Genomic DNA, 60948 nt, shown 5'->3' with positions numbered 1-60948 from the left:
TGAACAGTGGCAGTACTGGAAATAGGTGCAGTCATAACTTGCAGACTATGCCAGGAAAAGAAAGCATCATGAATTTTGTAAAATCAGCTATTTCAAATGAAGTAAAGGATCTTTCTGCACTTGTACAGATCTTTACATCCATTCATGTAATTCAGAGCAGAATGGTCAAAAATTAAATACCAAATTGCACATCTGCTTACTCTGAAGCATTTCTTACTATTTGCCTACATTTAAGTTGAGATGGTGGGAAGAGCAATGAGTTTTTCCACCAAGTATGCTGGTTGAGCAATAGATTTTGATGAATTTATGTTAGATTACATGTCAAACACTTGCAAAATTTCTAGCATGTTTCCAACAAGGTATGACTCTACCTTGATGAAATAGATGACTTCCCATCTGTATTACCACACTCAAGTTGTTGTTTAAAATCACTCATATTTTTTGTAATCTTAACTGTAGAAAAAGCAAGGTGCTAAAAGAAAAGAAAAAAATAGGCAGAAACCAAATTGCTGCTGGACCTGAAATGTTCTACCATATTATGAGCTTTTACATTTCTGTGGAAGGCGTGTGTTTTGTATCCAGAGCTGCTGGTCCTTTGTCATCCCTGTAGGAAACACACTTGAACTAGAAAGTGGGGTTTAAAATGCTGTTTATTCGAATTTAGAGTATCAAAAGACAGGGTCACAGATAAGCCCACACCTCTCTAGGTGCCTGAGTCCTGAGGGTGTAGCACTGACAAACACAGCACTCCATGCACACCTCGTCCAGAGCAGACAATCTCCCTTTTTTTATTATTTTCTTACAAGGAAACAATGTTTTCCATCACTTCTACAGTCAAGGGGAATGTCAGGAATGTTCATGTTGGTCCTGAAAAAGCACTGCCTGCTGTCCTTAGTGCTAAATCACCTCAGAAGGTTCTGATTTATTGTTTGTAGGAGCTGGTGAAACTGAAGATAAAGTGACAACGGACCAAGCAGCAAAAGTTTGAGGCAGTGACTGCAAAAGGGGGAGGAAAACATTTACACCAAACAACAAGGAGAAAACATTAGAACATTAAGCCATGCTTGGATGCAGCCAGTTTCTGGAAACAATTTGTTAAAGCTCCCGTGGAACACGAGGAATGCGAAGAACTGGACAGAAATTTAGAAAAAGGATTATGCTAATTCATCTTTTAAATAAAGGAGAAATCTGCTCAGTGCAAACCAGGTGTTTTTCTGGAAACCAATAAACCTCATTCTCCTTCCTGTGACTTTGGCTGGGAGATTGTGTTTCTACCAAGTGTTGTATCAGTGGTATTGATGAAGATCAGGACAGTGATTTTTAACAGTATTTCACTGTAAATGAGTCCTACTGTGTTGCGCAGAGGATTCGTCTTAAAAAGAAGGAAAAAATTTAAACTCATTTTTGCGATGATGCTGAATTTAAAAACAGGATCAACCCATGTGATGAATTTGCAAAGTGCACTGGCACTCTCAGGTATCAAATTTTGAGCCTTTAAAACATTATTGTAACCCAGATACTGTAACATTTGTTCTTCTAATGTTTCTGTAAAGGTAAGATTCTTGGTTAGATGGTGCTCCAGCTGCTGAAAGGAAAGAATTGTACGCTGGGTTGCAGTGGAGCGTGTGGGGAAAAGAATAAAGTGGTTTGGCAACAAAATAATGACAGGAAATAGAGCAGAATCTACATCTGCATAATGAAAGAAACCCCCGATCATTTTTCTGTTTAGTTGTTAAACAAAACCAACCCCCAAATAAACCAAACCTCAAATAAAACCAAAAGTAACTGAATATCTACCAAGAAAAAAAAATAAAGCTGTTGTGATTGTGGTGTGGCTTAGTTACCAGAAAAAAGTTTTCCCTCTAAAACTTTTTGTCACATTCTACTGTGACACTTCCCACCTGCTCTGGCTTCTGTTGGAAGATCCCAGCAGCAGTTTTAATCACCAGATCCATTTTGGAAGAGCACTGAAGATGGGAAGCAGGCGGAAAACCAGCGCTGGAGTGCAACATTTGTATCTGCAGGCAGTTTCTGCAGCCCGAGAGGGGCTCAGAGCCCAGGGATCCAGGAGAGATTCCTGTCACATTCCACTTCTCTGCCTCTCTACACCTCTTTGGATCTTACTGACAGCAAAAAACAGCTCAGAAAAATTCAGCATAATATCCTTACATTAAAACTCTAAACACAATTGTTTCTACCTGCATAACTTGCATGAACACAACTTTCAACTTTTCTTCAACCACAAAAATGTCTGGATTCAGTTCTATTAGGTCTGAAAGGTCATCCCTGAAGGGTTGCTGTTTATCAGTAAGTTTACCTCAGAACTACAACTGACAGAAAATCCACTCTCATATTCATTTTCCCCTGCTAAAATGAAGAGTTAAATGTATTTTAAGAAAATTAACATCTTGACTTGCCCTGTAATGAACATGTAAATTTTCCTCAGTGACACACTGCTCCAAACGAATCCATGACCATGCACATTCCCAGAAACACCTCCGATGACCATAATTTATCCAACACACTAAGGATCTTAAACAGGTCAGAGCAAGTAACTCCCCAAGAATAAACCAAGATGTAAGGTTCTAATTCAGAAAACAGTGACAACAATAATCAACTGAGAAATCTTTTATTCAGGCAACAAGGTAAAAGTTAAACCTATTCTACCAAGCAGATTTTTTTCAGCAGAAGTCAAACATCTAGTAAGAAAAGTAGTAGAATTAGGGAAAGTAACTCCAAATACCAGTGTTCTCCCAACTTGTTTGGAGATTTTGGGAAAGTAACTGCAACTAGAAAACCCTCAGTATTCTGCCAACACCCAGTGCAAAGCAGTTTTAGTTAACACAAGCCATTCCCCAACACTCAAGGTGCACGTTAGAGTCATGCATCTCTCTCACCTACCTGGCAGGCTTGCACAGCAGCACGCTACCAGCCTACATCGGAAGGGCACAAATTCAGCGTTACAGCCACAGTCCGGCACTGTCTCCAAGGGCGTCTGACAGGGTCAAGAGCTGCTCTGGAAGTTACATGTCACCTTCCTTTAGTTTCTTGTCTCTTACCACAACAGCCACAGCTTGCACGTGGTGGGAACTGCCAGGTTGGAGTTTAGGAAAGGAAGATTCCCTTCTTTCCAGGCTATCCAGACAAGTACTGAGCCCAGAGGCGTCTACACCTTCCCCTTCCTGGTGTGTCTGAGGCCTTTACACAGAATATTGTGAACAGTGCAGCACTCCAGGTCTGCACTGGAACTCTCACCAGCACAGGTGTACAAACAGTGCAGCCTTGCACTGGGCACATTTGTGGTCCCAGTGATACAAATGCTGTGCTTTACTGATCCTTGTGCCAGAATAAGGTTCATAAACTATTGTGGATTATCAGAAAGCACAAGCAGTAGTATCCCCTTAGAATGAAATTAACTGATAGGCATTCCTGTGGAGAAGCAGAGGGTTACAGCTTGTGAGCCATCCCAGGAGTCTCCCCTGACCTCCTTCCCCTTTTAAGTTATATTTTTATAGTCTTCTTTTTGGGTGTGGAAAACACAAAGTGCCAACTGACATTGTTTCATTATTAGGTGGATTTTGACTGACTTCAGTCATCCATGTGCAGGGTTTATTTCATTAGAGAACACACCTCCACAAGGTGTGTACGTGCAAAGTGTCTTACCTGGAAAGTTCTCTCAGAATGCCCACTACTGGACAAAAGCACAACCCAAAAAGGAAGAGAACTAGTTCTGGTGGAAGCAGAATTGCTGTGGATATTGAACCTCAGAACAGCCTACAACAACTCCAGGAGGCACCCACAGTCTGCATCCAATGGAATCACTCAGCACAACTCTGGAGGCCTCTTTAAAAGCCTCTGGACCCAATCCTAAATAATCTGCTTAGGCAGGGAGGTTGGACTAGATGGCATTCCGTGATTCCCCCCCCAGCCTCTCTCTCACTCTGATTGTGTGAAAATTAATAGCAAGTCCAAATCCCCTCTCACAGTTCCTGTTACAAAAATCTCCTGGACTTTCAAGCTCTGTTGTTAATGTTGCTCTCATGCACACAACTGGACATGAAGAGCTCAAAGAGGGAGGAAGACACAGCAAAATGCAGTGAGCAACTTTTAGGCATCTAAAATTGTAGAATAGTCTGACATGCATTCTGGACACTGAAACCTTAATTCACTGTGCAAATTCACACCTTCCTTAGTTTTTTCCCTCGTGGAGTTATCCCCAGCTATCCTAAAAGGGATGACTATTTTACACTTGGTATTCAGCAGGAGACACTGGCTCTAGGTCTTTAACCAAGGTCAAGGGTCTCACAGGTTGTTTTTAACATCACTATTCCTGCAGCTGCACCACCAAGTACGGGGCTCTCCAAACAACACAAGAAATATTTGGCTTGAGCAGTAATTTACTTTAAAAGGTTTCTCATAATGTTTAGTGAAGAGCCTCTGTAGCCTGTCCCAAAATGGTTCCAGTGGTTCATGTAGTGGAACAGCTGGTAAAGCTTCAGGCGCTTCTCAAACCCTGCAGCTCTGGGGATTTTACTGTGATAAGCAGAATAGAAAGAACTGCTGAAGCCACCAAACATGCCAGCTATTGCAAGCTCGTACTCTGAATGGCCGTAGAAAGAAGCTGGATCAAAGATAATTGGCCCAGATTCATCCTCAGCTACGTTTCCTCCCCAGAGATCCCCATGCAGGAGGGCAGGAACGATTTCCACACCAGTGAAAAAACTGGCTATCTTCAGCTGCAGGGGGAGAAAAGAAAGACATGTAAATTACACAGTAGTTCACTTCAAAATGTAGGGGTTTATCTGCATACTTGAAGTGTCCTAAAACCCATCATTTAAAATACACAGGACCTGGTCAGCAGAAATGCTGAGTACATCCAGAGGACTTTTACTGCTCATAAAAGGCAGCAGCAGAATGGTCACCTAAATCTCTTTCAGCAAGAAAATACAAGTCTTGAAACTCAGATATCGACCAGGGTTAGTAACAACAGCCACCAACACTTCATCATTAAAAAGCTCAAGGATGTCTCACCAAATTTCCAAAATGTAGGAGCCAAAGAGCCAATAGTGCAGTCACTCAATCAGGTGCAAACACTGAATGAACAGAGAGCATGCAGGACAGAGCTGTTTATGTACATTTCTCATCAAGAGTGTGTTACAGGCAATGAGAATATGAACTCCATCCACTATTTCCCAAACAGTCAGGCAAATTGCTATCTGGCACTATGGAGTTCACTCTACAATGTTAGCACAGGGAGATGTGGCAAATGCCATTATACCTTACAAGAAGGGCATTTTGATCCCTAAAATCTGGAGTCTCTTACCAACAGAACCTGGTGCAAACCAACAAACACGAACTTTGGTTTACGAAAATAAAACTTGAGTATACCCAGCTCTCCCAACAATGAGAACTGAGGGAATTGCTCCTACCTGAAGCTGTGACCAAAGTTCTCTTGCTTCTTTGTCACCTGAATTCTTTTCAATCATGTCCATCTGGGGCTGGATCCTCTGTCTAGCAAAGAAGGTCACCCAGTCGCTCTGCCACTCGTTCACCTGAAGGAGCAGCACTGCAGATGTCAGTTCCACACCACACAAAAGGCACATTTGCTTCTTTTTCAAATAACACTTTTGAGGATCACACAGTTTTTATGCTGGCACCATCCAGTACAGTAAATGCTATCATCATTTAATCAAATGTTATCTTAAAACATTAAATCAGGGGAATAATTTTCTCTCAGTGATTAAAGTGCAGGAAATTGAAGAGCTATCAGTGTCCAAAGCACTTTTAAGTGCTGTCCAAAACACAACCTTCCTTAGCAGACAGAACCACATTTTCCTATTTTCATGGCTCCACAAAAATTCATTTATTTCCATTATGCTAACTTTGACTTTCTGTATCACTGAAGGGAAAACAAAGTAAATTTAAAATTCCATCAGTCTGAGAAAGTACAACCTACCTGTGGAAGATACCCACAGCAGGTAACTGTGTGAAAGCCAAACTGGTCCACAAACTGGAGTTCTGATTGCCCTTGACCTTTACCTTTCAAACCAAAAACAAAATTTCAGCAACAGCGACATAATACTGAGCAACACAAATGAACCTTTAAAACCACACGAGAGTAAAATGCTGCTTCTACTGAGACTAAAAAAAATTGCACTTTAATTTTTTTTAAGGTTACAATGCGGTTGTTTTTTAAATTTAAAGTTCGATGTTAAGCAGCTATATTCTGCTCTTCAAAATTGTATTTTGAGGTTCTTTATGGCCAAAACTGAGTATGTGTTTTGCTTACACAGAACCAAAGAGTGCAAACAAAAGCAGAAAAAATCCCTGCCTGGGTCTGTTTCATCCAAACCTAGTCTCATGCTATCTTCAGGGGAAGATGAACTTGTCCTGAAGTAGCAAAAGTAATTTTAACTGACTTGTAGAACATTATCAACTGGTTTAAATTTGCAAACAGCTGTGTACCGTACCAACTATGCTCCCTTCTTTCTTCAGCTTCTCTCCAAGTTTCTGGTTAGTAAGGTGAAGATCAGCCAGCTGACTTCCAAGCAGTGCTGAGTGTCTAAGAAACAAAAAAGTAGCGTGAGTACCACTGGCACATGAACAGAACCAGGGCTTGATATTCTAGGAGTTACTTGAATGGATCTATCAATTAAATAAAAGCAGTTCCACATCTCTTAACAAAATATTTTTTCAGTGTATTCCAGTAATAAACACCTTGTCTGCCTATCAACACTGCATATTAGCAAGAAATGTACTTACTGTTTCTGACGTCACTACTGGAAGTGAAAAGCATAAATTTACTAACAATGAGAAACTACCAGTTCTAATTTCTGTGTGACATCACTTCTGTAAGGACTCTCAGTAAGATATGTGTAAGAAAGAATGCACAACATGTTGTGCCTTTTCTTTTTAACTCTGGTAAACTGTGTTTGGGGAACAGAACCAAAATGCTGATCCTTTTCCTTCCACTGCTGCTTCCAGCTGCTTTTCTCTAACACGCCTAAATGCTGCGAGTCACAGGGGCCTAGTTTATCACCTATTTTTAATAAAACTTTGTCCTCTTCACGGTTCAGAAGAGTCTTGTAGTAATTACAAACAGATATTACAACCAGTTGCCTCCCATGTTAACAAAATTATGTTCCTTTCATGCCTTTGACCTTCCTCAACTTCCCCTGTTGTCCAGGCACTGTCATTTAAGGCACAGTAATTTCTTCAATTTGTTCCTGTTAACACAGGGAATCTGCATGCCAAAGGTACCATTTCTGACCCCAAAACAGCAACATCTCTGCCCTTTCTCTTGGGACTCAGTGAGGGATCTTCATGAATTAGAAACTCTGCCAACAAGCAGGATGAGGGACAAGATTTAAACTGGCAGCAGAAGTTCTGAGAGAGGTGAGAAATTGGTCATGATCACTTCCCTAATGGAATCAGACAGATGAATTCATCATGGACGTGCTCATCACAGGGAAGGGTCAAAAGTTTGTAACTATCAAAATGAAGGTAAGAGCTGAAAATACTGAAATCAAGATTAATTGATCTGGGGAAGTGCCTCTGCACAATCATGCCAAGCAATAAAGTAGTGGTTTTTATATAGAGCAAGTACACAAAACAGGTCACAAGGGGGGTCATTTTCCTCTCTGTGAAAACAAACCTTACTGTAAAAATCACTAATTACCTAAGCAAACAAACCCAAAACTAACCAAAATCCAGACTCAGGTTGGGATGTATGATCTATTTGCTAGGTGAGGCATTATGAAGTATTTTATACAACTCTCTGCTGTGTGATTTCCCATACTGTTCTTGACTCGCTTCAGAAAAAAATTGAACAAGGTTCCCCAATGAAAACAAGTGATTAACTCTCATAAGAGCCAAAATTTCTGGTTAAAGGAGGCACAGACAACACTGTTTTACCTGTTCAGGCTCCGCATGTCCAAATGCTCCATCACAAACGCAGTAATGCCCCCAGTGAGGTCTAAGATTTTCATGGGTTGAGGCACTTTTATTGTCTTTGTTTTCAGGATGGCTTCCAGGCTTGCCATTTCTCCCTCAAACATTCTTCTGGCCTGCCAGATATTAAGGAAAAGCATTAGTGTCTACAAGCATCAGCCACACAAAGCACTTCCACAAAATCAACTGATTTTGTAAAACTTGCATAGAAAGGTTGGAGGAAATGTTTACTCACACACAAAATACAGACAGGACCACACCATCAGACTTGATGGTAGTTTTACAAATACAGTGATTTCACTTCATAAAACAAGTGAGTGAAAATGGCTTAGGTTCTGGAATTCTCTATATTTTAGAAAGTCTGTTTGAACTGAAGGAGGCAAACTGCTTAGACATAAAGTTGGAGCTCCTTCAGCTGTGCCCCATCAGAGCTTTCACCAGAATGCTTTTCCATGGTGTTTTCTTTCACCTCACAGGGGAAGGGCCTGGGTGGCAATCAGCTGTAGCGGCCAAATGCTCCTTATCACACTTGCACAACACAAGCCACCACCAACTGCATTTGCTTGGAAGATATTCTGAATTTGGGACCTGTTTCTGCACCTGCTACCCACAGCAAGGAACATCTACTCTCCCCAGTTCCTCCTCTGAGACCAGGGACACTCATCACATCAAGAAATGTTTGTCTACAAGAGTCAGGCAGGGGCTGTAGAAAGAGCAGGTGGGCAATTTAACATATCTGGCAAAAGCAAAAGCAGGGAAGTAGAATGAATGAAATACAAAGAGAATGCTAGCCCTTTAGTAATGTTCCATGCAACACAGTCACAGGACAATTTGCAGTAGACATCAATTAAGAGGCAATCACAGAATGATCTGTGCTGGAAAGGACCTTAAGACATCCAAAACCACTACCCTGTGCCATCCCCTGCCATGGGCAGGGACACACCTCCCACTATCATCAACCCCTGTCCAACCTGGCCTTTGGATACTGCCAGGGATCCAGGGACACCCTGTGCCAGGACCTCACCCCTCTCAGAGTCAGGAATTCCTTCCTCATACCTGACCTAACCCTACTCTCTGTCAGCTTGAAGCTATTCCCGTTTCCCTGTAAAAAGTCTCTCCCCATCCTTCCCCTGGGCTCCCCTCTGGCACTGGAAGGTGCCACTGTGTCTCCACAGAGCCCTCTCTTCTGCAGGCTCAGCAATCCCAGCCCTGCCAGCCTTTCCTCGTGGTGCTCCACGCCTCTGACCATCTCTGGGAGACATCTCTGGCCGTCCTTTAGCCCCAAGAGCACCCACAGGAAATCAGGGAATTCTCTGTCCAAAGCACCACCATGAATTGCTGATGCACAGCAGCTGCTGCTCACACAGCACAGTGTTTACAAACTTTTCCACAAAGTTTGCTTCAATCAGCGCTCGGGATCCACACACAGGCAGCTGCACACAAAATGAAATTGCTGAATAGAAAATCCATCCAGATCTCTTTTTTCCCCCCGCAAAGCCTCATTTTGTAGCTCGTTGGATTGTGCAGCTAAATACAGAATGGTGTATAGCCCTAAGGAAGGGCTACATCAATTCAAACTCTCTTCTGTGAAGCAGGATAGCCTTCCTGCGTTATCCCATGTTGCCACCCCCATTCAGCTCCTCAGCTTGATCAGAAATTGTTGAGAAATTTGGAACAGATAAAGTTGCATGCATACTTTCAAACACATTTGCTTGCTATGAAGGGCAAACACAAGTTTTGACCTGTTCTGCCACTGAAGCTATCTATGTGATAAACACAAGTATGGAGTATCTTTAAAGTAATTCCACTCTGTTTCTGCAAAGGATCCTAAAGAAAGAAGTTGTATTGTATTTACGTCTACCAAATGCAGGTATCCACCTTTGACAGCACATTCCAGATATTGAAAGGACAAAGCAGAAAAGCTCAAACAATTACGGAAAAGCATCATTTACTCTTTCTTGTGAGCAGGGAATTGAAAGTTTTAGTTAAAACCACAGAAGGCACACACCCCCTCAGCAGACAATTCTGGGTTGCCTTAGCCCCTGTCACAGCACTTGCAGACTGTTACACCACTGTGACCCTTGGAGGTGACAACAGCATGCCAGGGTACGCCTCCAACAAAATTTACAAGCAAACAAATTGCCTGTCCTGGACAAGCAACACCGATATCACAACACTGTCCTGCCTCAGAATCAGTCAGGCTGGAAAACACCTCCCAGACCATCCAGTCCAACCTTTGACCCACCTGCACCTTCTCACCCACAGCACAGCACCAAGTGCCTCGTCCAGGTGTTCCTTGGGCACCTGCAGGATCAGGGACTACACTACCTACCTGGGCAGCCCCTTCCAATGCTTAACAACCTTTTCCAGGAAGAAATTCCTGCTGAGAATACGTTTAGGTTAGACATTAGGAAGAAATTCCTGACTGTGAGAGTGGTGAGGCCCTGGCACAGGGTGCCCAGAGCAGCTGTGGCTGCCCCTGGATCCCTGGCAGTGTCCAAAGGCTGATGTCCACCCTGAGCTGTCCTGGCCCAGCCTGAGGCCGTTCCAAACTCTGCTGCTGTCCCTGTTCCCTGGAGCACAGCCCGACCCCCCCGCTGTGCTGTTGTGAGGGCCCCAGGACCAGGTGAGGGATGAGAATTGACTCCAAGTTCTCAGAATGCTGATTTATTATATAATGATGTTATATTACGTTAAAAGAAAATTGTATACTAAAACTAAAGAGAAAGGAGACATCAGAAAGCTAGAAAAGAATGAATAATAAAAACCCATGACAGACTCAGAGAATCTGACACAGCTGCCTGTGACTGGTCATTAATTAAAAACAATTCACATGCTGGATAAACAATTCTCCGAATCACATTCCAGCTAAGCACAACACGGAGAAGCTGAAGCTTCCCAGCTTCTCAGGAGAAAAGATCCTGGTGAGGGGATTTTTCAGAGAATATCACGGTGACAGCCCCCGGCTGTGCCCTCCTGGCAGGAGCTGTGCAGAGCCACAAGGGCCCCCTGAGCCTCCTTTGCTCCAGGCTGAGCCCCTTCCCGGCTCCCTCAGCCTCTCCTGGGGCTCCATTCCCTTCCCAGCTCCGTTCCCTGCCCCGGCCACGCCGCAGCCCCTCCATTGCCCGTGTGAGGGCCCGGAGGTGCCGCAGCCCTCGAGGTGCGGCCTCAGCAGGGCCGGCCCAGGGACGGGCCCTGCCCCGCTCCTGCTGCCGCCCCAGGCCTGGAACGCTGCCTGCCCACCCCCGGCAGCCCCCCATCCCTACCCCGCCTCACCTCCGACTGGAAGTTGGTCTTCACGAACAGCCGGCCCTGGTCCGTGTCGTAGCTGCGGCCTTGGCTGATGCAGCCGCTCCCTATGTGCCCGGTCGGGCGCAGCAGCGTCGTGCCGAGCGCTCGCTTCAGCGCGTCCTCCATGGCGGCGGCTGCCGGGGAAGTGACCGGGCGGAACCGGGCGGGCAACGGAGGGGAGGGACGGGCCGAGAAGGGGCGGGCAAGGAAGGGAAGGGACGGGCCGAGAAGGGGCGGGCAAGGAAGGGAAGGGACGGGCCGAGAAGGGGAGGGACGGAGGGACGAGGCGGGCGAAGGGCGGCTGCGGCGGTTGTGGCCGTTAACGCGCCCGGCTGAGGCGCCCAAGGCGCCCGGGGCACTCGAGCGCTACCGTCAAAAGATTCCCTCGTTCCTCGTATGCCGATTGTGAAAAGTGCATATTATGTGGCTCTACGCAGATATTCGCTCTATGTGTTTTGATGTATTGATTAGTCGGGCTGTATTAACATTTTAATGATGTAGTCTTGTAGTTAAAAGGTAACTTTTGTAGTTAAAATACGAATTATGTTAGTGGGATATTTTTTTTAAGGAAGGAATGAGGCACTCGCACGAGGTAGCAGCCCCAGGACACCTAAATCTTTCAGAAAAAGAGAATTTTTTGCCTTCTTATCAGAAAAAACGAACTTCTTGCCGCCTCGAAGGCGCTGTTAGGATTAAGAGGAAGAAGTTGACAATGACCAGATAAATATTAAAATGGATATTTTATGTGTTGTGTTAGAAAGTTATGCTGTATTAATTCTTTTAAGTAGCATATTAAATACAGTTTTAGGTTATAACAAAATGTTAAAATAGAAACTATGCTATCTAGGATGCTTTTTTCCTAAAGAAAGGACTCACACCAAGATAACAGCCACAGGACACCTGATTCTTTCAGAGAAAGGGAATTTATTGCCCCATTATCAGAAGAAACGAATTTATTTCCGCCTCACTCGACCATGAAGACGCCGTCAGGATTCAGAGGAAGAAGTTGACACTGACCAGACAGAATCCTGCATTTAACAGAATTTATGCATCATGTATGAAGTGTATGAATATGCAACAGGTTATGGTTTTTAAGGGTTACTCCTCTGTTAACGTGGGTCGTTTTTCAGGCTCATGCTGCCCAGAAAAAGGTACCTGGACGTCCGTAACTCTTTGTCTTTATTGTCTCATATTGTCCTAATTCAATTTGTCCAAATTATTGTTAGTCTAATTGTATTACTATTTTTATAGCCATTTTATTACTATTAAACTTTTAAAATTTTAAAAGCAAATGATTGGAGTTTTTCACACCAATTTTCCCATATGTTCAGTTTTATTCTTCTCTTAATTGCTGAACAATTTCAAAATTGTTCCACCAATTACAAAATAGTTGGAAGGGACCCACGAGGATCATCAAGTCCAGCTAGTGAGCCTGCACATGACATCCCCACTATCCCATGTGCATGAGTGCATTCTCCTACAATATTTTTCTTAAAATCTCCACAGCTGCATAGTAAAGGTACTGGATTTTCAGGATCTACCAATAAATTTATTAGTTAAAGCCTTGAAGAAGGGAAAAGAACAGGAAAAAAAATCAGCTTCAAATATGATAATTTTGGCCACAACAGAAGTAGTTACAATTTACAAAGTTTCAAAGTTTAATGCAAAAGTTTGATGCTAGTTTACATAATCTTAAATAAATAAACCACAAGATTAGGTAATGACATACATAATCTTACATGCATTAACCTAAAGTTTTAAATAAATAAAGTACACTTGATAGACGTGTCCTGGCTGAAGCAGATGATGTGTGCCAGGACTCTGTTCCTTGTTGCTGAAATTTCTGTATTAGTCTCTTAATTTAAAACACATTGTTGTGCAGACTGGCATCCATTCTTCACTTCACAATAGCCGGGGCTACACTAAGAATGAAAGATAAAAAGAAGATTAAGGCATGTAAACATTTCTGCGGAGTTTGGAATCTCGTGTTCTTCTGTTTGAAGCAGCACCAAAGACAGCTCAAGTAGGTGGAGTCTGAGGGCCGAACAGAGCCTTTCGCTTCGTTTCTGTGAAAAATGCGGATTTTATGATTGGCTTTCCGCAAGCATTAAAGTGAATATTATATGTGTTGTGTTAGAAAGTTATGCTGTATTAATTATTTCACGTAGTGTGTTAAATAGAGTTTTAGGTTATAACAAAATGTTAAAATCGAAACTCTGCTATGTAGGATGTTTTTTTTCCTAAAGAAAGGACTCGCAGTGAGATAGCAGCCACAGGGCACCTAAATCTTTCAGAGAAAGGGAGTTTATTGCTCTCTTAGCAGAAGAAATGAACTTTTTTCCATCCCGCTCAGCCAGGACAAAGCCATTAGGATTCAGAGGAAGAAGTTGACAATGACCAGACAGAATCCTGTGTTTGAATCGAATTTATATAAGCATCATGTATGAGGTGAATGAATATGCTACAGGTTATTAACAGTTGCATATTGTTTTTAAGCACAGTTGTTTTTAAGGGTTAATCCTCTGTTAACAGGGGTCTTTTTTCGGGTTTATGCTGCCCAGAAAATGGTACCTGGACATCCGTAACTCTTTGTTTCTATTGTCTCCTACTATCCTAACTCAAATTGTCCAAAATTTTTATTACTCTAATTATACTGCTATTTTTGTAACAATTTTATTACTATCAAACTTTTAAAATTTTAAAAACAAATGACTGGCTTTTTCATATCTTGCAAAATCAGTGTCACCACACCTCGAGTCTGAGCATCAGTGGGAATTCCTCATGATTTCCTTTTGTCTCCTGGCATAGCGACAGGGAATAACAATGCAATAGTGTGAAAAACGCCAATCACTTGTTCTTAAAATTTTAAAAGTTTAATAGTAATAAAATGGTTATAAAAATAGTAATACAATCAGAGTAATAATAATCTCGAGAATTTGAATTAGGACAATATGAGACAATAAAGACAAAGAGTTACGGACGTCCGGGTGATTTTTCTGGGCAGCACGAGCCCAAAAAAGGACACCCGTTAACAGAGGATTAACCCTTAAAAACTATACCCTGTTGCATATTCATACACTTAATATATGATGCATAAATTCCATTCAGACACAGGATTCTGTCTGGTCTGTGTCAATTTCTTCCTCTGAATCCTAACACCGCCGTCGAGGAGGGAAGAAGTTCGTTTGTTCTCATAAGAGGGCAATTAATTCTTTTTCTCTGAAAGATTTCGGTGTCCTGGGGCTGCTATCTTTTCCGAGTGCCTAATTACATTCTTAAAAGTAAATCCCACTAACATAGTCCTTATTTTAATTACAAAAGTTCCCTTTTAACTACAAGACTACATTTACCGTATTATTAAAATGTTAATACAGCACTACTAATCAATACATCAAAATACATATTGTAAATATCTGCGGAGAGCCATATAATATGCACTTTTCACAAATAGCAATCTAGCCAAAAACTAAACGCCGGCCGACATGCCTCAACGTTCATAAGGACCTAAAGAGTTCTCACACTGAAGTTGTGGAACGTGCGTGCCGAAATCACGGAAGTTTGCGGAGTGTCACGGCGTGTCCAGGCGGCCACTGTGACCTCATCGGTGACGGCATGCCTGTCCCGCACGGCCTGTCCGGGCCCATTGTGACCTCACGGCCGCCGCCGCCGCCTCGCTGCGCTATAAAAGCGGGCGCGCCGCCCCCGCCGCTCCCGCGGCAGCATGGCCCGCTACCGCCGGCGCTCCCGCGGGAGCCGCAGCCGCAGCCGCTCCCGCAGCCGCAGCCGGCGCCGCCGCTCCCGCCGCCGGGGCGTGCGCAGGAGGCGCCGCGCCTCCCGCCGCTCCCGCTACCGCCGGAGCCGCCGCTCCAGCCGCAGACGCCGCCGCCGCCGCTGAGCCGAGCGCGGGGCTCGGCCTCGCCCGGCCCGAGGAGCGCGGCTGTGGCGCGGGGCTGCCCATGCCAATAAAGGCCTGCAATGTGTACGGGGCTGTGCGGGTCCCTGGCTGTGCCTGGCGGTGCCTGCGTGTCCGTGGGTGCCCGTCTGTGTCCTGCGTGTCCTTGGATGTGTCGGGTGTCCCTGCGTGTCACACGCTGGCTGTGCCTGCGTGTCCGTGAGTGTCCATCCCCAAGCGGGACCCTGCCCCGGTCCCTCTGTCAGTGACAAATCTCTCTTGTGCAGGTGGCACGGTCCTGACTTCCCAAGTGAAGGGAACACGGAGTGAGGTCAACAGAAAGCTCTCAGGTCATCAAATCCAAAGGTTAACCCAAACCACCAATCCCGGGCCCAAGCCGTGGCCCCAGGTGGCACCTGCACATCCTCCATCGCTCCCCCGTGCAGCCTTATGGGGCCAGGGCAGCCCCACAACCTGTCCCCAGAGAAATGCGCTTCACAAGGAGCCACTCACAAATGGGCCATGGAAAAGTCACCAGGAAACAAAAAGACACTTCAGGGCCTTTAGGGTGAGGGCAATGTCACTAAGTGGGAGCTTGCCCTGAGCCCCTGTCAGTGACAAATTGCTCTTGAGGAAGTGATGGGGCTCTGAGTCACCACATGAAGGGAACACAGAGTGAGGTCTGCAGAGAGCTCTCAGCTCACCAAATCCAAACGTTAACCCAAAAGTACCAATCCCAGCACTAAGTCATGTCTCAAGTGCCAAATTTACCCCCTCTTTAAATTCCTCCAGCAATGCTGATCCCTGGCAGTCTGTTCCAATGTTTGACAACACTTCTGGGTGAAGAAACCTTTCCAAACAGCCAACTAAACCTTCCCAGATTCAGCTCTCAGCAGTTTCCTCTCATCCTTTTTCCTGTTCCCTGCTAGAAGAGCCTGGTCCCTGCGTGTCCCTGCTTGTCCCTGTGTATCCCTTGGTGCCCATGCGTGTCCCCAAGTGAAAGCTTGCCCTGAGTCACTGTCAGTGTCAAACCCAAACCTTAACCCAAAATTACCAATCCCACCACGTTGTCATGTCTCAGGTGCATGGTGACACCACCACAGCCCTGGGCAGTCTGTTCCAATGTTTGACAACACTTCTTGGTGAAGAAACCTTTCCAAACAGCCACCTAAACCCTTCCCAGTGCATCTCTCAGCACTTTTCTCTCATCAAATCCAACTGTTAACCCAAAGCTGCCAATCCCACCGCTAAGCCATGTCTCAGGTGCCAGATTTACATAAACAGCCCCTGGAGAGCTCTGCTCCACAATGAGCCACTCACAAATGGGTCACCAGAAAGTCACTGGGAAATAAAAAGACACTTCAGGGCCTTGTGATGATTGCAGGGGGATCAGCAGCCCAGGTGCTGAGTCCCTCAGTTCTTCCCAAAACACCAAATTATGGCCAAGGGAATAGGCACATCCCTCAGGCCAGTGCCTGGCTCTGAGGTTGGTGTCAATGGAAAAGTTTGGGGCTTGTTCAGCACAGAATGATCCACTCAACACCTGATCCTCTGACATGTGATGGGAGGCACCTTCTCCCTGAGGAAAAAGAGTTCCAGCACAGGAGCCAGCAGGGCTCATTGACAGAGCTTTGGAAGGGGGAAAGGGTCAAACCTGCCTTGCCAATTACGGGACGTGGCATGGGGTGCCAACAATGGAACAAACAAGCTGGAATCGATCCCCCAGTCTGCTTCAGGAGCCGTTGGCCACAATGGACCACAGCTGAAATGTTTCTACATCCCTGTGCTCAGTCGGAGGCATAAGCCAGAGGAGCTCCAGGCCTGTTGTAGTGTGTCATTAAGTTTGTGTATTACTCCCCCATTTTATGTATTGTTTCCCCCTATTCAATGTAAGATGGTTCTGCCCTCCCCCAGTTTCCCGCCATAGCCCTACTGTCCGTTGGGTTGCTATGGTAACCCCTGCCCTTGGACTGTGTCACTCAGTTAAGTTATATAATCTCTCCTCCCATTTATGCCTTTATTTGTAGACCTTCTCTCCTCCCTGGGCCCAGTCAATCACCCCCCACTCCTCCCAACTTTCCAGAATCTTCTACTCTCTGGGGGTTGTGGTTGGCTGTGGTCCCGGGGCCCCTCCTTTACTTTGTATTTATTGGTTTCCCCTTTATGTCAATTATGTCAAGTTCATCCCCTTATCTTCCGTGATTGGTTCCATGTAAACCCCTCCTGGATACACCCACTCCCTTTATAACCTTGTTTCACCCCCATTTCTTGGTCTCTCCCTGGGGATCCCCCTTCAGTTCCACCTCTGTTCCTGCTCCTTGGTTGCCATCTCGGATGCCTCAATAAACCGAAGTTTACCCCACTGAGAGTCCAGCTCCTTCTTGCACAGCTGCACAGGCGGTGAGTCCGGTCCACAGTGCGAGCGCAGCCCGTGGCCCTCGGACGCCAGGGGGCTCGCACTGGATTGCAGCAGGGTGTCGGCCTGCCCACTGCTAGCCGGACCTTGACCATCTTAGGCCAAATACACCCCCAGCCGCAGTTGGCGCCCAACGTGGGGCCCTGAGTGGACAGCTGGACATCTGGACTCCAGGTCACCGGACCCCACGGACCGGATTTATCAATCCCTTTGGCTGTCAACTACCCCTGGTAGTAGCAGACCCCGTTCTAGGGGTAGCGCTCCCAGGGGATCAGAAGTCACAACTCCAGGCACCTGAGGAGGGCTTCTGCAGCTGTGACCACCTGCCCGGTTTTTGTTCGTCGCGCCTCTGGATCAGGTAAGTCCGGGCCCTGCCCTGGGGACTCTCCGGACTTCCCCCCTGTCTTTTTAATTTTCCCTAGGGGTACATGCCCTGCTTTGGGGACCTACTCCCAACCCTTTTTCCTTGAGGGCTGAAACCCCAGACTTGGGGACAGTCCTCACCCCTTGCGTTTTTTATTTTCTCTTTCCTGTGGAGCCGGCTTCCCCAGACTTGGGGCCCGGAGCCACCACCCAAATTCCTTCCTTTCCCCTTGTTGAAACCCCAGACTTGGGGACAGCGGGGGGAGCAGGGGTCCGTTGGCGTGACTTCTTGTTTTAGTTTTCCTTTTCCTCGGGTAGGTGGAAGTTTCCATCAAGGGTTTTGCTCCTTCTAAGGTGGTCGTGCTTTGCGATCCCTTAGAAGTCGCTATGGGTGCAAGCTTGAGCAAATCCCAAAAAGGGGTTTTTTATGTTCTTAAAGGTTTGCTGCTTGGGGGAGGGTCTGCTGCCCCCAAGAAAGAGTTAAAGATGTTGGTTAAATGGACTTTCTCGCATTTTCCCGAAGTCCCCCCAGAACTTGCGAAAGAGCCACAGTTTTGGACTGCCGTTGTAGCCAAATTAGAAAAAGAGGTTAATTCTGGGGAGACTCACCTTTCTACTGTGGCATATTGGGCGAACAAGGTGCTGACTGCGCTGCGCCCACCCGGGAATTTGAGAAAAAGTCCATCCCGTTCTAGTTTGCTCCCCAGTTCTCCCAGTTCATGTGTTCCTACCCCTCGTTCCTCCTCCTCTTCCCTTCGGCAGGAGCCCTCTCGAGGGATCCTAAAGGCCAGCAAGACGCAGGGGGTCCATCCTGCCCCTGCTCCCCCGAGATTGGCTCAGCCTCCCTCTCCGAAGAGCCCTGGCCAAGCTCTTCGGAGTTCTCTTTCCGATCCCCCTGTTCCCATTCCCCCTAAGTCCCCAGTTGCTACCCCCAAAGTTGTAAGGTTTAGTGATGTTTCACAAGATGGCTCCCAAGGAGCTCAAAATGGCGGACCCCATGGACCACATGGCTTTTCCCGCCTTCACCCCTTCTTCTACCCCTAATCCCTTTCTCCCTAAACCCAACCCCTTCCTTGCCTCTGACCCAACCCCTCCTCCCGTTGCTCCTCCTCCGAATTTCGTTGCCCCTCCTGTAGCTCCTCCCTGGTACCCGCCTTGTCCTCCGCCCTCGGCTCCTCCCAAAACTCCTCCCTTTACTCCGCCCACAGTTCCGCCCAAGGTTGACTCCTCCCTTGTTCCTCCTTTCAGTGTAGCTCCGCCCCCGAATACCACCCAGGGGGCGGAGAAGGGTGGTGTGCCGCGCCCATGCCCTCGTCCCACCTCCCTGCCAGACCCCGCCTCAACCTCCTCCTTTTCCGGTTCCCACGCTCCTCCTTCCGGTTCCCACGCTTGGGGTGCTGGGGGGGGGGGAGTGGATGACCGGAAGCCGGAGCAGGTGCCTATATTGGAAGCCGCTCCGGTTACATACCACCTAAGCGGAGAAGGGAGCCCCCAGGCTCGGTGGGTGCCACTTGCACAGGCCCGGATCAAGGAACTGTGCAAGGCGCAGAAAGACTACTCCCGGGAGTCCGAGTACTTCCGGGGGTTGCTCCGTAATGCCCTTGCGCAGGGAGATCTGGTGCCAGCTGACCTGAGGGCCCTCTTCTCCAGCCTTACACGACCCATGGAGTTTAGGGTCTGGGTGGGAGAATGGAGGAGGGAGATCTTGGAGGTTCTCCCAATGCTTTGGGGGAATCCTCCAACATCTCACGACGCGGACGGTCAGGTTGTCACGCAAGATCATCTGTTGGGTGAGGGGCAGTGGGCAGAGGGGGCAGCTCAGGCCAGGGCCTTGTTCCCACAGCAGCTTGTAGAGACCGCCAAGGCAGCGGAGCGTGCCTTCTACAAGCTGGCTGTGGTGACCTCCCAATGGGAGGACGACGAGATTCGGCAAGGGCCGCAAGAACCGTACATGGCTTTTATCAAGCGCCTCTACCGTTACGTAGAGTCACTAGCAACCGGGGACTCGGATCGGGAGAACACTCTTCTGAGGATGGCATATAGCAATGCCAACTCAGAGTGTAAAAAAGCTATTCGCAGTCTCCCGAGAAGTCCCCGGCCCACGGTAGAGGCGATGATAGAGGCCGTCGTCGGTAGGGTTTCACTAACATCACGCCTGAAAAGAACATCGATAGCCCTTGCCGAATGCCCTGAGCCTGAGCCGGAGTTTTTCGAAGTAGAAGCTGCCCCCGTCGCCGGACCGTCAACACCAGGGTCCGGCCGAAGAACAGCGGCCACCCACCCTTGCCACCTATGTGGCAAAGTAGGGCATTGGATGCCCCAATGCCCTATGCGACGAGATTATATGGAGTATAGGAGGGAGAGGGAGGAAAAAGAAAAGCATCAAAAAAACTAGAGACAGAGCGCAGCCCCTCCCTGCGCGTTGACAAAAATGTGGCGGGAACGATAACACCTAGCGGGGAGGGAGGAGAGAAGAGAGAGCCGCCACACACGCTACCGGACTTGTCTTACTTACTATCGGATGTGACACGTACCTGTGGAATTCAGCCCCAGCCTGCGCTTAACACCTTGTCCTCTGCTTCCCCATACAGGCTGCAGCTCACTAGGGACTTACATCTCCCTAACAGTAATTTACAGCTGGTGTCTGTCGACCTTCAACATCCCGGTCGCTGGAGGAAGTTGGGACGTTGCAGGTGGACCATCGTCGGAGACACAAAGCACACGCCGCGAGACCTTTACATCGTCCCGGGACTGCTCACTACAGACCGGGACCGTTTCGCGGTAGGGCTGTACTGTGTCCGACCCCCGCTCTTCCTCCCCAGAGGTCAAATCATCGCCCAGGCCATTCTGGTCCCAGAAAGAGATCATCACAGCGGACCGGCAGAAGATGGAGCACCTCTGACTGTGGCCTGGGCACAAGTAGTGGGGAGGGAGAAGCCCCGCCTGACATGTCAACTCTCGTTGGGCGGGGACCGCAAAATCGTAAGGGGTCTTCTGGACACAGGGGCAGATGTGACGATCATTCCCTCCCGGGAATGGCCGTCACATTGGGGCTTGCAAAACGCAGCTGGCACGATCTCGGGTGTTGGAGGGCTCCAATTGGCAAAACAATCAAGGAGCGTTGTACAAATTATGGGACCCGATGGGCAATTGGCTTCAGTGCGCCCGTTTGTTTTAGATTACACCGAGCCTCTCTGGGGGAGAGACCTATTAGCCCAGTGGGGAGCCAAAATTGACCTACCTAAGGCTCCTCAGGTTTTTCGGGCAGTGGCCACTGAGGAGCGCCGGACCTGGAAGCTAGATTGGCTCACAGATGAACCAGTACAGGTCTTACAGTGGCCACTTAATAAACAAAAATTGAAGGCGCTCAACGAGCTCGTTCAGGAGCAGTTACTTAAGGGCAACATCATAGAGACCATGTCTCCCTGGAATTCTCCAGTGTTTGTTATAAAAAAGCCCAATAAAGATAAGTGGCGGCTCCTGACCGATCTTCGCCAAATTAATGAAAAAATTGTCGACATGGGATCTCTCCAACCAGGGATGCCCTCCCCAGCAATGCTCCCCCGAAATTGGAATCTGGCTGTAGTAGATATTAAAGATTGCTTTTTTCAAATTCCTCTACACCCAGACGATGCCCCGCGGTTTGCGTTCACGGTTCCTTCCATCAACCGTGAGTCCCCAGACAAGCGCTACCACTGGCGGGTCCTTCCGCAAGGCATGAAGAACTCTCCAGTGATCTGCCAGTGGTACGTCGCTTCTCTGCTGTCCCCAATTCGTACAGCCCTCGGGGATGCCGTCGTGATCCATCATTATATGGACGACATCCTCGTGTGTGCGCCCGACGATGATCTACTTGCCCATGCGCTTGGCCTGACAACCGATGCGTTGGTTGCTGCAGGGTTCGAGCTCCAGGCAGAAAAAATTCAGAGGATGACACCTTGGAGGTACCTGGGCCTTGAGATCACTAAGCGGACCATTGTTCCACAAAAATTGGCTATCCGGACAACAGTCCAGACCCTAGCGGATGTTCACCAACTGTGTGGGTCTTTAAATTGGGTGAGACCCTGGCTAGGCATTCCCACCGAAGACCTAGCCCCCCTTTTCAATTTGTTGAGAGGGGGAGAGGGGCTTAGTTCCCCTAGGGTTCTCACCCCAGAGGCTCAGGTAGCTCTGGAGAAGATCCAAAAAGCTATTTCGGCTAGGCAGGCCCACCGGTACCATCCGGGCCTGCCATTCAAATTCATCGTACTGGGAAAGTTGCCACACCTCCATGGCATCATCCATCAGTGGGATGAAAGTTTAAAGGACCAAGGCTCAGGAGATAAGCTCTTAATCATAGAGTGGGTCTTCCTGAGTCACCATCGGTCCAAAAGAATGACAAGGCCACAAGAGTTGGTAGCCGAACTGATCCTCAAGGCAAGATCGAGGATCAGGGAGCTGGCAGGATGCGATTTCGCATGTATTCACATACCAATTAAATTGGAAGCGGGCCAATTAAAATTGAAGACCTTCAATGAACTGCTACAAACGAATGAAAGTCTTCAGTTTGCATTGGACAGTTACACCGGGCGCACTGCGGTCGATCGGCGGGCCCACAAATTATTTAATTCGGAATTCAAATTGTCACTGAAAAAGGTCCAGAGCAGGGAGCCACTGGATGCTGTGACAGTTTTTACAGACGCGTCTGGAGCATCCCACAAGTCAGTGATGACTTGGAAAGATCCTCAGACTCAGCGGTGGGAGGCTGATGTTACCATTGTGGAGGGTTCTCCACAAATCGCTGAGCTAGACGCAGTCGTCAGGGCATTCCAGAAATTCCCAGGACCTTTCAATTTGGTCACAGATTCCGCTTACGTTGCCGGTGTGGTGTCCAGAGCTGAATTTGCAGTTCTTCAGGAGGTCTCCAACCAAAAATTATTTGATTTGCTAACAAGGCTCGTTGACTTAGTCTCCCACCGCGAGCACCCATTCTACGTGATGCATGTGAGATCGCACACCAATCTGCCGGGGTTCATTGCCGAAGGCAACCGTCGTGCTGATTCCTTGGCCGCGGCTGCAGTGGCGATGAGCCCGCTCCCAGATGTGTTCGGCCAGGCTAAGATCAGCCACCAACTCTTCCACCAGAATGCGCCTGGCCTGGTCCGGCAATTCAACCTGACCCAAGACCAGGCTAAGGCGATTGTGGCCACATGCCCACAATGCCAAAAAGATCAAATGCCCGCCATCGCCTCGGGGGCTAATCCCCGAGGTTTGGCGAGCTGTGAGGTGTGGCAGATGGACGTAACACACATCCCTTCCTTTGGTCGATTGTGTTACGTCCATGTCTCAGTGGACACCTTCTCTGGAGCTATTTACGCCTCTGCCCACGCAGGGGAAAAGGCCGCGGATGTCCAGAAACATCTGCTTCAGGCATTCGCGGTCTTGGCCATCCCTAGGGCCATCAAAACCGACAATGGCCCAGCGTACACATCTAAGGAGCTGCGGAGCTTCCTGCAACAATGGGGAATAGTGCATAAAACCGGCATCCCCTATTCCCCGACAGGCCAAGCCATGGTGGAGAGGGCCCACCAGAGCCTTAAAAAGATCTTGGCGCGTCAGCAAGCGGCCGTGAAGGTGGAGACCCCCCACGTCCGGTTGTCAAGAGCACTTTACACTCTCAATTTCTTGAACTGCTCTTTTGACAACCAAAACCCTCCAGTGGTCCGGCATTTCGGCAGCCACCAGCAGCTGCAGCCAAAGGCCAGGCCGCCGGTCCTTATCAAGGATCTGGAGACCTGGCGGACGGAGGGGCCTTTCGACCTGGTGACCTGGGGGAGAGGATATGCTTGCGTATCCACCCCCTCAGGCCCCCGTTGGATTCCATCTAAATGGGTCAGGCCCTTCGTCCCGAAGCAGAGGACCCAGAAAGGGGCTGTGCCACAGGTACAGGTGGCGTGTTGGCGGCGGCGGAGGAAACTTTCCATCAGACCATCCTATTCCTCCAGTCTCCTCCCCATTCCAGAGGAGCCTTCACCTCCTTCTTCTCCTCCACCGTTCGACTTTCTGTTAGCTTCCAGACCCTCCTCGCCTGTTTCCTCCCCCACCTCACGGGATCTAAGCTTTTTATTTAGGGCAGAACCATGTTCGTGAATTCTTTATACTTTTACCATTTCTCTTTTGTTTTAGTACATCTCCCCGATGGCCCCCGCTTGGACATCGCTGGCTCCCAACCTTGGCCTGCTGATGGCAATTTTGACGACCTACGGACTCCTGTTGCCACCTTCGGAGCCGTGGGTCATCCCCCAGCTGAAAGTCAATGTCTGGCATGCCTTGGCTCAGTCTCTAGGACAGGACCACATTTGCCTCGACACCGGCGCAGCAGAGGACCCGATGTCGTCTTGCCTTGTGGGGATCCCTTTCTCTCCAGGCGAGTTCCCCTCTGCCTTTCAGCCTGCCCTCTCCCCGATTTTGGCCCGGAGCCTCACCATCCTCCCTAGTTTTGACTCTAGTAACGCCTGGAGAGACGGAGTGGGCAGGCTGGCTCCTGCATCCTCCGAGCCCACAGAGCTACACCTTCTCGGTTCAGCCAACTCCTCCATTTGTTTTCAATTTGATGCTAATTTCGCCCCCGTCGAAAAGGGCAGTGAGGTGGTCCAGCAAGTCAAAAAACAATATCAAGCAGGCCAGTGGTGCAGGGCTGTGTTGAAGATCAGCGGCCCCACCACCACTGGACGGACCCCTTATGCCCTTCCCAGGGGAATGTTTTTGATTTGTGGCGACCGAGCGTGGGCAGGCTCTGGTCTGATCGGAGGGCCGTGCACTTTTGGCAGGCTGACGCTGTTTACCCCCAACATCACCCAAATTGTTAATTGGAAAAGGACAAACATCACATCCGAATTGGCCAGATCTAAAAGAGATCTTAAAGATCTCACAGAGGATTGTGATGACGAAATTACCCATTGGTCGCACTCAAAATCCGTCGCTTTTACCATCTTGTTGCCGTGGGTATCAGTGGCGAAATCTCTAGGTGAATTGGGCCGCCTAGAGTGTTGGGTGGCTAAACAAGCCAATTTTACCTCAGCTGCTTTATACGACCTCCTCACAGACGAGGAAATTACAAGGAAGGCGACACTCCAGAACAGGGCGGCAATAGATTTCCTATTGCTGCTCCATCACCACCATTGTGAGGAGTTTGAGGGCCTCTGCTGCATGAACCTGTCCTCCCGAGCCGAGGACGTCAGACAATCAGTGAAGAACCTTCAAAGTCTGCTGCACAAAGTCCAGCAAGAAACATCTGACTGGCTGGGGGACATCTTCAAGGGTTGGGGCCTTAGCGGGTGGGCCAGCTCTGTATTAGAATCAGTTAGTAAAGTTGTTTTGAGTTTGATCATATTTCTGATTTTGATTGCTGTGATCCGCGGACTGGTCAAAAGACTGATAACGAAGGCGACGACGCCAAGCGTGAACCATGCCAGCGTCCCAGAAGAGGAGCCTGTCAAGTTGGAGGACCTCTCCTTGGAGGCAAGAGAAGCTGTAGATGAGGAGGGGGCAACCGAGCCGCCCCCTGACCATCTATGGGCGGACGGACTCCAACTGGAAGAAGGCGAAGCGTGGCCGGACCAGCCGCGGGTCCTTGAACTTTAAGTTTTATGTAGATGTCTCTGTTCTTTTCTTTTATTTGGTAAAAAACGGGGAGATGTTGTAGTGTGTCATTAAGTTTGTGTATTACTCCCCCATTTTATGTATTGTTTCCCCCTATTCAATGTAAGATGGTTCTGCCCTCCCCCAGTTTCCCGCCATAGCCCTACTGTCCGTTGGGTTGCTATGGTAACCCCTGCCCTTGGACTGTGTCACTCAGTTAAGTTATATAATCTCTCCTCCCATTTATGCCTTTATTTGTAGACCTTCTCTCCTCCCTGGGCCCAGTCAATCACCCCCCACTCCTCCCAACTTTCCAGAATCTTCTACTCTCTGGGGGTTGTGGTTGGCTGTGGTCCCGGGGCCCCTCCTTTACTTTGTATTTATTGGTTTCCCCTTTATGTCAATTATGTCAAGTTCATCCCCTTATCTTCCGTGATTGGTTCCATGTAAACCCCTCCTGGATACACCCACTCCCTTTATAACCTTGTTTCACCCCCATTTCTTGGTCTCTCCCTGGGGATCCCCCTTCGGTTCCACCTCTGTTCCTGCTCCTTGGTTGCCATCTCGGATGCCTCAATAAACCGAAGTTTACCCCACTGAGAGTCCAGCTCCTTCTTGCACAGCTGCACAGGCGGTGAGTCCGGTCCACAGTGCGAGCGCAGCCCGTGGCCCTCGGACGCCAGGGGGCTCGCACTGGATTGCAGCAGGGTGTCGGCCTGCCCACTGCTAGCCGGACCTTGACCATCTTAGGCCAAATACACCTCCAGCCGCACAGGCCTTGTTCCAGTCCCACAGATCTGACACCCTCGGCAGCAGTGACAGCCAAAGCTGCTGGGATCAGTCCTGTGAATGCAGAGCCCTGTGGACACTCCAGGCTCTCAGGAGGGATGGGCAGGGCAGGACAGGCAGAGGGGGGGGACAGTGGGGAACAGCAGGGTGACACTGGCTGGAGCTCCCAGCTGGCAGGGGCACAGCTCAGGGCCTCTGGACAAGGAACAAGGAGATGTGTGGGTGTCACCGTGGAGTCCCTCCCCAAAGGACAGAGAGCTCAGCTCGCCAGGTGAGCCCAGGGACGGCCACGAGGGTGACTGAGGGCTGGAGCCACCCCTGGCACCAGCTGCACAATCCCAGGAGGTGCCTCAGCCTTTGGTGTCCCTGTGGGTCCGTGGATCTGCACCTCAGCTGCATCTCACAGCACAGGGCAGGTGTCGGATTTTCGGCTGTTTAGATGGTCCGGAAAGGCCCGAGGTGGCTTTGGGCCGCCCGCGCTCCAAAGGACGAGAAGGGACTTCAGATCTTTTCTCGGTCTCGGTGTTTATTAATTGCTTATCTAAAAGATTTTCTCTTGGCCTGACAGAGTTCTGCTCAGCAGTCAGCCATGGGCACACACTGAGAGCCCCCGGGGCGGTCACTTATCTTTATACTCGGAGTTACGTATACAATATTTATCATTTTTCTCCAATACCCTCTACCCTTATTAATCAGTGCACTTTTGGTAAGGACCAATCCTAAAGTGCCAACATCACCACAGAAGATGGAGGCCAAGAAGAAGAAGAAGAAGGAGAAGGGCACGCCCCAATTCCTCCATCTTACTTCTTTAGACCCCCCTGTACAGAAATCTTAAACCCTGTATCTCACACTCCAATTAACTTATCCCTTCACCATTCACCCCAGTGAAATCCTTCTATCCTCATACCGATGTCATCTCCCCTGTGGGATCAAAGTCCAGCCACCAGACATTTCTGGCAACATTCCAGGACACCCGAGCCCCCTATGGGTGGTCTTGGTCACCCTGCACCCCAGTCCTGAGAGGCTGAGATCCCACAGGCAGGGAGAGGCTCCTGAGCAAAACCAACGCAAAGGAAAACCCTGAATGTGAGACCTGAACCAGCAAATACCCCTGCACTTGCACTGTGCCATCACTTAGCTATGTTTCTTTGTCTTCAATTCTGTTCTGATCATTCTTAAGATCAAGATCTTTTCAACTGAAAAAGGAAGGAAAGAACTGGAAAAATACCTCCCTAAGCCCCAAAACCCCGTAAACGTTAGGGAAATATATGCTGCATGCTAATTTCCTGAAGGGCCACAGGATCACTGCAGCTTCAAAGGTGTTTCTCTGAAAGGTCCATGAGGGATCAAACTCACCACAATGAGAATTCTGATTATCAGAACCACTTTTACCCCATTCAATTAGGGACACTTTGCATTGCTCTCTCACCCCATCTCAGACCTGTTGTGCAGTGCCAGCTGCCGAGGGATGTTGGCAGGGCCTGGGCAAGGTTTTCTCTTCATTGATTATTATTGTTCTTCCCAGCAAGCAGTGCCTGCAGCCTCTGCAGAAACGCTGCAAACTTCCCTCTGCAACACCCACACCTACACACAGCAACACCTAAGGAGGGACCAGCAGTGAAGCAGCTGCAGGAAATTCCCCTTTTCCATGTGACTTCAGCTTTCTCCCCACAATCTGAACTGTGTCAGGCGCTGAGGGACAAGTGTTCCTCCTCTCCCCAAGCTCCCGTGTTTGGTCCAGCACAGCTGCAGCCTCTGCCCCACAACCATGGCCATGCCCTGATTTAGAGCTTCCCTGCACACGAATTTGTGTCCATCACCCACAGGGGTGACGCTGAAGCTGCGTTTGGCTTTGAGTTCAGCCCTGCTTTGGGTGGAGGTGCTGCACAAGAACCTTTAGAGATCAGTGCCAGCAGGGCTTGTCCTTCACTCCTGTGGCTGCAGAGCTGCATTTGCCAGGGACTCCAGTGGCACCAAGGCCAGCTGAGCCCTTGCAGGTTAGACACCAGACCCTTCTTCAGTATCCACTCTCAAAGTGCTCAGTCGTGGTCTGGTCTGTCTGTAGCTGAAGCAGAAATAAAAGGTCCTTCTGCCAGTCTCTGGTGACTTGACTCCTGTTCTTGCCAAAATGCACGGATGGCCTGTGGGCACTTGATGAAAGATGGTGGGAAATATCAAAGGGTCATCTCTGGTGTCCTAAACACCAGTTGGAGACACAGTGCAGACAACAGAGAAAACATGAATGGTACAGATTTTGATAGTTCTCCAAAAAAGACAGTTTTTAAAAGTTTAACTGCAACTTGTATTTTCTTGAGTGGTCCATAAGGAAAAAAAAAAATAGAATGGCCATTTCTTGCCATGCACAGCAAGGACATCACTGCTAACTGAATACCTGGCACCCAGCAGTGTCAGCTCCCTGCTGAGCACCCTGTAGGTGATGGAACCACACAGGTAAGGGAAGTGGCAGCCAAGGGAAGGGATGTGGAGCCTGGAGCCCAGGAGCTCCTGAGGGTCCACAGGATGCCCGGGGCTCTGCTTTGATCACAGGAACCTCACCTGCAGGGCCAGCTCCTCCAAAGCAGAGCAGTGAGCACTGCACAAACTGTGCTGGTCTCGGTGTCTGTGAGCGCTGGGCACTGCTGGGTGTTCCTGAGTGCCACTTCCCCCTGGGATGTGCCATTCCAGCATCCTTCCCAGCTGCAGCACGGGATCAACAGACTTTTGCTCTTTTGCTTTCCTGTTTCTCGAGTGATCCAACACACCTTTGCTCCTGGAAGCTGAAGGCACCTGAACTTCAGCAGTACCAGGAGATCCCTGTGTAAGAAATGGCCGCATTGCATTTGCACAAGGACCATCTCAGCACTTATGTGTAATCTGCCCTCTATAAGACAGATGACAAAACTAAATTATGCATTTTTTTTCTTTTCTTTTTCTTGAAGTGGTTGCTGCTATTAGAGGTGAGTCAGGTAAAACAGGCTCTGTGTAATTCCTGATTTCAATTCGAGCGAATCGAAGTCACCCACGGACGGTGCGGCCGAGCCCTTTGTGATGCCAGAGCATCGCAGAGGCGACGTCCCCGCTGAGGTCACGGCGGGGCCGCCGCGCTGCGCTATAAAAGCGGGCGCGCCGCCCCCGCCGCTCCCGCGGCAGCATGGCCCGCTACCGCCGGCGCTCCCGCGGGAGCCGCAGCCGCAGCCGCTCCCGCAGCCGCAGCCGGCGCCGCCGCTCCCGCCGCCGGGGCGTGCGCAGGAGGCGCCGCGCCTCCCGCCGCTCCCGCTACCGCCCGAGCCGCCGCTCCAGCCGCAGACGCCGCCGCCGCCGCTGAGCCGAGCGCGGGGCTCAGCCTCGCCCGGCCCGAGGAGCGCGGCTGTGGCGCGGGGCTGCCCATGCCAATAAAGGCCAGCAAAACTTACGGGCGTGTGCGGGTCCCTGGCTGTGCCCGGTGTCTCTGCGTGTCACACCCTGGCTATGCCTGCGTGCCGCGGGTGCCCGTGTGTGTCCTGCGTGTCCCTGGGTCCCTTTGCGCGTCCCCTAGTGGGAGCTTGGCCCGAGTCACTGTTAGTGACAAATTTCTCTTGTGCAGGTGGCGGGGTCCTGGTCAAGGTCTGCAGAGAGCTCTCAAGTCATCAAATAGAAACGTTAACCCCAACACTACTAATCCTACGACTAAACCATGTTCCCAAGTGAGGGGAACACAGACGGAGGTCTGCAGAGAGCTCTCAGCTCACCAAATCCAAACGTTTACCCAAAACTACCGATCCCTCCGCAAATCCCATCTCTCAAGTGCCAAATTTACTCCCTCTTTAAATCTCCCCAGGGATGGTGACTCACCCACAGCCCTGGCAGTCTGTTCCAATGTTTGACAACACTTCTGGCTTTCCAAACAGCCACCTAAACCTTCTCAGGACTTTCATCCTTTTTCTTGTTCCCTGGCAGAAGAGCCTGGTACCAGCTGGGTACAGCTCTGCCTGCTGCCCTGGGGAGGTCCATCCTTGGATAAGACTTGGAAGCTTTGATGAGGACAGCAGAACAGAATAGCACAGCCTTAGACAAACAGATGAAGGATGTAGCTGCGGCAAACAGAAGCCATGCCGACTGCAAACAGGACAGTTTTACTCCTTTTTTAAGTCCCTCCAGAAATGGTGACACTGCCCTGGGCAGCTTGTTCCAATGTGTGACAGCACTTTTTGGTTTAGAAACTGTGATAAATAGGTATGTTTCATGCTGATAAAAATTAAAGTAGTAATCCATATTGATACAGTAATCAATTTTTGGGAATAATAAAATAGTTAAAAGTTATAATGCCAAAGAAGAGAGGGAGAGGAGGGGCTCCACCCCCCCCTCCCCGCAGATGTTCACAAGGACAGGAGGAAAGAAGCTGAAGATACAGTTGCTAAAAATGAGCACAAAGGAAGCAAAACCTGGATGGGTCCCAGAACATACTAATTATAAGGGATTTATTGCCTTGATATGTAGATGCAGTGATACCTTAGTCATGGCCTACATTGTACTGTACACTGAATGTGGAACCCAAAGGTGAATTAAAGGACACAGAGGAAGATTATGAAATCTTCATCAGAAGACCCCCAAAGACTCGTGCGACCACTGAAATGAGTGATGGCACTTGCGTGGTAAAGGTGGTGATGAGATGGAGATATGACGAACCGAAAATGGAGGAGATGGCATTGACACACGGCATAAAAGGGGGCAATCTTCACTTGGCAAGCTCGTACGAGATTTGGCAAGGGTCCATGAGCCCTGCACTCTGAACCCCGCGGTTATCTTTTGCTTATGCGCTATTATTGGAACCAAATTATCCCTTATTTTAATCAAACGATATTGTATCCAATTTTATATTTTTTATTTTAACTATTCAATTAAAATTGCTACTACTTTTAATATTGTTTGGTTATTTTTATGATGGGATAATTGAGCTAACATAACAAAACTGTTCGTAATGGCCGAATTAAACCTTCACAGATGCAACTCCAGACATTTTTCTCTCGTACTGTGTTTTGTCCCAGCAGAATCGCCTGAAGCCAGGGTGATCAGCAGGAATCACAGTCTCCCACAGCACCCTCCTCTCGCCGTGTTCCGTGTGGGATGCTATGGCATTCCCTCAGTGACAGCCGGCCCTTTCCGCTCCTCATTTCCTCCCTTCTCCCCCCAGATACACCCCAGACATCTCCCCGTGCCGAGTGCCCCGGAGGTGCCGCTGTGGCCGCTCCCGGGCCGGGCCGGGCCGGGCCGGGCCGCCGCTGCAGCAGGGCCGGCGCTGCCGGGGGCTCCGAGGCTGAGCGGGACGTCGGGGCCGGAGGCAGCGGGGGGAGATCGCGAATGGCCCGTGAGGCTGAGGAGCACCTGCGGGGGCTGCGGCGGCACTGAGGGGTCTGGCGGGGAGCTGAGGGGCACGGCGGGACTGAGGGGACTGAGCCATGGCGGGGGCTGCGAGGGCCGGGGGGCTGAGGGCGGTGGCGGCGCTGGGGGCGCTGAGGGCGGCGGTGGGACTGAGGGGGATGGGGGAGAGAGCAATGAGAGCGCTGAGGGCAGCCTGGAGAGGTGAGGGTGATGGCGGCTCTGAGGGCAGCATGAAGAGGTGAGGGCGATGGTGGCACTGAGGGCAGCATGGAGAGGTGAGGGCGATAGCAGCTCAGAGAGCAGCATGGAGAGGTGAGGGCGATGGTGGCTCTGAGGGCAGGATGGAGAGGTGAGGGCAGTGGTGGCTCTGAGGGCAGGATGGAGAGGTGAGGGCAATGGTGGCTCTGAGGGAAGCATGGAGAGCTGAAGGTAATGGTGGCACTGAGGGGCTGTAGGTGAGGGTGATGGTGGCTCTGAGGCGCTGAGGGCAGCATGGAGAAGTGAGGACGATGGTGGTGGTGAGGGCAGCATGGAGAGGTGAGTGCAGTGGTGGCTCTGAGGGCAGCATGGAGACATGAGGGTGATGGTAGCACTGAGGGCAGCATGGAGAGGGGAGAGCAATGGTGGCACTGAGGGGCTGAGGGCAGAATGGAGACGTGAGGGCGATGGTGGCACTGAGGGCAGCATGGAGAGCTGAGGGCAGTGGTGGCACTGAGGCAGCATGGAGAGCTGAGGGCAATGGTGGCTCTAAGGGCAACATGGAGAGCTGAAGGCAACGGTGGCTCTGAGGGCACTGAGGACAACATGGAGAGGTGAGGCCGATGGTGGCACTGAGGGCAGAATGGAGAGGTGAGGGCTCTTGAGGCTGATGGCAGCCCCGCCTGTCTGAGGGCAGTGACGGCTCTGGGGACACGAAGGACAATGATGCCACTGTGCATCTGAGGGCAGTGGTGGCACTGAGGCCGATGGCGGCTTGGGAGGGCACTGGGGGCTCTTTGCAGCCTCTGTACTGAGGGAATCAGCCTGACCTGCAGCCCTCAGCCTGAACTCAGCAGCTCTTGAAGGGTTGGCAGATTCTTTGAGGAGAAGCTTTCAGTGCTCTATCTTGAAATGGCCTCCTTTCTCGAGGTAAGTCTGCTCAATGGCAGTGCTAGGGTCAGGACTTTCTTGTAGGCTAGAGAAGTAAAGGTTTCTTTCATTCATCTTTTAATGGACAGTGGTGCTTTGTAGCCTATAGATTTTTGCCATATGCTCCTGGAAACTGCCAATTTCAAGGTACTTTTGCCTGCAAACTACATCTGGAGTAGCAGCAGAGGGCTTCAAAAAGCAGCATGTTAAACTATCATGCAGTTGGGTGGGCTGGGGTGAGGTTCACCGCCAGAATGTGTGTTTTGCATTTGGGTTTGCAGCACACCATCCTGGCTCTGCCCTGGATCTGCCCTTGCTCAGCCGTGGTAGGAACAAGGACAGCACTTGGATTTCTGGTGGCTGATTACTTACAGCTCGTGGGATATCAGAGTGTGAGGGCATGAACCCTCATTTGGTGTATTCTGGTTTTCTGAAATTTTCTGTACATTTTTCTGTATTCTGGTATTCTGGTTTTCATGTTTTGCGTAGGAGGTTATTTTTTGACAGCATGGGCTTCTCATTGGCAACTTTAATTTGCAGTTCAAAACACTTGTCATGTGAACCACCAGGGCAGTGCTCCCCTCGTGTTACGCATCCCTTGGGAGTGGAGAAGAACAGTCACTGCGTGCCTGAAGTGACTCCAAGAAAACACCGAGTGATCTTTGGTTAACTTGTTTTTGTTTCTCTTCTAAGGAGGATGTCAGCATTGCCTCTGAGTGTTCAGGAGAGCAGCCTGTGAACAGAACAGGGCTGCAGCTGAGACAGCCATGCCTGGCAACACAAGCAATGGGCACAGCCCCCTGGATTCTGAGGAGCCTGGTAAGAGGAGAGCCCACATTCCTGCAGAGAACTCTGAAAGGGCTGCTCTGAGCTGGGCACATGGGAAGGGAGATCAGGAGAGTTCAGTCCCTGTCTGCAGCATTGCTGCTTCCTGTGCTTTGGCTCAAATCCTGCATTGGCACCACCGACACTGTGTGGCAACAGAGCCATGAATGAACCTGGCCTGTAGGAGCTGTGTCACCAGCCTGGCCTGTGGGAGCTGTGTCACCAACCCCAATGTCCCCACTGCCAGCTGAGGTCCATGCATCAATGTGCTGCAGGGTGACAGTGCTATGGAGGCAGCACTGAGCAGGTGACTCTTGCAGCAACAGGAAAAACCCCACCAAAATGAAGAAGCCAGTGCAAAAGTCCAAACTTCATGCCTCAAATCACTACCTAAATTTGGTGCCAGTCTGCTGATCCCTCTCCCTGAGACACAGGAGAAAAACAAGCAGCAGAACATCTGAGGCCAAACAATTCTCCAATCCAATAACTAAAGGAAAAGCCTAAAGGTACCCAGCTTAGCAAGGCCTCAGAGGAGAGAGGGAGCCCTTTGGGTCTGCACTCCAGATCAAAGCTGCTGCAGCAGCCTGCAGCCTCACAGAGAGCTCTTTCCCTCCCAGAGCTGTGGCAGGGCTGTGGGAGCTGTGGCTCACTGCAGAGAGAGTTCCTCAGCACCAGGGAATGGAGCTGGTTCACAACCCAGCTCACAGCACCCTTCAGCATCAGCCCTTTCAGTGAGGACTGAGGGCTCTGTCAGCACAGGGAAAGAGCAGGGCTGGGCTTCTTTGTGTGAGCTGGGACTGACTGAAGCTCTCGTGGGTGCCACTTGCACTGCGAGTGCTGTGACTTTATGAGGATACTTCAAAACTTTACAGTCTGGAAAGCTCTGGAAGGACTGCTGTTCTCTACCGAGCAGCCTCGAATTCCCAAGTGAGAGTCTGCTTTTCCAGCCATTTTTCACAGTCCCCGGAAGAAGCACAGTTGCTGCGCCAGGGAAACGCGTCCAAGGGCCGCTGCTGACTCTGTGTTCCCGGTGCCTCCCAGAGCTCCACCTGGTGTGCCGCGCCAGGAGGAACTGCCCGGGCTCCCGGCTGTGGGAATCCACAAAACCAGAGGGTTTTGGGAAAGCTGCAAAAGGTAGGCCCCAGAGACAGCGGGACTGTGATTGGAGCTAAGAAGCAGCCATGAGATTGGTCAGCAGAACAAATATTTTAAAAGTACAATAGCAAGGATGTTATGAATAAGAAGCTTGACTAGGCCAATATTCAAGCAGCAATCAATTTATTATTTAATATGGTAAAGTATGAGCAATACAGTGCTGGGTACAGTGGGGGAAGTTTTCCCTCCTGCTGCAGACAGGTAGTTGAGGGTTACAGGTATTTATAGGGGTACTCATCAGCTTTCTCAGGAGTTTCTATTTCCAATTTTTTTACTCATCAGCAATTTTTATTCCAAATTATTACATCAGGATTCTATACACTATTGTGATCTTAGTTTCTCGGGATGTATCTCAAAAGGAGGATTCCAGATGGTGGCGGTCCAGTTTCCCTTTGTCAAAACCATAAATCCTTGAGGTGATGTTCATCTTCCTTTCTCAAACTGCTTTTCTCTGCTTCAATAAGGTGTGAGATAGGCATATTTCCTTTATATATATTCCAAAGCTATAGTTTCAAGGATACAAACAATATTCTAAAATTATACTTCAAAAGGGTATTATTGCAGAGCTCTTTATGGATTAAATGCAGGCAAAAAGCAACATCTTCAAGGCTTTCATTCCAATGCTCCTAAATCAACCTGAGTTAACTGCAAACAAAGGATAGGTTCAAAGGCCTTCTTCCATGCTTTATTTTCCTCAGTTATTATTAGAATTCACAGCTCTCCCATTGTCGGGGTCCACACATTTCGCATTCACAACTACACACATTACCTGTTTGTAGCTGACATGAAACACAGCTTTGTATTTCACAAGGACAAATAGAGCAATGGTCTGTTGCAGCAAGGTGTATTTGGCCTTCCAGAGCAGAGAAGGTCAGAGTCCGGCTAGCTGAGGTTAAGGCCGACACCCAGCTGCATGGTCTGCCAGCACCCCTCGGCGTCGTAAGGCCTCGGGCTGTGCTGGTTGCGGACTGGATCGCTGCTAAACGACGAGAAGGAAGGAGCTGGACACTCGCTGGGGGCTAAACAGGTTTATTGGAAAGCCCACGATGTCCCAGCAAATGACCCAGAACAAAGGGTGCTTCAGGGTTATAAAGGGAAGGAGTGGACCCGGGAGGGGTTTACAGAAGACCAATGGGGGGAGAAGAGGGGATGAACTTAACACAAATGACATAGTGGAGAGCCCAATAGGTACCAGGTATGGGAGGAGCCAACCACAACCCCCAAAGAGGAGAAGCTTCTGGAATACTAGGTGGAGTGGGGGGGTGATTGACTTGGCCCAGGGAGGAGAAAAAGCATACATATAAGGGAAAAGGGGGAGGAGGAATTATATAACCTAACAGATTGACAATAGAACTGCAAGGCTGTGGCGGGAAAACTGGGGAGGGCAGAACCATTTTACACAAAATGGGGGGGAGCAGATACATAGAATGGGGGAAGAATTAAATGAACTTCATGAACACACTACAACAGTCTGTGTATTAACCCTTGTCTAGAGTAACTCCCTAAACTACAGAAAAGTTTATCTAGCAAGATATTAGGCAGTTTGAAGCTTAATAATGGAGCTCTGTGCATTGTGTTTTGAGGCTCACAAGCAGGTATTGTGTTTGAAATAAGCAAGCATTGTTTAACCAAAGGTACCTGTGCTTATAGTGGTTGGATAGAACTACTGTCACTGTGTTTTTGCTGTGTGTGATTGGTCAAAAAACTCATAAAGTGAGTTGTGACATTGAGTTCTGTGTCTGCTGCCTGGGATGTGAGCTGGTGGCATCTTCCCATTGCCATACCCATGTAATGAGAGTGATGCTGGAAAATCAAACAGCTCGAGGCGCATTCCACAGCAGCCCCATCCCGTTTGTGATTTGTACACAAATCCTGATCGGTGATACCGGCCTGGGCCGGCCCTGCTGGGTGGCGACGGCGGCAGCGCTGCGGGGCCGCAGCTCCTCCTGCAGAGCCCCGAGTGCTGCCCCGAGGTCCCTGCAGACACCAAGAGACTGAAGAGGGAGCACAAGGAGAACCTGACAGGCGGCCTGGAGGTGTCCAGCCCTGCTTCCAGCACCTGGACTCAGCCCTGCTGCGCCACCCTCGAGCCAACTGAGCGGTGACACAGGGGGGACATGGGGGGTTTGGGTGGTGCAGGGTTTGAAAACCCTGGGATCTGTGTAGAGGTGGGGTCAGTTGTGTGCAGGGATAGCTGGAACTTCTGTCACTTGTTTGCAGAGGGGAAAGCACCTGGCAGTGAGTGCTTTCCTGCCAAAGAATTGTAAGGTAGGCTGGTTTTGAGGAGGAGGGAATGGGGGAGGTGAGAGCTAAACAGACAAGTTCTTTTTTATTAGAAAGTTCCAGAACTTGTTTTCTTTCTAAGCCTGCTTGGAAGGATCTGGGATTTTAGAGTCCCTGAGAGGAAGTACAATTGCTGCCAAGGGAAATGTGCACACAGCTCATACTGACTCACTCTCCCCCTTTTTTGGCTTTCTCCAGACCACTCCAGGACAAGTGAAGCTGCTTCTGGATTGCTCCCAGGTAAGGAGGCTTCCCCAGCTCTTCCAGAGAAAGTGATCACCACTCTAAGAATTTAGAGACTTTTTACTGAGGCCACAGACCTGTCTGCATGTACAGCCCTCTCTTATATTTGTTTTTTGTCAGTCCTGTTATAATAACCTGAAGAAATTTTTAAACTGAAATTGGTATTTACATATATTAGCAGTGTAATTGTAGCAATTTCCAATAAATTAAAGTTTTAATTTAAATGGGTGTTGATATGTGTTACTCAAAGCAATTAGCAGATGTAAACATTATGATACCGAGGATTTTGGCAGTGAGTGAAGGCAACTGAGGGAAAATGTCCAGCAGATCCCTGAGTTCCAGTAAAGCTGGGCAGTGAAACCGCAGATTTTTCATGGCCCAACCCACTGTGTAAATCCTAAAATCCAGAACAAGTTCCCTGTGGGAGAGGTCAAAAGAGGAACAGCTCCAGGGCACTGCTGGCTGATGGATGTCTCTGAGTCACCCAGCTGGGGATGTGCCAGGCATGTGCTGCTTCCAGCAGATGCATTTTCAGGATGTATTTCCAAAACAAAAGAGCTGAGATTGTGTGTGGCCATCATGACCAGGACCTGAAAAACCCAGATTTTCACTGCTCTGAAATCCAGAGCCTTTAGGTAGTAACACAGATTGTCAGAAAATGGCCTGTAGATAGAATTTCCAAGGATTCCATCCTCTCCTGCACAAGGGCGTACGCGTCCCTAAGGTCCGGCTAGCTGAGGGGGTGAGATTGGCCGACGCCCCTGCGCATGGGAAGCCAACCCCCCTTGGCGTCTTGGCCTCGGGCTGGGCTGGATGGCGGAGTCGGATACCTTGCGGTAGACGGGACAGAAGAGCAGGTGACCACTTGCTAGGGTTCAACGTCGGTTTACTGAGAGCATCCAACAGAGGAGCAACCAACAGCTGTAAAACCCCCAGCAAATGGCAGAGAACAGGGGGAGCGACAGGGTTTTAAAGGGAAGGGGTGGAGAAAGGAGGGAAGCCCAGCAAACCAATCGGTGAGCAGGTAGGGAGGTACATAACATAACAGACATGCACGCATAACAAATAAACATCAAGCAAAGGAGGGGCCCCGGGGCATCAGCCAACCACATCCCCCAGAGAGAGGAAAGTTCTAGAAAGCTGGGAGGAGTGGGGGGTGATTGACTGGGCCCAGGGAGGAGGAAAAACTTACTTATAAGGTGGTATAGGGGAGGGGAAGTTACATAACTTAGGAGATTGTCAGCTGAGGGGGAAGGGGGTAACCATAGTAACCAAACTGTCAGGATCACAGTGGCGGGAAAACTGTGAGGGGAGGAACCATTTAACACAGAACAAAGGGGGAGCATACATAAAATAGGGGAGAAAACTGGGGAACTTAAAAAACACATCACAACACTCTCCCCTTTCCCCTTCCCTCTCCCTTTCTCTCTTCGCTAATTTTGTCTCTTATTTTCACATACAGAGTTTTTTTACCATCTGACCCTTCAAAAGTGATTTACCACCCCTTCATTACCTCTGTCAGATGCTGTTTGAAGGTGTTCTCTGTTCTCTGAGAGGCATCTCTACCATATCCCACCCTTGCAGATGCTCTTGCTTGGTGGCAGAGGCTGTCACAGCACTGCCAGAAGCACCTCTGAAGTCACAGCTGCAGAATTTATGCTGGCCCAAGGCACTTCCCTAGGAGGGGAAATACCAGTAGGAGCTCCTGCTCTGCCTCCCTGTGTTCCTGAATCCCTGGAATCCCTCTGAGCACTGCACGCAGAGGTTAGAAAAGCTGTTCTAATATGTGTCTTTGTTTCCCGTTGTCCAAACGAGAAAAAAATTAAATTGATTTTCCTCATGCTAGGACAGTTTTGGAAGAGAATATACTTCCAGCAGAACTACATTAAAATATATCACTGATAATCTTATCTACGTGTGGCAAACATCTACAAAACATAACATTTGATTTATGATAAGGCCATGAACTCTGATCCTTAACAGTATGAATAACTCAGTAAACATGTTCCCGAAAATTACATGGTTCTTATGGCTGGGAGAATGTTGTTATTTAGAACACAGTTATCAGGACTGAGCCATCCCTCACCCAAGGCTTCAGCAGAGCATTTTCTGGTGAACACACTGTTTTCTGACAGTTTAGGAACACAATCCTCACCTCCTTCTCAGTTCTGTTAATTACTTCTCCATTTTCAGAGGTTTCTGGAAAAAATACTACTTGTTTTGTCCCTCAAAAATACAGTATTATTTAAAAATAAATCAAAATACAACACAAACTATCCATGACAAACCAAAACAAAATAAAACAAAAAAATCAAACAAAAAACCCAACTAACCCCCAAGCCACAACAAATCTCTGAATTGCAAAATTACAAACAAATTAGACATCGGAGTTATCCCCCATACATCTGGATATAAAGGACAATAAAGGATGCCTGCTCTTTAATGCTGCACTGGTGTAAAGGAGTTTTGTTTTACTGATCTTCAGTAACAACCTGACTCAGACCTGAAGAACTAAACCAGCTGATCATCTTGTGCCAATTTTGCCTGTACTGTATTGGTGTAAGCTTCTGCATTTATACAAATTTTCTTGCATGAAAAATTCACGGAGTTTTTCCTTGCATAACTCCTGCCCCCAGCCCAGCACATACACACACACAGACATAACTCACAACCTTTAGGACATTTTTAAGAAGTGTTTTTTCATGACAGTTTTTTAATCTCACAAGGAGTGAAATAGTACATTCAAAAGGCCGCATTTGGTCTGTAAACCTGCTGCACCATCAGCTCCTTCAGCTGTCAGAGTAGCTCCCAGCTCAGAGGGTGTGTGGGGCTGCCTTGCCCAGGAGGCAGAGAGGTGGCACCTGAACTCAGCAAGTGAAGCTGATGGCTGGAGAGGTAAATGCAGAGATACCCTGCCAGCACTGACTGCTGTCATAGCTACGACAGGCATGGACAGCTTTCCTTTCCATTTCTCTGCAGCCATGGCTGTCAGTGTTTCTGTGTTTGTATTAATGAGAAGGGTACAGAGCAGCTTTGTGGTTTAATGGAGGGTGAAGCAGAGTCTCAGTTCAGCTGATTTCCTTTTTTAGTTTGATGACATTTTTTCTGTCTTAAGTGTGACAGCCAAGGACATTACTTAGGCAGTGCTCAGAATCCAGGATCTGTGACCTCAGCAGCAGCCAACTGTCGCCTGTTTGACTTGAACAGAGTGAGCAAAACTGTGAGTGCTTTTGGCTTTTTTTAGAGACAGAAAAAATACTCAAACCCTGTTTGTTGAATTATCCAGAAAATTTGACTTACTCAAAGAAGTAAGATTTTGGGATACTTGAGATGTCTGAATGCAAATTTTCTGTTGATCATTCATTCAGACACTTGGTAAGCCAGACCAATAATGCTCTTATTGATGTTTTAACACAGCTGATTGAAATAAAATTTCTTGAAATTTTGACTTCAATCTGCAACACTGTTTTAAATATGACAATATACACATGAGGGAGAAATAGAATGTTTAGATTTACATATAACTTTATAACACCTATATTTTGAAATAAATTTTACCTAGCAGACTTCCAGTTCAATTACAGCAATTGCTTTTCAGTCGGCTGGACAAGAGAAGTATTCCCACACACATCTGCAATACTCTCCCTGTCTGCTACTCCATCTGAGTGAACTCCTTGCAGTTCCAGAGTTGCAGTGCAATGTAAGAAAATAATCAGGCACTGGATCAGAGTGGTCAGGTGGTCCCTGTAGGGTGTGCACCAAGACATCCAGGCTGTAGAGGCAGAGGGTGCACAGGGTGCAGCTCCCTGTCCTCTGCCAGCCAGCACCAATCCCAGTACAAGTGTCCCAAATCCCTTCTTGCCTCGGGCTGTTGCCATCATTTGGAGTCATCGGCACTTCAGGCACCTCTTTCTCCCTGGGAAGAGCTCTCTCACTCTCAGCCTGAGGGCTGCTCCGAGCCCAGGCTGCTCCGTGCATCCCCCACTGGCTCTGCCCAGGAACATCTCCCAGCTGACGGTCCCTGCTCTCTGTTCATGGGGCTCCTGCTCTGCCTCGCTGGGAGAGGCCGTCGCCTCCAGGCATTGCAGGCCCCTCCCTGCACAAGATCATGTCAGTTTGTTGTTTTAAAGTCAGAGTTTGTTCTCTCTGCGGCCCCGCTGCATTCAGGGCACAAGGGCACTGGGCACCAGGTTTTGGGGCTGTGTGACTGTCGTGCCTTGCTGGCCCAGTGAAATGTTTCCCTTGGCATTTCCCAGTGAAATGTCCCTGGCACAGGGACAAGGCCCAGCACCCACCCGGGAAGGACACAGACCCGTGTCACACCACAGCAGCCTGCTCCCTGCTGGGCACCACCCAGGGGTGGGAGATGCTGGAGCAGTGCCTGGGGGTGTCCATGTGGCCCTGGGACCTCACTGCGACCTCATCAGCTCCGGGAAGCTCTGGTGTTACAAGGGGCTTCCCCGGCCAACCGTGACCTCACTGCTGACTTTGGTCCTTGCAGACTCTGATGTCACAAAGGGCCGGTTGTGCGGGAACTGCTGAAAGCAGCCTACAAATCTCTGCCAGCACAGGGGTTCCATCCTGGCCCACCGTGCCCTCACCGGGGATGTTGGTTCCGTGAAGCTCTGGCGCCACAAAGGCCGGCCGTGCTGTCCCTGCCGATGCCGGCCCTGCAAAGCTCCGGCACCCCGAGGGGTCCCCCCGTGCCCCGCTGTGCCCTCGCTGGCGGCACCGGCGGTGCCCGGATCGGGCGCGGCACGGCCTGTCCGGGCCCATGGTGACCTCACGGCCGCCGCCGCCGCCTCGCCGCCCCGCTGCGCTATAAAAGCGGGCGCGCCGCCCCCGCCGCTCCCGCGGCAGCATGGCCCGCTACCGCCGGCGCTCCCGCGGGAGCCGCAGCCGCAGCCGCTCCCGCAGCCGCAGCCGGCGCCGCCGCTCCCGCCGCCGGGGCGTGCGCAGGAGGCGCCGCGCCTCCCGCCGCTCCCGCTACCGCCGGAGCCGCCGCTCCAGCCGCAGACGCCGCCGCCGCCGCTGAGCCGAGCGCGGGGCTCGGCCTCGCCCGGGCTGTGGCGCGGGGCTGCCCATGCCAATAAAGGCCTGCAATGTGTACGGGGCTGTGCGGGTCCCTGGCTGTGCCTGGCGGTGCCTGCGTGTCCCTGGATATGTCGGGTGTCCCTGCGTGTCACACCCTGGCTGTGCCCGTGTCTCCCTGGGTGCCTGTGTGTGTCCTGCGTGTCCCTGGCTGTGCTTGATGTCCCTGCGTGTCACACCCTGGCGGTCCCTCGGTGTCCCTGCGTGTCACACCCTGGCTGTGCCTGTGTGTCCGTGGATGTCCGTCCCCAAGCGGGACCCTGCCCCCAGTCCCTCTGACAAATCTCTCTTGTGCAGGTGGCACGGTCCTGACTTCCCAAGTGAAGGGAACACAGAGTGAGGTCAACAGAAAGCTCTCAGGTCATCAAATCCAAAGGTTAACCCAAACCACCAATCCCAGGCCCAAGCCGTGGCCCCAGGTGGCACATGCACATCCTCCATCGCTCCCCCGTGCAGCCTTGAGGGACCCTGGCAGCCCCACAACCTGTCCCCAGAGCAATGCACTCCACAAGGAGCCACTCACAAATGGGCCGTGGAAAAGTCACCAGGAAACAAAAAGACACTTCAGGGCCTTTAGGGTGAGGGCAATGTCACTAAGTGGGAGCTTGCCCTGAGCCCCTGTCAGTGACAAATTGCTCTTGAGGAAGTGATGGGGCTCTGAGTCACCACATGAAGGGAACACAGACTGAGGTCTGCAGAGAGCTTTCAGCTCACCAAATCCAAAGGTTAACCTAAAAGTACCAATCCCACCACTAAGTCATGTCTCAAGTGCCAAATTTACTCCCTCTTTAAATTCCTCCAGCAATGGCGCCACCACCACAGCCCTAGGCAGTCTGTTCCAATGTTTGACAACACTTCTGGGTGAAGAAGCTTTTCCAAACAGCCAACTAAACCTTCTCAGCGTTTTCTCTCATCCTTTTTCTTGTTCCCTGGCAGAAGAGCCTTGTGCCAGCTGGGTACAGCTCTGTCTGCTGCCCTGGGGAGGTCCATCCTTGGTGGGTGCTGTTCCCTGTGCTTTGGGTCTCTGTTCTGGGCAGTCCATGGGAGTTGGAAGTTTTGACAAGGACAGTAGAACAGAATAGCACAGCCTTGGATAAGCAGATCAAAGATGTAACTTAGGCAAACAGAAGCCATGCCAAACACAAGCAGGACACCAGCTCAGCTCTGCAAGGCTGACAAGGCACAATTTAGGCAAAACAATGATATTGTGCATACTCAAAAGCAAGGGTTGAGGAACAGGTCAAGGAACAGCACCTAAAAAGGACACCAGATACAGAAGTCAGACCCTAAAGAACCAGACAAGGACTTCTAATAAGGGGTGTGACCATGTCAAAGACTGTTAAAGAAGTAGGGATAGCTGATGGATGTGTAGTCAGTGTGTGAGATAAAATCTCTGTTCAGTTGGAGGAAGGATCCCCCGAGTGCCAAGTGCTGCAATAAGAAATGGCTGCTTTCTAGTACTCAAATTGTGTTAGAAAGTTGCTGTCTGGCCAATTTCAGTGTCATTTTTGGCAGTTCCAGATGGGGCGTTCTGCCTGATTTCCTGTGAATCTGAGAGGTCTCTGGATCTTCACGCCAGCACTGGGACTTTCCTGGAGAAGACCACAGACCCTCGAATCAGTCTGGAACACAGCTGAGACCCCATTCAGTAATAAAGCATTCTTTTGGGAATCCTGCCCACATAAGATCTTCCAGCACACTGGGTGGGTTATTTGGTGTTCCAGAATTTGGTATTTGACTTGGTTTTAGTGACTGATAATTGGTTTGTATTTCTATTTGAATCTGTATTGTAACATTCTGGATCTTTTATTTGAAGATCCTTTGAAAACAAAAAATGGTAAGAAGTTATTACTCCTTGTGGAAAACTTGATAAAATATGGTCTATTGAAGGAATGTGAATCCAAAATAAATACCCCTATTTTGCCAGTGAAGAAGGAAAATGGAGAGGTTTACCAGCTGGTACAGGACCTCAAAACCATAAATGAGATAGCAGAAGATATACATCTGGTAGCAGTAAATCCTTACACCTTGCTAACAACATTGACTGAAAAATGAAAATGCTTCACAGTATTGTATCTGAAAGATATATCTGTATCCCTTTGAGTACTTTTTGCTTTTGAATGGGAAAATCCCGACACAGGGAAGACGAACCCAACAGGCTTGGACAGCTCTACTGCAGGGATTTAAGAACAGGCCCACCATGTTTGGAATCAATTGCCAAAAAAACTGGTGTAATAGAAAAATCAGAACCCTCTTGGAGTCTTGTTCCAGTATGGAGATGACATTCAGAGAGGCACTGGAAACTCAACAGCAATGCTGGGATCAGACTGTGGCATTGTTGAATTTCGTGGGACTGAGTGGATACAGAATATCCAAAGACAAAGCACAAATATTCCAGACCACAGTAACTTGCTCTGGGATTCGACAAAGGAGGTTGGGACAGGAAGGAAAAGAAGCAATTTGCCAACTTCATAAAGGATGATGGGAAATATCAAAGGGTCGTCCCTGGTGCCCTAAACACCAGTTGGAAACACAGTGCAGACGACAGAGAAAAACATTAAAACATGAATGGTATAGATTTAGATAGTTCTCCAAAAAAGACAGTTTTTAAAAGTTTAACTGCAACTTGTATTTTCTTGAGTGGTCCATAAGGAAAAAAATAATAGAATGGCCATTTCTTGCCATGCACAGCAAGGACATCACTGCTAACTGAATACCTGGCACCCAGCAGTGTCAGCTCCCTGCTGAGCACCCTGTAGGTGATGGAACCACACAGGTAAGGGAAGTGGCAGCCAAGGGAAGGGATGTGGAGCCTGGAGCCCAGGAGCTCCTGAGGGTCCACAGGATGCCCGGGGCTCTGCTTTGATCACAGGAACCTCACCTGCAGGGCCAGCTCCTCCAAAGCAGAGCAGTGAGCACTGCACAAACTGTGCTGGTCTCGGTGTCTGTGAGCGCTGGGCACTGCTGGGTGTTCCTGAGTGCCACTTCCCCCTGGGATGTGCCATTCCAGCATCCTTCCCAGCTGCAGCACGGGATCAACAGACTTTTGCTCTTTTGCTTTCCTGTTTCTCGAGTGATCCAACACACCTTTGCTCCTGGAAGCTGAAGGCACCTGAACTTCAGCAGTACCAGGAGATCCCTGTGTAAGAAATGGCCGCATTGCATTTGCACAAGCACCATTTACCCACCCTGTATAAGACAGATGACAAAACTAAATTATATGGTATCTTTTTTCTCCTTCTTTTTGTTTTTTGAACGGCTACTGCTGTTAGAGAACATCCAAGTAGCACAGAAGTCCTATGTGATTACTGATTCAGCTCCAAGGGAATCCATACCAGCCTCACACGGGACCCAATAACAATGTAAGTTTGAAAAGAATATGAAGTGCAAACTGAGTTTTCCTTCTCCTGATTCAGAATATTCTATAATCACTTCTGATTCAGCTGAGCTTGATTCCATCCTGGAATACCCTAAATGCATCCATTTGGCCATGGCTACATCAGTCTGGCCATGGTGCTGCAGCCTGGGCTGCATGTCCAGGACACGAGTGTCAGAGCCATGGTGGTAGAGAAAGGGGGCTCAGCAGGTCGGGCTGGGAGGAACAGGGGGCTGGGGACACCCAGCATATCCCCAAAGCCTCTCTGGGCACTGGCAAAAAATAAACAAGGCAGGTGGCTTCACAAAGCTCCAGGCTACCTGCCCCAGCCCTGAAGGCAGGACTGTGCCTGCTTTTGTTAGGAGTTAGAAACCCCCTGGGCATCTCCTCTGGCAAAAGAGACTTCAGGGAACCTCTTCACTGCTGTACGATCCTTCTGCTCCTGCTGATTATACTTAAGATTTCAGTACTGGAGACAAAGATGCAGTATCCAAAATCTCATGCTGGACAACAGTAGTTTGCCCTGAGAAATAACACACAGAACAGAAATTTTCAGTCACCCTGAAGGTGCTGGATAGAGCTTAAAGACAGACTGTCAAGACAGATAAAAGAATGTAAAATTGTGCACACACAAGTGTAGCTGGAACCAGTGAAGAAACAAATGAAGTGGATTATGGTGGGTTTTTTGGCAAGTTATAATGAGTATGTATGAGTGTGATCATACACACAGTCCAGGAAAGGTGGGTGTGTTTCAAAGCAGAGATCTTGAGGGCACAGGAACAGACTGTCCCTGTGTGCCCAAAGATGAGCTGATGTGGCGAACACCCAGCCTGGATGGGCAATGAGGTTTTGAAGAAACTTAGGAATAAAAAGAGGACGTATTATATTTGGAAGGAAGGTCAGATCTCTCAGAAAGTTTTTAAGGGGGTAGCTAGGGCATGTAGGAAAAATATTAGGGAGGCCAACCCTGGGAGCTGTTGTCTGTCTCTGCCCCAAGGTGCATGGGATGGTTGTGTGCAGCCCAAGCTTTGAAGGATGAGAATGGACTCTTCAGTTTTCAATCTTCAGGTTGTTTATTATTTCTTATCTACAAAGTTTTCCTTTCTGCCCAGCCGAGGTCTGAACAGCAAGGCAGCCACAGGCACTCTGACCGCCCCCAAAGCAGCGTTGTCTTTATATACTACAAACTACGTACATCATATTTACTTTTATGTCCCAATACCCATCACCTATGTTAGACAGTGCACTTCTACTCTAAACCAACCCCAAAGTGCCAACATCACTGCAGAAAATGGATGACAAGAAGAAGAAAGAAGGACAAGACATGCCCTCATTCCTCCATCTTGTCCCCATTACCCCTTATACCAAAAACCCTAAGATCTATATTTTCACCCTGTAAATATATCATTCCTGCACCATTCAAACCCGTCTGACTCTCATGTCCTCATACACAGGTGGCACATGCCTAGATGGATCAAAGTCAAGCCACCAGGCGCTTCTGGCAACATTCCAGGTCTTCTGAGCCCCCCAAGAGGGTTCCCAGCAACTCTGGACATCTGGAGTGATGTGCTGAGTTCCCACAGGCCAAAGCTCAGATCAAACTTAATTAGGCAACTTTTATACAGGATAATAAAAAATGCTTTTACAAATATATTAATGGCAAAAGGAAGGGTAAGACCAACCTTTGTTCCCTACTGGATGCAGGAGGGAACTCAGTAATGCTGACGAGGAAAAGGCAGAAGGGCTTAATGCCCTATTTGCCTTAGCTTTTGGTGGGAAGAGGGCTTGTTCTCTGGACAAGTGTCCTCCTGGGCTGGTAGATGGGGTGCCAGGGTTTAGTTGAGGTGTTGGGGCTGGGTTGGACTCGATGATCTTGAGGGTCTCTTCCAACCTAGACATTCTGTGAATGCTGTGAGTCTGTGATGGAATAAATACCCTGCTGTAAAATTTCATGACACGCATCAGATTAAAGGAGATGCCATGTGTATCTTGCACTGGTAAAGAATCCCTACTTTCTAATGCTTCAAACTGTTGGAAAGTTTCTTTTCCACCTGATTTCAGTATCTGTCAAAATCATGCTTAGATCTCTGGAACCCTGAGTGACCAAATATTAATTGCTAATTCCACTTACCCAGAGGCTCAACATCATTAAGGAACCTTTGAGAAAGGCATGGCCCTCCCTGTCTCCAGAGAGAGAAAAAAGCTTCATGTTAAGTGGTGACAGCTATTTTGAATTAATCCATGGAATATGAGAGAACAGGATAAACTGGTGGCAAGCATTAATACAATGTACCACAGTGACAATGCTTACTGACATTTGGTCGAGCTTTTTATTTGAGTGTATGTTGTGGAAAGTGTTTGCTAAGGCTCCACAACAGCCAGACATCAAATGGGGCCCAGGAACGCCAGTGGCACTGGCTTGGATCAGGAATAGTGGTGCAGCAGGGCCAGGGCCATGCTGCCGCATCACTCGTGTGTGGCTTTGCCTTTAGGTAGCTAGAGCTGTCACTGCCCTCAGACCAGTGGCGCTGTCATCGGCCTCAGTGCCACCATCACCCTCACCTCTCCATGCTGCCCTCAGAGGCATCATCACCCTCCCCTCTCCATGCTGCCCTCATCTCCATTGCTCTCACCTCTTCATGTTGCCCTCAGTGCTGCCATCACCCTCATCTCTCCATGCTGCCTTCAGCACCATCAGTGCTGCCATTGCCCTCAGCCCCCTCACGTCTCCATGCTGTCCTCAATGCCGCTATCGCCCTCACGTCTCCATGCTGCCCTCAGAGCCACCATCACCCTCACATCTCCAGGCTGCCCTCAGCGCTCTCACTGCTCTCTCCCCCATCCCCCTCAGTCCCACCGCCGCCCTCAGCGCCCCCAGCGCCGCCACCGCCCTCAGCCCCCCGGCCCTCGCAGCCCCCGCCATGGCTCAGTCCCCTCAGTCCCGCCGTGCCCCTCAGCTCCCCGCCAGACCCCTCAGTGCCGCCGCAGCCCCCGCAGGTGCTCCTCAGCCTCACGGGCCATTCGCGATCTCCCCCCGCTGCCTCCGGCCCCGACGTCCCTCAGCCTCCCGGCCCGGCCCGGGAGCGGCCACAGCGGCACCTCCGTGGCACTCGGCTGGGGTGTATCTGGGAGGAGAAGGGAGGAAATGAGGAGCGGGAAGGGCCGGCTGTCACTGAGGGAATGCCATAGCATCCCACACGGAACACGGCGAGAGGAGGGTGCTGTGGGAGACTGTGATTCCTGCTGATCACCCTGGCTTCAGGCGATTCTGCTGGGACAAAACACAGTACGAGAGAAAAATGTCTGGAGTTGCATCTGTGAAGGTTTAAGTCGACTATTATGAACAGTTTCTAAACCAAAAAGTGTTGTCACACATTGGAACGGACTGCCCAGGGCAGTGTCACCATTCCTGGAGGGACTTAAAAAAGGAGTAAAACTGTCCTGTTTGCAGTCGGCATGGCTTCTGTTTGCCGCAGCTACATCCTTCATCTGTTTGTCTAAGGCTGTGCTATTCTGTTCTGCTGTCCTCATCAAAGCTTCCAAGTCTTATCCAAGGATGGACCTCCCCAGGGCAGCAGGCAGAGCTGTACCCAGCTGGTACCAGGCTCTTCTGCCAGGGAACAAGAAAAAGGATGAGAGAAAACGCTGAGAAGGTTTAGTTGGCTGTTTGGAAAGGTTTCTTCACCCAGAAGTGTTGTCAAACATTGGAACAGACTGCCAGGGCTGTGGGTGAGTCACCATTCCTGGGGAGATTTAAAGAGGGAGTAAATTTGGCACTTGAGAGATGGGATTTGCGGAGGGATCGGTAGTTTTGGGTAAACGTTTGGATTTGGTGAGCTGAGAGCTCTCTGCAGACCTCATTCTGTGTTCCTTTCATGTGGTGATTCAGGGCCCCATCACTTCCTCAAGAGAGATTTGTCACTGACAGGGACTCAAGGTCAAGCTGCCACTTAGTGACATTCCCCTCACCCCAAACCTGAAAGCTCATTTTTTGCCCTCAGCAGGCTTTGAACAGGAGCAGCACAGGATGTCCAGTTCTGCACAAGCGGGGCCATGTGTGACACCGGGTGCCTGCGGCGCCAGGCCAGCGACAGCTTCGGGGGCATCTGGGAGTCACAGCTCTGTTGGCACACGGGCCCCGCTTGTGACCGGCGCGTTCGGAGCGGAGCCCTCCGGCGGGGCACACCGGGCACAGCCAGGGACCCGCACACGCCCGTAAGTTTTGCTGGCCTTTATTGGCATGGGCAGCCCCGCGCCACAGCCGCCCTCCTCGGGCCGGGCGAGGCCGAGCCCCGCGCTCGGCTCAGCGGCGGCGGCGGCGTCTGCGGCTGGAGCGGCGGCTCCGGCGGTAGCGGGAGCGGCGGGAGGCGCGGCGCCTCCTGCGCACGCCCCGGCGGCGGGAGCGGCGGCGCCGGCTGCGGCTGCGGGAGCGGCTGCGGCTGCGGCTCCCGCGGGAGCGCCGGCGGTAGCGGGCCATGCTGCCGCGGGAGCGGCGGGGGCGGCGCGCCCGCTTTTATAGCGCAGCGCGGCGGCCCCGCCGTGACCTCAGCGGGGACGTCGCCTCTGCGATGCTCTGGCATCACAAAGGGCTCGGCCGCACCGTCCGTGGGTGACTTCGATTCGCTCGAATTGAAATCAGGAATTACACAGAGCCTGTTTTACCTGACTCACCTCTAATAGCAGCAACCACTTCAAGAAAAAGAAAAGAAAAAAAATGCATAATTTAGTTTTGTCATCTGTCTTATAGAGGGCAGATTACACATAAGTGCTGAGATGGTGCTTGTGCAAATGCAATGCAGCTATTTCTTACACAGGGATCTCCTGGTACTGCTGAAGTTCAGGTGCCTTCAGCTTCCAGGAGCAAAGGTGTGTTGGATCACTCGAGAAACAGGAAAGCAAAAGAGCAAAAGTCTGTTGATCCCGTGCTGCAGCTGGGAAGGATGCTGGAATGGCACATCCCAGGGGGAAGTGGCACTCAGGAACACCCAGCAGTGCCCAGCGCTCACAGACACGGAGACCAGCACAGTTTGTGCAGTGCTCACTGCTCTGCTTTGGAGGAGCTGGCCCTGCAGGTGAGGTTCCTGTGATCAAAGCAGAGCCCCGGGCATCCTGTGGACCCTCAGGAGCTCCTGGGCTCCAGGCTCCACATCCCTTCCCTTGGCTGCCACTTCCCTTACCTGTGTGGTTCCATCACCTACAGGGTGCTCAGCAGGGAGCTGACACTGCTGGGTGCCAGGTATTCAGTTAGCAGTGATGTCCTTGCTGTGCATGGCAAGAAATGGCCATTCTATTATTTTTTTCCTTATGGACCACTCAAGAAAATACAAGTTGCAGTTAAACTTTTAAAAACTGTCTTTTTTGGAGAACTATCAAAATCTATACCATTCATGTTTTCTCTGTTGTCTGCACTGTGTCTCCAACTGGTGTTTAGGACACCAGGGATGACCCTTTGATATTTCCCACCATCTTTCATCAAGTGCCCACAGGCCATCCGTGCATTTTGGCAAGAACAGGAGTCAAGTCACCAGAGACTGGCAGAAGGACCTTTTATTTCTGCTTCAGCTACAGACAGACCAGACCACGACTGAGCACTTTGAGAGTGGATACTGAAGAAGGGTCTGGTGTCTAACCTGCAAGGGCTCAGCTGGCCTTGGTGCCACTGGAGTCCCTGGCAAATGCAGCTCTGCAGCCACAGGAGTGAAGGACAAGCCCTGCTGGCACTGATCTCTAAAGGTTCTTGTGCAGCACCTCCACCCAAAGCAGGGCTGAACTCAAAGCCAAACGCAGCTTCAGCGTCACCCCTGTGGGTGATGGACACAAATTCGTGTGCAGGGAAGCTCTAAATCAGGGCATGGCCATGGTTGTGGGGCAGAGGCTGCAGCTGTGCTGGACCAAACACGGGAGCTTGGGGAGAGGAGGAACACTTGTCCCTCAGCGCCTGACACAGTTCAGATTGTGGGGAGAAAGCTGAAGTCACATGGAAAAGGGGAATTTCCTGCAGCTGCTTCACTGCTGGTCCCTCCTTAGGTGTTGCTGTGTGTAGGTGTGGGTGTTGCAGAGGGAAGTTTGCAGCGTTTCTGCAGAGGCTGCAGGCACTGCTTGCTGGGAAGAACAATAATAATCAATGAAGAGAAAACCTTGCCCAGGCCCTGCCAACATCCCTCGGCAGCTGGCACTGCACAACAGGTCTGAGATGGGGTGAGAGAGCAATGCAAAGTGTCCCTAATTGAATGGGGTAAAAGTGGTTCTGATAATCAGAATTCTCATTGTGGTGAGTTTGATCCCTCATGGACCTTTCAGAGAAACACCTTTGAAGCTGCAGTGATCCTGTGGCCCTTCAGGAAATTAGCATGCAGCATATATTTCCCTAATGTTTACGGGATTTTGGGGCTTAGGGAGGTATTTTTCCAGTTCTTTCCTCCCTTTTTCAGTTGAAAAGATCTTGATCTTAAGAATGATCAGAACAGAATTGAAGACAAAGAAACATAGCTAAGTGATGGCACAGTGCAAGTGCAGGGGTATTTGCTGGTTCAGGTCTCACATTCAGGGTTTTCCTTTGCGTTGGTTTTGCTCAGGAGCCTCTCCCTGCCCTGTGCTGTGAGATGCAGCTGAGGTGCAGATCCACGGACCCACAGGGACACCAAAGGCTGAGGCACCTCCTGGGATTGTGCAGCTGGTGCCAGGGGGTGGCTCCAGCCCTCAGTCACCCTCGTGGCCGTCCCTGGGCTCACCTGGCGAGCTGAGCTCTCTGTCCTTTGGGGAGGGACTCCACGGTGACACCCACACCATTTCCTTGTTCCTTGTCCAGAGGCCCTGAGCTGTGCCCCTGCCAGCTGGGAGCTCCAGCCACTGTCACCCTGCTGTTCCCCACGGTCCCCCCCCTCTGCCTGTCCTGCCCTGCCCATCCCTCCTGAGAGCCTGGAGTGTCCACAGGGCTCTGCATTCACAGGACTGATCCCAGCAGCTTTGGCTGTCACTGCTGCCGAGGGTGTCAGATCTGTGGGACTGGAACAAGGCCTGGAGCTCCTCTGGCTTATGCCTCCGACTGAGCACAGGGATGTAGAAACATTTCAGCTGTGGTCCATTGTGGCCAACGGCTCCTGAAGCAGACTGGGGGATCGATTCCAGCTTGTTTGTTCCATTGTTGGCACCCCATGCCACGTCCCGTAATTGGCAAGGCAGGTTTGACCCTTTCCCCCTTCCAAAGCTCTGTCAATGAGCCCTGCTGGCTCCTGTGCTGGAACTCTTTTTCCTCAGGGAGAAGGTGCCTCCCATCACATGTCAGAGGATCAGGTGTTGAGTGGATCATTCTGTGCTGAACAAGCCCCAAACTTTTCCATTGACACCAACCTCAGAGCCAGGCACTGGCCTGAGGGATGTGCCTATTCCCTTGGCCATAATTTGGTGTTTTGGGAAGAACTGAGGGACTCAGCACCTGGGCTGCTGATCCCCCTGCAATCATCACAAGGCCCTGAAGTGTCTTTTTATTTCCCAGTGACTTTCTGGTGACCCATTTGTGAGTGGCTCATTGTGGAGCAGAGCTCTCCAGGGGCTGTTTGTGTAAATCTGGCACCTGAGACATGGCTTAGCGGTGGGATTGGCAGCTTTGGGTTAACAGTTGGATTTGATGAGAGAAAAGTGCTGAGAGATGCACTGGGAAGGGTTTAGGCGGCTGTTTGGAAAGGTTTCTTCACCAAGAAGTGTTGTCAAACATTGGAACAGACTGCCCAGGGCTGTGGTGGTGTCCATGCACCTGAGACATGACAACGTGGTGGGATTGGTAATTTTGGGTTAAGGTTTGGGTTTGACACTGACAGTGACTCAGGGCAAGCTTTCACTTGGGGACACGCATGGGCACCAAGGGACACACAGGGACAAGCAGGGACACGCAGGGACCAGGCTCTTCTAGCAGGGAACAGGAAAAAGGATGAGAGGAAACTGCTGAGAGCTGAATCTGGGAAGGTTTAGTTGGCTGTTCGGAAAGGTTTCTTCACCCAGAAGTGTTGTCAAACATTGGAACAGACTGCCAGGGATCACCATTGCTGGAGGGATTGAAAGCGGGAGTAAATTTGGCACTTGAGACATGACTTAGTGCTGGGATTGGTACTTTTGGGTTAACCTTTGGATTTGGTGAGCTGAGAGCTCTCTGCAGACCTCACTCTGTGTTCCCTTCATGTGGTGACTCAGAGCCCCATCACTTCCTCAAGAGCAATTTGTCACTGACAGGGGCTCAGGGCAAGCTCCCACTTAGTGACACTGCACTCACCCTAAAGGCCCTGAAGTGTCTTTTTGTTTCCTGGTGACTTTTCCACAGCCCATTTGTGAGTGGCTCCTTGTGGAGCGCATTGCTCTGGGGACAGGTTGTGGGGCTGCCCGGGTCCCACAAGGACCTGTGGGGAGCGATGGAGGATGTGCAGGTGCCACCTGGGGCCACGGCTTGGGCCTGGGATTGGTGGTTTGGGTTAACCTTTGGATTTGATGACCTGACAGCTTTCTGTTGACCTCACTCCGTGTTCCCTTCACTTGGGAAGTCAGGACCGTGCCCCCTGCACAAGAGAGATTTGTTACTGACAGAGGGACCGGGGCAGGGTCCCGCTTGGGGACAGACATCCACGGACACGCAGGCACAGCCAGCGTGTGACACGCAGGGACACCCGACACATCCAAGGACACGCAGGACACAGACGGGCACCCACGGACACGCAGGCACCGCCGGCACAGCCAGGGACCCGCACAGCCCCGTACACATTGCAGGCCTTTATTGGCATGGGCAGCCCCGCGCCACAGCCGCGCTCCTCGGGCCGGGCGAGGCCGAGCCCCGCGCTCGGCTCAGCGGCGGCGGCGGCGTCTGCGGCTGGAGCGGCGGCTCCGGCGGTAGCGGGAGCGGCGGGAGGCGCGGCGCCTCCTGCGCACGCCCCGGCGGCGGGAGCGGCGGCGCCGGCTGCGGCTGCGGGAGCGGCTGCGGCTGCGGCTCCCGCGGGAGCGCCGGCGGTAGCGGGCCATGCTGCCGCGGGAGCGGCGGGGGCGGCGCGCCCGCTTTTATAGCGCAGCGGGGCGGCGAGGCGGCGGCGGCGGCCGTGAGGTCACAATGGGCCCGGACAGGCCGTGCCCGATCCGGGCACCGCCGGTGCCGCCAGCGAGGGCACAGCGGGGCACGGGGGGACCCCTCGGGGTGCCGGAGCTTTGCAGGGCCGGCATCGGCAGGGACAGCACGGCCGGCCTTTGTGGCGCCAGAGCTTCACGGAACCAACATCCCCGGTGAGGGCACGGTGGGCCAGGATGGAACCCCTGTGCTGGCAGAGATTTGTAGGCTGCTTTCAGCAGTTCCCGCACAACCGGCCCTTTGTGACATCAGAGTCTGCAAGGACCAAAGTCAGCAGTGAGGTCACGGTTGGCCGGGGAAGCCCCTTGTAACACCAGAGCTTCCCGGAGCTGATGAGGTCGCAGTGAGGTCCCAGGGCCACATGGACACCCCCAGGCACTGCTCCAGCATCTCCCACCCCTGGGTGGTGCCCAGCAGGGAGCAGGCTGCTGTGGTGTGACACGGGTCTGTGTCCTTCCCGGGTGGGTGCTGGGCCTTGTCCCTGTGCCAGGGACATTTCACTGGGAAATGCCAAGGGAAACATTTCACTGGGCCAGCAAGGCACGACAGTCACACAGCCCCAAAACCTGGTGCCCAGTGCCCTTGTGCCCTGAATGCAGCGGGGCCGCAGAGAGAACAAACTCTGACTTTAAAACAACAAACTGACATGATCTTGTGCAGGGAGGGGCCTGCAATGCCTGGAGGCGACGGCCTCTCCCAGCGAGGCAGAGCAGGAGCCCCATGAACAGAGAGCAGGGACCGTCAGCTGGGAGATGTTCCTGGGCAGAGCCAGTGGGGGATGCACGGAGCAGCCTGGGCTCGGAGCAGCCCTCAGGCTGAGAGTGAGAGAGCTCTTCCCAGGGAGAAAGAGGTGCCTGAAGTGCCGATGACTCCAAATGATGGCAACAGCCCGAGGCAAGAAGGGATTTGGGACACTAGGGCCGACTGTGCTAATGAATCCTGAGTTCTCCAGAAGTTGTACCACACTCTGGAGAGTTGCCTACTCCAGCTCCTTCCTGCAGCTGTGGGGCCCGATTCCTCTTGAGGAGCACCAAGGCACCAGTCTGCAGGAATATGGAGACTTGGGAAGCAGAAACAGGCTGTGGGAAATGCCAGCAGGAGTGGATAGGGTTGCTGCAAACCTTTGCTTTCTGCTTCTCCCTGTGGCAGGAGCAGAACCCATAGGGGTGGGACTGGCCACACATACCCCAGGTGCTCTGAATGCCAGCATTTCCCAGACCAGGGCACTGAGGGGTAGAAGGGTCATCCAGATTATTTCGGGAGACACAGAGCCATGGATATGTGACGAAAGTGACCAAGGGAGAGCAACACAGAAATGCAGGGGTTTCAAACAAGAAAGTGGTAGCTCCTTTTATCTCCTGGACCCTGTGCAGTCCTGCCTGTGAGGGAATGTACTGGGATTAGTGGTGGCTGGCAGAGGACAGGGAGCTGCATCCTGTGCACCTCTGCCTCTGTGGGCTGGTTGTCTTCCTCCAGGCACTGCAGCCTCGCCTGGGCGAGGACACAGCACCCCTGACACACAGCATCAGCCGTGTTGCGGTTGCCCAGAGTTGTGAGAAGGCCAAGAGGCTGCTGAGCCCCGGCCAAGTCAGGGATGAGAACAACAGCCCTGTGGTCAGAACCAGCCTCAGCTCCAGCAGCTCCGAATCCAGCAATTTATGGGAGACGATTGGCACCACCAGCACTGCAGGCTCCAGTGTGGAGGAAGAAGCTGGTACCTAGGAGGACAGTCCCCCCTGGGGGTCCCAGCTGTCCCTGACCTGTGTCCAACGCTGCAGAGTGGCACCAGCGCAGGAGGAGCTGCAGCAGCCACTGGCAGCAGGTCCCTGTGCCCAGGGCAGCATCCACAGTTCCTCCCATCCTGGACACAGCAGGGACTGCTTGCCCAGGTGGCCCCTGGCACCAGGAGTCTTCTCCTTCCAGCAAGAGACTCCCCCCATGGCAGCAGCTGCAAGGCTCCATGCAGCCCTTTAGTCAGGAAAGACAAGGAAATGCATTGTCATTTCACTTACATGGTTTCTTGGCTTCTCCCCATTCTGAGGTCTCTCCCCTTCCCCTTGTGCCCCACTGTGGGTGTCACCTCTGTGCTGGGGGCCTCAGCTGTGTCCCCCAGAGCCCCAGGGCTGTCAGCCGTGCCTCTTCCCACAGAAAATCCTCGTGTACTCACACACCTGAAGCAGATGCCAAAGGTAGACTGGGTGTGAAGGACAACTTATCACAATTCCACTGGGGGTTCAACTCAACATTCCTCCTGGCTTCTGCTGGCAGCTCCAGTTGCCTCACCTGGTCCCAGTGCCATGAGCACCCTCCCAAGCTCTGCCTGGCCTGAAGAAGCCTCCTCAGAGCCCTGGACAACACATCAGGGTGTCAGCATGGAGACCATGATGAGAAGATCCCCCCATCCCAATGGGCCTGGCAGGGGCTTCCTCTCACAGGTGGGTCCAGTGGGTTGAATGCCTGTGGTTGGAGATGAACCTTCCTCTTACCCAGGCCTGGCCACTGACCACCCAAATCGTCCAAATCCTGGCACTGCACTGGGAAAGGCAGTGACATGTCATCCAGCCACAGGCTGACCGCTCCCACCATAGTCCTGCTTGTGGGACAGCTCAGCAGTGTCAGGAGCAGGGACAAGACACACACTCATGGCCACCAACACGGTAACCAAATGAAAGTAACAGGGAGATGTAGAAGTTGAAAATAAGAAAGAGTATTCTCATTTTGCTCCTGACAATGTGCACCTGCAGGGGGGACCATCCTGTTGTGACATCACGGGGTGCTGGAGGGTGACATCACAACTGGCAGATTGTGACATCGCCTCCATTGCTGGTGACACTTGGGCACCAGCAGAGCTTGGGACAGTCTGGCCCACACACCTTGACTTCTGCCAACCAAGACTGCAAGGTCTGGTCTGAAGCCAGGCCTTTCCCAGTGCTGGGAGCTGCTGCCAGAGAATTCAGCAGCTCCCAGAGCCATTGCTCCTGTGCTGCCTGCTTGGGGCAGCCAGGCACAGCGGGTACAGCACCGAGGGTGACACCCCCGCTGTCCCTGCAGTGCCTGAGCAGCAGGTGACAGGGCTCAGCAAGACAGGAAGGTGTCCTTCCCCAGGGGCCTGGGCATCTCCTACCTTTTATTCCTTTCCCTGGCTCAGCCAGTGAAAGGAATAAAAGGCAGGCCTCTCCCTCCTGCAGCGTGTGTTGCCAGTGAGGGGGAACACCTCGTGGTCTTGAGCTGTCCCCAAATGTGCTGCAGAGCACAGGAATGGCCACAGGGACAGACAGCACCTGCCCCATCTGCCAGGACACTTGGGATGACGCGGCCTCAGCCCTGCCCTGTTGCCACCAGTTCTGCCTGGGCTGCATCCTGCGGTGGGCCACAACAAATCCCTCATGCCCACTCTGCAGGACACAGATAGAGACCGTCAGGTTTTCCGAGAGGGGCGAACAGGACTATGTCCAGTTTGTCATCACCTCCCCTGCGGAATCCGCAGAGACCCACAGCCAGGCAGGGAGAGCTCCCGGTCACCTGAACGAGAGCAGCCCTCAGGGCCCTGCAGTGTCCCCCACACCTTCTCCACAGGGGATGCTGTCCCCAGCTGAGCAGGGGACTGCAGGGCCAGAGTCCGTGGGCGGCCTCCTGCCCGAGATGTGGGCAGGCATTTTCCGTCAGCGACAGTGTGTCCTGGAGCGCACGCGGCCCTGGCTGCGCCAGAGGCTGCAGGGAATATTCCGGGACCGCTGGTGGCAGGTGGAGGTGGCAGAGAGCTCCATCCTACATGAGCTCTGCCTCCATGGTCCCGATGCAGCAATTCTGGCCCTGAGGCTGCAGAACTTCCTGCAGGAACACACAGCACCCCTGGTCCGTGGCCTCATCAATGTCATTGCGGGCTGGTGCAGCAGGGAGGCCAAGAGACGGCTGCGCTCCCACGACACCAGAGACGACAACAGCTCCAGCAGCTCCAGCTCCCGGGACAGGAGCCCTGCCAGTGTCCCCCCAGGCTCCAGCGGGCAGGAGGATGCTGGAACACCCCAGAGCAGCCACAGCTGTCCCCAGCCTGTGCCCAACCCCGCAGAGCGGGAGCGGCCCGGAGGAGCCGGCGGGGGACAGGGCCCTGTGCCTGGGGCAGCATCCACAGCAGGGACTGCCCGACCTCTTAAACTCTGACCCAGTGCCTGATTATTTTCTTACATTGCACTGCAACTCTGGAACTTAAAGGAATTCACTCAGATGGAGTAACAGACAAGGAGAATATTGCAGATGTATGTGTGAATACTTCTCTTGTCCAGCCGACTGAAAAGCAATTGCTGTAATTGAACTGAAAGACTGCTTGGTAAAATCTATTTCAAACTATACATTTAATAAAGTTATACGTAAATCTAAACATGAATATTTCCAAAGAATCTTTGTGATGCTCTCTTCCTTACTTGAATGGTAATGGGAGAAATTCTATGGTCTTTTTTCAGTCTCACAATTACAAAGAATGCTATAAAGCAAATGACAAGTTAATACTTTCAGCTCATGCAAAAATTACATTAAGCAAAATATAAACAGGTACATTTGAGCTGCATTTCCAAAGTGGTTTACTTCAATGCTTACAGCTACAGAAGAGAAAATGAGAGAATCTGTGTGCTGAACAAAAACCCACAACTGCGCAAACGCAATCCGTTCCTCCCTCAAAATGAATAATCTCATATTCGAGACCCTGTTGCAGATGGAAGCCAAATTTCAACTGATTTTATTTCAATCAGAAGTGTTAAAACATTTAGAAGAACATTATTGATCTGGCTCACTGAGTGTCTGAATGAATGGCCAACAGAACATTTGCACATTCTGACATCACAAGTATCCCAAAATGTTACTTCCTTGAGTAAGTCAGATCTTCCAGAGATTTCAGCAAGCAGGTTTGAGTTTGGTATGTTTTCTGTCTCTAAAAGCAGCCAAGAGCTTACACCTCTGCTCTGAACATCCTTTGCCTTGAACTTTGCTCACTTTGAGGCAAACAGGTTCATAGGGGACACTTGGCTACTGCTGAGTCACAGATCTTGGATTCTGAGCACTCCCAAGAAGATGCTCATTATTTTCAGAGATATGACAGGAAAAATGCCATCAAAGATAAAAACAGAAATAAACTGAATTCTGACACTGCTACACCCTCCTTTAAACCACAAAGCTGCTCTCTACCCTTCTCATTAACACAAACACAGAAGCACTGACAGCTATGGTTTGCAAACACTAACTGCTGATAGGAAGGAATTTGTTTCCCTGCTCTCTCCCAGCACAGGCAGAGGGAACTGCAGGAGCACGTGAAGCCCGTTCTGTGCTGGGACAGGGTGAATTTCTGCCAGGCTAATTCAGCCAGAGTCCCGCAGGGTTTTCCAGCAGCTCTGCACCTCTGTGGGTGTTACAGAAGCACAGAGAGCTCAGGGGGACCCAAGGGCTTGCCCAGCCAATATCCTGAAAATGCCTCTGCTGGAAGCAGCACATGCCTGGCACAACCACATCTGAGTGACTCAGGGACATCCAGCAGTGCCCTGGTGCTGTTCCTCTTTTGACCTCTCCCACAGGGAACTTGTTCTGGATTTTAGGATTTACACAGTGGGTTGGGCCATGAAAAATCTGCGGTTTCACTGCCCAGCTTTACTGGAACTCAGGGATCTGCTGGGTTTGCTTGGATATTTTCCACCAGTCACCTTCATTCACTGCCAAAATCTTCACACATCTGTGGGCAACCCCACTAAGCAGGTGGAAAAGGGGTTGTTAGGGATGGCCACCAACAGAGTCATTGTTTCCTGCATGATGATGTTAGCTAAAGTTATCCATGCATCTTCTTTCACCTGGCGGACTACCTGTGTGATACATGGAAGGCGGAAGCCAAAAAGTCCAGTGGCAAGTGAGCAAGGATATCTGAGTCTACTTCATGCCCGTCTTAAGATGGTTTCTTTGTGGAAATGTTTTTGTCTTCTTTTTCTTTCTTCTGTTCTGGTTGGGCTTTTGTTGGTGGGGCGTTCTCTGGCAGGGCCTGGAGATAAAGTTTGATGTTCCTCACTGGCGTCCACTGGGATCCAGCA

At 50.6% G+C, this 60948-nt stretch overlaps 1 protein-coding gene across 1 annotated transcript; it reads right to left on the bottom strand.

The window, feature by feature from the left end:
- Positions 1-2613: 2613 nt before the first annotated feature.
- On the bottom strand, positions 2614-11426 carry LOC128944776 (ketosamine-3-kinase-like). Its single transcript, XM_054288220.1, has 6 exons — positions 11227-11426; positions 7915-8066; positions 6471-6562; positions 5957-6039; positions 5430-5552; positions 2614-4736 (listed from the first exon to the last, which is right to left on the bottom strand). Exons 1-6 carry the CDS (start codon positions 11365-11367, stop codon positions 4398-4400), a joined length of 930 nt encoding a protein of 309 aa, XP_054144195.1. The 5' UTR covers positions 11368-11426; the 3' UTR covers positions 2614-4397.
- Between the last annotated feature and the right edge of the window lie 49522 nt (positions 11427-60948).

This window comes from Melozone crissalis, unplaced genomic scaffold, assembly GCF_028551555.1.
Source record: "Melozone crissalis strain CALT ecotype California unplaced genomic scaffold, PUWL_Pcris_2 ptg000005l_1, whole genome shotgun sequence".
NCBI classification, from domain to species: Eukaryota; Metazoa; Chordata; class Aves; order Passeriformes; family Passerellidae; genus Melozone; species Melozone crissalis.
This window is presented reverse-complemented; position numbering and strand designations above follow the sequence as displayed.

Coding starts and splice junctions, on each gene's coding strand:
- LOC128944776 (XM_054288220.1), bottom strand. CDS start 11,367: ATGGAGGACGCGCTGAAGCGAGCGCTCGGCACGACGCTGCTGCGCCCG. Junction 6,040..6,470: donor GAAAGAAGGGAGCATAGTTG/GTACGGTACACA, acceptor TTGGTTTGAAAG/GTAAAGGTCAAGGGCAATCA. Junction 5,553..5,956: donor GCTGTGGGTATCTTCCACAG/GTAGGTTGTACT, acceptor CTGCTCCTTCAG/GTGAACGAGTGGCAGAGCGA.